The sequence below is a fragment of the Argiope bruennichi genome, chromosome 8 (assembly GCF_947563725.1).
Source record: "Argiope bruennichi chromosome 8, qqArgBrue1.1, whole genome shotgun sequence".
Lineage (NCBI taxonomy): Eukaryota > Metazoa > Arthropoda > Arachnida > Araneae > Araneidae > Argiope > Argiope bruennichi.
The window spans coordinates 47,287,985-47,340,183 of NC_079158.1; the positions used below are offsets into that span (position 1 = coordinate 47,287,985).

At 26.9% G+C, this 52,199-nt stretch overlaps 2 protein-coding genes across 3 annotated transcripts; one reads left to right on the forward strand and one right to left on the reverse strand.

The window, feature by feature from the left end:
* The first annotated feature begins 14,099 nt into the window (after positions 1-14,099).
* LOC129981417 (ras-related protein Rab-28-like) lies at positions 14,100-24,403 on the forward strand. Of its 2 annotated transcripts, none has more exons than XM_056092256.1 (7): positions 14,100-14,232; positions 15,137-15,274; positions 18,227-18,323; positions 19,656-19,744; positions 21,391-21,520; positions 23,063-23,166; positions 24,090-24,403. In XM_056092256.1, exons 2-7 carry the CDS (start codon positions 15,200-15,202, stop codon positions 24,270-24,272), a joined length of 678 nt encoding a protein of 225 aa, XP_055948231.1. In that variant the 5' UTR covers positions 14,100-14,232; positions 15,137-15,199; the 3' UTR covers positions 24,273-24,403. The 2 variants fall into 2 exon arrangements, with proteins under 2 accessions (XP_055948231.1, XP_055948230.1); XM_056092255.1 differs by having other exon boundaries at positions 14,119-14,227; positions 15,136-15,274.
* Positions 24,404-28,541: 4,138 nt separating this feature from the next.
* Positions 28,542-30,630, reverse strand: LOC129981700 (2-aminoethanethiol dioxygenase-like). Its single transcript, XM_056092638.1, has one exon. The coding sequence runs from the start codon at positions 30,585-30,587 to the stop codon at positions 29,871-29,873; it is 717 nt and encodes a 238-aa protein (XP_055948613.1). The 5' UTR covers positions 30,588-30,630; the 3' UTR covers positions 28,542-29,870.
* Between the last annotated feature and the right edge of the window lie 21,569 nt (positions 30,631-52,199).

The following is a 52,199-nucleotide window of genomic DNA, read 5'->3' on the forward strand; positions in this document are numbered from 1 at the left end:
AGGTTAAGAACTACGTATTTACGTACTCCTTAATTCATTCCTCAAATCGGCACCATCTATATCTTTTTTACCCATTGTTATCAACAATTGCTTCCATCTCTACAAATATGTAACACTTGTGCTTAATTGAAATGTAGTTGAATAGCATTTTGAAATAATAATATTTTTGTTTGTAAATTTTAAATATTACTTTATTAACTATGACGATATTCTAGAATTTGATAGTGATTAATATTTTTTTTATTGTTAAATTTATAATCTGCCTTTTTTTATACCTAGAATGGTTACAGCTTTAAATTTTTCGAAGTTCACAATAAATACTGTTTCGGTAATTCTGTTATATCTTGCTTCATTTCTTTTGTCTTCAAACACTTTATCACTTTTACATAGGTAAAGTAAGGGGTGGAACATAAACTTTTGATAATATTATCAATGTTCCTCAAAAAACGGGAAATCCCCTTTCTACGGAGGGAATTCCCCGTTTCTCCACTTAGATTTTGCTGCAACATTAAAATTTATTGCGTCGAATACTCCAGCAGTAAGATAAGACATAAGATAAGATAGACAAGCTTCCGTAAAAATATTTTTTATCTTTTTTAAAATTGTTTTTCGGTGGATTTCGAAACGGTAAATCAATGTCACATTTGAAGCTACAAACCTCCAATGAAATGAACCAAAGGAATAAATAATGGTGATGATGTCGTGTGCATGTTATAACGGAAAGAGGGGTGCAGTAGCTTCTGAGGGTAAAGTCGTCTGAGCACCCGAAGGAAGAAACCTGACTTCTAGCTCATATTAAGATGACACTCACACACTCGCTTGCACAGCCCCTTTTTACAGGGGAGCCCTTTCACACTCCTTACAGATAGAAGGGGGGGGGGTGAACAGGGTGAAGAACAACCATGCCCGAGCCAGGACTCGAACTGAGACGTCTAGTTCACCAGGAAGATGCTCCACTCGTAGGCCAGGAAGGCGGCGTAAATGATGGTGGTTGGATCTTTCAATGGATGACTTAAAAAAAATATAGTAAAAAAAATATTTAGGAGGGGGGGGAATGAGGTATTTTCTTAGGTCTAAATATTTTGAGATGATATTGAAATACAAGGTCTTTGTTTTGTCACTAAATTTAATGAGGAATTATAATGTATTATTAATGTATAACGCAATTATGGATCAGCTGCCACTTTAATACTCAATAAGTACTCTTCCGGTAAAGATGAATGTGAGCGAATTTTATTCTATCTTGATATTTCAGTATGTTTTTGATATTTCATGCAAGAAGAATGGCAACATGCTAACTGTATTGAATGTCATGAATTGTGAAGAAGCGGACAAAAGAGGATGTCCCAGAAAACTCACTAAGTGATATATTATGTGTTATTAACCGCATGATGTTGACGAAAAGCAGTTGCGAAAAAGCCAAAAGTGCGTTCTTGTCGATTCATCGTATTAATGTGGTTAATACACAAGCACCAGAACACCGAATGTGTTGTGTTTTTTACATGGTTTTCACCAGCCTATTGAAATCAAAACTTGACAGAGAACGACAATTGTAATAACAAAATTGTATACCAAATTTCATATTTTATTTAAGTTTGCGTTTACATGCTTGTCAAGTACGGACCGATAAGTGAATCGACTAATTGACGGACTTGGTTTCAAGTTTGACTGGTACCTTCACTTTAAATGTTAAATCTCTTAGAAGCAGCTATCTGTACTAAATTTTATATATTTGGCTCTCTTCTTTTTGTAATCGTACTCACTTCGGACAGAACAGATTTCCTTGGAATAGATTTCTTTCAAAATTTCACAGAAATCTACAGATTAAGTATAAATTTTATCAAATTTAATCTAACTCAAAGCATTTATGAGTTATCATGTTCATAGACAGACATAATTCCAAAAATGAATCTTTCGGATTCAAGGAGATCTGAAACGTGGAGATTGTACAAAGACTCGAGTTCGAATATGATTACAATACAAGACAAAGTATATCGATTATCGAAAGTTATAAAAGACTCTTTGTATACGAGAAAGTAAAAATATGCAATGGATATCAATTTAGAAAAAGTTATGTTTCAGCACTGTATTAAGAATTAAAAGTTATTTTTTCGCTTATTTTTGGAATGTAGTTTTTATAAACAAAAGCAATAGTTTTTTTTTCTTTTTTTGCTTGCTACAGCCATAAAAAATTATTAATACCATATACAATAGTTTTCTGCCAAACATATGGCAATTTTCTCTGAACCAATTAATTAAATTTTCAATGTATTTTTAATTTTAATAAAACACATTTGGTAGCGGTTTTTGTGGTTATTCCGATATTAAATCAACAATTAATATAATATGAGACATGCAACTTTTTTTTGTAAACTTACGTGTTTTTTCCTCAGCAGATAACAGTTAATAAACTGTTTTTGAAATGTTTATTTCAACAAGAAACAGGTGTACTTTATCGGAATATTGATTGGTCTTTAATTACCAATGCTTTCTATTTCATTAAAAAAAATCGATAGCCATGCATTATTTCCCTTCTTAATAATTACCTCGTAAATTTCTTTTTAGAATTATTGCTCGGTTTTGTGTGATAATCTGTTTACGGAATCACAAAAAATTTCCAAAAAAATATTCTTTTTAACAATAATTCCACAAGATTTTGAGCATTGTTTTAAACACCTATTTGAGCTTTCTTTAAATACTAATTTTACTGTAATTCAGTTCTTAATCCTTAGTAACTTGTTTTATTCACTTACTAGCTATTATATCGCCCACGTTCTGTGTACCTAGGAGAAAAAAACTAAAGCATATACAGTGGCTCAAAAAATTGAGAGTACACCTTATTTTTACTTCATAAATCCGACTTTCAATATAAATTACACATTACCGGGAAGTGCAAACATGATTTTATTTTTACACATAACAAATGGTTTAATTTAGAGTAAAAATAAAGAAAAATCAACGAAAAATTTCTAAATTGAAAATTTTCAGAAGCATTTTAAATAAACATACGCAGAATTTTGCCTCAAAAAATTGAGAATACACCAATGAAATTTTTGCAATATCACGCATAGAAACAAAGTGTCACTATTAAATTGCATGTCTTTTGGCTCTTATAATGGTCTCTAAACGTCATGGTACCGATTCGACCCATTTTTGGTGGTATCTGAAGACATTTAACCCCATTCTTCTTGCACCACTTGTTTTAAATGGGTTTTGTTTCTAATTTTGTTTCTTTGAACCCTTTTTTTTGGGTATGGCCCACGAATATTCAATGACATTGATGTCGGGGTACTGTGGTGGTGTGTGTAACTGGTATTTACAATGAAAAAGACACCATATTTTGAAGTTACGTGTATTCTGTTTGGGGTCGTTGTCTTACTGGAAAATGAAATTTCCATTTATACCCAAATTTTTAGCACTTTCCTTTAGATTGCTGCGAAGTATATTCAAGTAAACCGTATCATTTATAATGCCATCTATAAAAATTAAATTTCCTACCCCGAATGAAGCCATGTAACCTCAAATCATCACGGAGTCACCATCAGTCACTGTAGGACGTAAATGTTTTGGATACAAAGCAATATTAGGCTTTCTCCATACAGTAAGATGGTTGCCACTGCCAAAAATGTTGAGGTTTCTTTCATTACTAAATATAGATTTCTTCCAAAGGTTATTGGTCTTCAATTGATGAGTTTTTGCAAACTTCAAATGCTTTTTCTGAATTTGCAAGCTGGTGAACGGTTTCTCTCTAACAATGCTACTTTTATATCCAGCTTGTTTAATGGCATTTAGCACAGTTTCAGCACTTACACTTCTGCCTATGATTTGAAAAGTTTCTACAACAAGTTGGATGAACCATATGGTAGCAGCAATCTAAAGGAAAGTGTTAAAAATTTGGGTTTAGATGGAAATTCCATTTTCCAGCAGGACAACGACTTCAAACAGAATGCACGTAACGTCAAAATATGATGTCTTTTTCGTTGTAAACAACAGTTACACACACCACCACAGTACCCTGACATCAATGCCATTGAATATTCGAGAGGGATACTCGAAAAAGTGGTTCAAAAATACAAAATTAGAAACAAAACCCATTTAAAACAAGTGGTGCAAGAAGAATGGGGTTAAATGTCTTCAGATACCACCAAAAATGGGTCGAATCGGTACCATGACGTTTAGAGACCATTATAAGAGCCAAAAGACATGCAATTTAATAGTGACACTTTGTTTCTATGCGTGATATTGCAAAAATTTCATTGGTGTATTCTCAATTTTTTGAGGCAAAATTCTGCGTATGTTTATTTAAAATGCTTCTGAAAATTTTCAATTTAGAAATTTTTCGTTGATTTTTCTTTATTTTTACTCTAAATTAAACCATTTGTTATGTGTAAAAATAAAAACAAGTTTGCACTTCCCGTTAATGTGTTATTTATATTGAAAGTCGCATTTATCAAGTAAACGTAAGGTGTACTCTCAATTTTTTGAGCCACTGTATGCATTTATGTAATATGACTTCAGAGTTCTTATTTTCGATTTATTATGGTTTGAAATCCTTATCTTGTAATTAATAATTAATCTTGTAATTATAATTAATCTTGTAATTATAATGAATAATTAATCTTGTAATTAATCAGGAAATGAGGTGTGTATTTTTCTGTTCTATCTGTGTAATTTTCAGATAAACGAAATTTTCCATCTCATCGTTTGGATGCATTTATTTTAAGATTTTTTGACTTTTCATTCTGGTGAGACAACATACCACGGGAAAATATATATAATATTTTAAATGTAAAATTTAATTTCGTATAAATTAATATAATACACACAATTCTTTTTTTAGTCAAAGGTGCTGTGGTTCTAGTAAAATAATGATCACATGTAATCGTCTGAAATTTAAGAGTACATAAATTCTTTCTATTAATTCATTTATGAACCGTTAAATAACTACTTCAAATCAATAAACAAAATCCAAAAGATCTGAAACAGAAATTGCAAAAAATAGCGATAGAATAAATCAGAATCTTATTATTAGCTCTATTTCAAAATCGTCTGCGTTAGATTTTGTAAGAATTAAGAAAAATTAAAGAAAAAAATTCCACAGAAAAGAATCTAGGATCAAAAATTTTGAATTCTATTGAACTATGATGTATTAAAATATTTTTAGTAAAATAATTTGCTCCGAAGTTTCTGTTGAAAAATGACGAAAGATCATTAAATTTCTAATTTACTGAATATGTAATTATCTTTGCTCTTTAAAAAGTTAATTGTATTTTCTTTCTTATCCTAGAGAATAAGAGGGTAAAATTTGGTTTCGATCGGCGCACTTATTTGAAAGGAGATGTGGAATATACATGCAAACATAACCACAATGGCTCTTATTTACATAAAATTAGCCGCTTTTCTCAACCAGCTTGCTTGTCCAGACTATTGACTTTTCTGTAGTTAAACTACTGATATAGAATAGTTTATTTAAGATTGTTATTAAAATTGAAAAATATGAAATCAATGAAATCATTATACTACAAATAATTGCATGTAAAAATTAAAAAGTGCATATAATAAGAAATAAAACGAAAATGAAAATCATTTTTTGGAATTAGTATCTTAAATAAGTGATTTTTTTTATCTGAATTTATCATTTCCAAAAGCACGTGATAGAATGGTGTGATGGAACAATGAAATAAGTTTGAATTTCATCATATTTCGTCATATAATCATAGTCTTGGCATCATATCATTAAAAACATTGTTACAGGTTTTGTATCAAATTATATTTTTAAAACATTATTAAAATTAGATAAAAAAATTGTACTGTAATTGTATCAGAAATGAAATTTGTACTTTTAAAATGGTAGTTTTTTTGTATTTCAATATGGTGCAAAACCATTATATGTGAGGTAGTATTTTTGAAAGATATAGCTGAAAAATACTAGATACTTGCTTACCTTTTAATTAGCTGATATGTTAATTAGTTTTTGAACTTTGAAAAAGAGACAGTGAACTTTCTGTTTTCTTGAAAAATATGTATATTAAAAATTATCAAGATCAGACAAAACTAAATTTGTATAAAAATATAAAAACAAACCTTCATCTTTTAAATATGAATAATTTCCTATTTTAACATCTTTTCAAAAATTCGATAATGCGAAAAATTAGAACAATAATTCCGCCTGTCGCCGAAAAAAATGAAGTTTAGATAGGACTTAAAATTTTTATTCGAATTGGACAAAGGAGGAAATATAATCAAAATTTGAAATCAAATAGGTTGAACTATTATTTTTTGTATTCCAAATTAGCATCGATTTAAAAAATGAAATGAGATATAAACTAATATCCTTGGTGGAGAAGTTTATCATCTAAGACGGCTAGTTTTATGATATTTTATAAAATGGCAATTGATAAAATTTCATTAAACACATAGGTATGATCTTTTTTCCACCACATTTTATGATAAAAAAATATGACAACTCCAGCAAAAACACAACTTATTATTTTTTTTTTATTTAAAAATATTTTGAAATACAGATTTTTTTAATGATTTTGTTAGGTTTTCAGATTAGATTTTTTTTTAATTAAATCAAAATGAACGCCAAGAAAATATTCCTTTTTATGGGGGGGGGTTCTCTTATTTTTTATCACATTGTTATAAATATGTTAATTGTGATCGAAGACAAAGAATGATTATTTTAATCCCGAGATTATTTATTTTACATAGTAAGAAAAAAGGACACAACACATTTCAACATATAAACACTTAAACAACAGCAAATCATCTTATTTTCCCATCTTCCAGTTCCCCCTCTGTATTTCTCGCTTCCCCTTTTTCAAATTCCTCTTCCTTGATTGGCGACTGATTTTCTCGCCAAGCTCTCGAAACAGAAATTTTGTAAATAACTGTAAAGACATAATTAGATTTTTGTTCTATATATTGATGGTTTATTTTTTAACTATCTTTAATTAATATTAAATTATTTTACTTATACTATTAACTACTGATCATGTGTTCTAATTTTTTTACCACAATTCTAAACACAACCTTAGAGAAATATGAATGAGTTATACTCAATGTTTACTTTTTCTGAAATTGATTTCACTTCACGAGCTGTTAATAATGTGATATTAATCATTCTAACTATGAATCAATATTTTTAACTATCTGCAGTATTTCTCTGCCTTTTAGCTTTCAGTAACTATCAAATCAAATAAAGTCTGAATAATTAAGATAAAACAATTTTTAGATTTTCAGAACATTTGCATAAAATGCAAAAGCACTTTGATGTAGATCATTATTGCTAAAGCAAAAGTTTTGACCTGTAGATACATATCATCAGATATTATACTTGCAGAAATAATTATCATTTGTCCGCAAAGAAGGGGAAGCAATATTTTCTCATCAAAGGAATGAATTTCATTTTCTAAACAGCAGGAAACATATCGAAAATCATTGCTTCCCTTTCTTCATAAATTTTAGATGTATTAGATAATTGCTTTTTTCGTTTATGAAATATATAAAGTAAAATTACTATAACCATAAAAAAAATGACAGAAAATTTTGATTAATACCCACTTTTCAAAACCTCCTTGAATTTAAAGAACACTTTTTATTTATTTATTTTGGAACTGTGCTTGTCTATTTGCCTATAACACAACTCAAAAAAGTTTTGAGCTGAACGAACGAAATTTAGTATATAGTGTGTGTGTCAAATTTATAGAATTTTGAACGACAAATTTCAAATTTTGAATGACATCCATTCGCAGAAAATTTGTCAGTCTGTCCGTCCGATTGTAAGTGAATATGATAATTACCTAATGAAAGAGCTAAATAGATAAATTTCGATAGAGGACATTTGGTTTTTCAGTATAGATCCCCTTCGAAGATCAATTATATATAAAATCCGTCAAGGGACTGACCGTTCGTCGATTTGTTCCTTTGACGCAATAACTCAGAAATGCAACAACTTAAATAAATAAAATTAAAATATGTAATTTTGCGACTAAAATTGTAGCTCTATACCAAATCCTGGTTCCAATCGGGCAGCACAAAGCCATCTAGAATGCATAATCAGTTTTTTTTTTATTATTATTATGTTTCAAAGTACAAAACACTGATTCTAGTGGCTCTGAAGATAGAAATCTGAGCATTCGACTGTTTCACGGTCATGCCCTAGGTTTACAGTTTTTCTGCGAGAGTATTAAGGAATAAAACAGTGGCGGATTTCCGACTATGCAGATTAAAGCAAATGCCATAGACCTTTAGGCCGCAAGGTCGATTAAAACATTTTATTTTCCTATTTAGTAAATAAATAAGAAAAATATAAATTGTTAAATATTACATTTTATTTTAAATATAAATTGTAAAAAAAATTATATTAATTATAAAATATTAGGATAATATTAACATTTTATCAGGTATAATTTGTCTTATTCCTATATGTCTCTTTGCGCTCATTTAGTTATTTGATTATTTATGGACTCTGAATTTATGCTTCAATAGTTAAAACGAGGATATTGGGCAGTTTGGAATGATAATAGATAAACAAAAACTAATACAATTTTACAGACTTAATAAAAAAAGGAAATATAATGTAAAACAAATCCCTAATAAATTAAAAAATGCAATAATAAATAAATTTATTTATTGAATATGAGGTCTCTTAAATTTTTCATTTATATTAATTTTTTTCTAAAAGAAATTTGACAATTTTTTTTTTAGGGGGGGGGGGAATACAAGAACGATTACTGGAAATTAAACTCGGAGGTTTGCTTATGAAACATTTATTACTAATGTTCTGAAATACTAAGAATAATTTTAAAAAAAATGTTTTTAATCCAAGTATTTGATTGGGTGATATAGTAAATAATTATTAATACACGATATTAACTTCAAATAACGTTTACATTAAAAAAAGTCAAAATAAAAAAATAACCATGCAAACAAATTTAAAATTTATCTAATTAGAATTTATTCTATAAACCATTCCGGAAAAAATAAATTAATTACAAGTATCAAGAACAGTATTTTCATTGTAATTCTCTATAGTTCGTGCATTTCAGTTTTAGTCTTTTAATCAAACATATAAAATATTTTTATATGGTATATTTATGGTAAATTTAGTCCAACGAGTATATGTATGGTAAATTTAGTCCAACGAGTTAGATAATGGAAGACAACGGTTTATTCCACAAATATTTCAGAAAGCACGAAGCATCGGTGACAAAAACTAAATCAAGATTTATACAAAAATAGCAATTATAAAATGTATCAACACAACCACAAAGCAATTCACCATTAAATAATTGTACTCACCAGTTCGTTTTTCGAATAGAATTCTAGTGAGAAAATCAAATCACTCTCTTCAGCATCTCGGGTTTATATAGGTTTTAAGATAAATCATGACGTCACACGAAAATCTTGAGGAGAAACTTCAGATTTTGGTTCCTAATAGAAATAGGGCCATAATTCCTGAATCTTCCAGAACCTTTATTTCTTTTTATCAATCGCTGTTAATTTTTCTTTCCAACTGTAAGGCAAATAAGGATGGGAAATTGTATTAGAGATTCAGAATAATATATTATACGTTGAAATAGCTCAATGAGAATAACAAGCTAAATGTTATCATACACACAATTGATGTTTTGTGTCCTAAAGGTCTAAAACGTTTGAGCAACAAATAAAGATATACTAGTCTATGAAGTTAGAGGTGTATCTATACTTGCCAAACGGACACTTGGTGGAAAATTGAGGCTCTTTATTTATCATTGGTTTAATATATAATTTTATTATATTGTATATTAAGAAAAGTTGTAATAAATCAAATTACAAGAAAATAGTATATCAGAAATATGCAACATAGAAATTAGTGTTTTTAGCAGACTCCTTGATTAAATGTATTATATTCGAGCCTGTTGGTCAACATGTCCAACTGGAAGTACAGAATTAAAAAAAAAAGGTAATAAATAAAAACTTGTAAAGAAAAATTACAAATCGAAGCTTTACTCTCAATCAAGAGTAATAACATTCATCTTTGAACTTGAATTAAAGACCTATGAAAATTCTTGTTGTCTCATAATTAGATTTTGTTTCTATCAATTCAATTAGCTTAGTTGGATTTCAAACTGTGGCAAGAGTGAAAAAAAAACAACTGAATATTAATTTATGTTGCTTGCAAACATTTTATCATTAAGTTAAACATATCATAAGGATTAGCTACCGAAATTAATAAGATTGATTTGAATAATAATAATAAAAAAAAGTCATAAGTACGAACCTACCAAATATTCTTTTTTTGTCTGTATACATGAGAACGATGTAAAAATACTTTTGTGATTTTTCTTGTTCCAAAATTATTTTTTTATAAAATTATAGTGCTATCAATATCTGTAATGACTATCCATTTGATTAAGTTTCAAAATGCTGAAAAATCAGTTACACCATTTAAGAAATTTTTTTCACTCGAATGATACTAGACTTCCAATAGATAAAGATCGTCCAATTTTTGACTTACCATTCATTTTTACTTATATTATATCTCAGTAACAAATCCTTTGTTCGCTTAGGAAATCCAAAAACTGCATCGGCTGAGCTACCATGGCAACTTTTGTTACGAGAAAAGAAAGTTCTTTTCTGGTGAGTTTGTAGTCTGAACACGTATTCATTTCTTTGAGTAAAAATATTTTAAGGTAATTGGTAAAAGAATTTTAATTTCAGAAAATGTGTTTCGGTTCAGATATGATCCAGATTTCACATCAAATGACCTTTCTATTTTTGGCGTTTCATCTACTATGCCTTCTTAAACTTTCTTCGCTCATTGGAATGCTAAATATTTCGTTTATTTGAATTTAATTAATTCCTTCTCTATTCATTCTTGTTAAGGATATATCTATTCAAGCTAGGGCCAATATTTTTCCAAAAAAATAAATATGTGGAACTAAGCTATGATACACAAAATTGTGTAAATGAAATGCGAATTCTGAACTATATTCATATACAATAAAAAATAATTTTTTCAAAATCAGAATTTGAATGAGCTCTTTCATAAATTTTTCAGTTTTTTAAAAAAGGTATTTTTAACGAACGTGACCTTTATAAGGTCCGTATCCATTATTACTGGCCAAACACCGCGTCTTCATCTTTCAAGTCAAAATTGGTAACTCTAGATCTATTAAATCACTTGAGGACATTATAATAGCCGTAGCATCATTCCTATACACAATATAAATCTCATCAGCAGTATCTTTTGTATATATATATATATATATATATATATATATAAATTACGTGTCACGTTGTTTGTCCGCGATGGACTCCTAAACTACTTAACCGATTTTAATCAAATTTGCACACTGTGTGCAGTTTGATCTAACTTAAAAGATAGGATAGCCCTTTTTTGAATTTTTAATTAGAATTTTTTTAGAATAGAAAATTTAGAATAGAAAGATTTTTAATTAGAAAAATCTTTTCGTTTTCCCCATCGCCAAATGAGTACGGCTTCAGTTTTTTTTTGCCTAACAGTCATGAGGCTAAGCTTAAGATTTTTCGGCTGATTATTTGAAACGATTCTATTTATTTTCTTAATGTTTGATGCGTTTAAAATTAAACATTGTTAATTAATCGATCTTTCAGATTCATTCTTAAGTACTTTTGAATTAAAATAACACAGAATAAAGGAAATTAAAAATTTCTAATCTGCATAGCGTTACCCCAACTGGCGTAGAAAAACTCACGCATTTGCGTTACTGTAACTGGCGTTGAAAATTCACGCATGCGCATTATTTTCTGATTGTTGACATGACAACCATTATCAACGGATGATTTAAATTATTTTTAGGTTAGTTGCATGTTTTTGTAATTAAATTGTATTTATGTAAGTTATTAATTTTTTGTATACGTTTATAGTTTTAAGTACATCGTTTTTTTAGTTTTTTTTAACCTGTTTTCAACCGATTATTTTAAACGATTCGTTTTATTTTCTTAGTGTTTGATGCATTTAAAATTAAACATTGTTAATTAATCGTTCTGGTCATAATGAATCTGAGAATATTTTGTTGACAAATTCTTGAAATATTACATAAATTAGGAAAGATATTCTTTAGTGCCCATAAAGTGTAAACGCTCAGTGACTGTTTTCAGTAATCATATTACAAAAAAATACTTTGTTTCAGTAAAAAATATTATTATATTAATTGCAGATTAATCCTTTCCACTTTAATTTATAGTATAAATTCTACAGGAACTAACAGAAAATGAGAGAGATACATATTACGTTATGACTGAAGGCGTTTATAATATTATCAGAGAATTATATGACTATCAAAATTTGAAGTTTTAAAATATTTTGATGAAGAAGCTATTAAAGTAGGAATTGCATAAAAATATTTATTTATTAAAATTTTTACGAACATTAAGATTGGCGAACCGGCTGGTCGCCAAAGGCGACTAGTATATATATATATATATATATATATATATATATATATATATATATATATATATATATATATATATATATATAAGACTATAGTGTCACCAATGAAACGTACTAAAGGAGTTTATATTCCAACTGTAGAAAGCTGATGCCAATGACAGCTAATGTACAAGTCTGCATGTCTAATCAGTTAAATTTATTCTTAGTGCGATGCGAAAGAAATTTACGGAATACTCTAAAAGTTATAATTTAATTTTTAAACGAACTATTTAAATGCTGCTTTGTTTTGGCTATGAAAATCACAGCATTGATACTCCAGGAAATTCGTTGTATATCAAATATTCAAATTATAAAATTTGGCGGGATATAAGTAGTAGTGTTTTGAGACATTTTGCGGCCCTATTTAGTGCACATTATGATATCTCTCCTTTAATAAATTGATATATTTAGCTGCAATTTTCATTGCATTTTTTATTTAGTTAATACACTGACGATGCATTATAGGTTGATTTATTTATTTTAGAAACTTTATGAGTATATATATGTTTTAATTATTTTGTTTATTATTACATATGCGCAGTGCAGTATCCACGTTTACACACAATTATATTTCAGCAGGACTTTGACGCTTAAAAATATTCTGATAAATCAGTAAAGTTATGAAACAGATATAGTAGAGTACTTGGATAATTACATTTCACATAGTATTCATTTTATCCCAATTTTTTTTATTTGATGAAAATGTTAGTTTTTTTCTAATCATTTTATAATTCATAAAATTTGAATATCATTCATTTATTTGATAGCTAGGTTATTATTGTTCTTTAATTGATCGACTTGCTGCTGCTCCCTTTCAGTCAGCGGCCCTAAGCAATATTTCCTGGTCGGAAATTTGCCACTAGTTGCATGATTCAAAGATGATGAAAACTTGCTTTGAACAAAGAACACTGTAATCCCCACTAAACAGTGATACACGCAAAACTTACAAATTAAATTGAAGAAATTTTCAACAATTTATGAATACTGTAGAAAGAATGGAAAAGTAGGATTTTACTCAGGGTTCATGCGTTCTCTTCGAATCTTTGTGAAGATTCAGATTTCAGTTATTATTATTTTAGTAATGTAAGGCGTAGTAAAAGTTCTTTTTAGATGTAGTCGAAATATATATATGAAAGATTGTAAAGATAAAGATTTATGCTATAGTTCAGGTGTGCAATGAATTGTCCTTTTAATGGTTTCTTGTTATGAGCGATTCAAAGTACATTGTTACTTCGCTATCACATAATAAAAGTCAAAATGCAGCATGCAAATCTAATTTTTGAATCTTTTTCCATTTTCAAGGGGAAAAGGAAATTCCAAAGCATAGTTTTAAAATAAATTAATTTAAATGGTAAATAGCATGTATAGTAAAAATTACTCCTAATTAATGTAATGCAGGATACATTTTTGAAGCTTGTTTCACTTTAATATAATACTAGAATTAATGCTCATTGTGACTGAACAAAAACTACCTATAATTTTGACACAAGGTCACTACAGCATTAATATTCCTCATTAGAGTCCATGATATTTCATTTACAAATCTTCTTTCACTCAGCTGCTCAGGTGACATCATTTGCTCCGATTTTCAGATATTTCAGCGCATAAGTATTTCATTCTTGTATTTGGCAACGCTAAATAATTTGGTTTGTCTGTTAGGTTTACTTTTTTTCTTTTTCGGTAGAATTAGTTTCGGTGGTGGGAAAGTTTTGATTTATTTTGAGAGATAAACAAGGATTTTTATCGGATTTTCTTAACCATTTTGTTAAGTATGCAATCTCATGTCAATTAAGATTTTTTTTCAATATTTGAGAATTAAAAAGAGAGATTTCTACAGCCTTATCCGCATATAATTTTTAATAGTAATTCAGATATTTCTTTTTTTTTTTTTCTTAGTTTGGAATGCTTTAGATATTAGCAGCAATATTAAAATCACGTTTTATCATTGATATAGTTTTGGAAATTTATGTGATGTTCTGCATCAGTCTGATAAGAGAAATTGAAAGAATTATTCAACGACAAAACTATTAAGAAGTTCATGTTTAATCTTTATTTTAATAAAAAGTACTTTTTTTTTTAATATGTAGACAAACTAATTTCACAGTAATCAAATCTTTATTGTATCGTGTTCTTCAATTTTACCTACTTTATTTTTTTTAGTTAAGTAAATAAAAATACATCTTTAATTTGTTAATTATAAAGTCAGTTTATATATGTTAATGGTGCATTTTCTAGAAATTATAACGATACATTGTTTTAGCTTATAGCGTGCTTCTTTGGCTTGATTTTTATGTAATCCAAATGAAATAAATAACTACACATTAATTAAATATCATGAAAATTTATAATGATTATGTTTTATATTTCAATAGAAATTTTTTTTATGAGTATGTATTGTTGTTTATATTGCTTTTGAGAAAGGAACCTTTGTTACATTCTGAATAATGCAATTTCTAGGTTTGCATTTTTATATTATTATGAAAAAAGTTATTATGCTTATAATTTATCAGTATTCTTTGTAATTGAAATATTAAACATAGACAATGCATCACAAAATTGCATGCTACATTTAAATGTGATTTAACATGCATACAAGATGCAGAAAAGTAATTTGTGTTTGTAGTATCACCTATCCATTGTTGATGATAATGAAATCTTATATCTATAATTTAGGCCTGTTTGACAATGGAACCTCTAAATCCTGCTTTGTTTTACTATTGCTGATGATGAATTACTATGGCTAATGATCAATATTCCAGTAGCGAAAAGCAGTTTAAGTTTTTATTAGTGGGAGGAGAAGCAGTTGGAAAGGTTAGATGTTCTTTATCTTTCTATATTACTTATAATCATGAATTTTGAAGTTTTTTTATTAAATTTATAATTTTAATACTTTGTCTGATGATTGTATTCATTCTATAAATATATATTTTTGGTAATGCTTTATTATTTGTAGTGTTTCAAATCAGATGCACTATTTTGAATAATGTATCGTTTTTACTTTCTTTACAAGTTTTGATTCATAAAAATTGCACTATTGCTTCAAGGCTCTAAATATTTTTTAAACATTAAATCAACTAATAATTATATAGCTCAGTTTCTGTAGCATTGCAAAATAGCCTTAATTTCATACATGAATATTTAGCATTTAATTTCAAGAACTTAAAATTGTTAAATTAAAATTTTTATTACTAATTCTAAAAGGACAGGCAAATCATATGAAAATAGTATTGAGTGTTCTTTTATTATCCAGTTAGAGCTTTCATACTTGGTCTATACATTTTTCAGTTTTCTTAAAATTTTAGTCAATTTTTATATCTTGTATTCATCAATCATATATTAATTCTTTATATTTTTCCTTAATAATAGTTATTATAATTATAAATTTCTATTTATGAAATAATTTTGTTTTCTTTTCTTTTATGAATGGTATATATTTTTTTCTTTAATTTTAATGAAATATAAAAATATTATTCTCCTGCCAAAACCTTTAAAAAATTCTATAATTTTATGCTATATGCTATTTAATTTGTATGCTGTAATTTTAAAAACAACATAATAAAATCTTAGGAAAGCATGTATTAGTTCATAATTTTTTAATGATCCTGTTTAAATATTTAATTTCTGAATTATACTTTTAGCATATACTATGTATATTGCTTGAATCTTAATTTAAAATTTATGGATCATGATAGTGTAGTAACCTTACTTATACCATATATTTTAAAAAATTTTATAATAAAAATAAGATTTTTATAAAGTTATCATAAAACTATTTTTTAAAATGATATTTGTTATAAAATTATTATTTTTATAAAAAAAAGTTTAGTAATAAAAATATCAAACTTTGATTTGATTGTTGATTGTTCAAAAATTTAGTTTTTTAAAAAAAATCTGCATTTATTCAAATATAATTTTAAGTGTTATTACTATTATATGTATCTTTAATTAATATAAGAACATTTTGTATTGTTAGAAGTGATATGATTATAAAATAATAGTAATAATTTTCTGTATTTTTAAAAAAATCTTTGACTTATAAATAATATTTTTTATTTTATAAATTAGACTTTCAAAAATTTCTGATGCATGCAATATAATTCTTATAAAAATTCAGTAATCTGTTATATTACAAGATAATATTTAATTTACTTTAATACTTTTATTTACTTATTTACTTTCCTTTTTGTTTAAAAATGTATTAAACTATTCTCTCAAAAGAGAATACAATAACATTAGTAATTAAAAAAAATAATGTTAAGAATTGGAAAGAAGTGGTTTAATAAAATTTAGATGTAAAATGAAAAATAGACAAATAAAATTTAATTTTTCATTAAAAATGTTTGAAAGCCAATTGACATGCTTATGATTTACTTTACAAGTCTGGAAAGTTTCCGTTTTAAATATGTTCTGCAGTTGATCACTAGATTCATGATATTCCATCAACAGAAAAAAAAAAAAAAAAAAAAAAAAAAGGTCACACTATTGAAGATGTAATTCACCAATAATTTTAAATATCAGCGACATAGTGTTTTGAGCATTTTATAAGCAGCATAGAGCTTTGAGACATTAAGATTGTTTGAACCAGGTAAATTGAATCATGAAGAAATATAGCTTCAATTCATTTTGTTGGAAAGCAATTTTTAGTGAAGGAAAGACCTCTCCTCCTAAAATGTTAAATTGTGACATCATATAACTTGTCCAATGTATTATAGTTGTTTTAATTTCTAAAGAAATAGAAAATAAATAATAATAGAATAAAATAATAATAGAAATAATAATAGAATAAATAATAATAATAGAATAATAAAATAATAATAGAATAATAAAATAATAATAGAATAATAAAATAATAATATAATAATAATAAAATAATATAATAACAATAATAATAGAATAAATAATAATAGAAATAGGAAATCCATGGGTGGAAGGAAAACAAATTGTATAAAAACTGGGGACTTTTCTGTTTCTTTGTTGAAATCCATATAGCATGATGATTTCAATTTCCCTCTAACCCATAAGCTAAAAGTTAAAAACCATGTAATTTGAGAAAAAATTGACTAAATTTTAGTTTGTTTAGAAATTGGGAAAATCATTCAGATGAATGGTTCAACTATTGCTTTATTTAGTTTTCATGAATAAACTACTTAGGTATTCAATGTGTACAAGGAGTTTTTGAGTCTTAATTAACATAGGAAAAAAGGTGTTAGATTTGCTTTTCCATACATTTTTTGGCAAAGTTATTTCAAAGAAATTTCCATTTATTTATGTAAAGGGTATTTTTTAATCAATATTTGTATAATTATTTTTAACTTAATTATAATAATTGTATTATTTTTATTATTAACTTTTTTTTCTAATAATGTGTTTAAATATTCTATTTTAATTTTCTAAATATGCAAGCTTTGTGATTTTCAAGAAACTATCGTAATTGTATTCAAAGATATCTTCTGAAAATCTCTCTAGATACTTCAGATAAAATTGTTTGATTCAATATAAAATTTATTCCCACATTCATTTTACATTTAATTTTTATTTCTTTTTCTGTTCTAACATTTTATATTGTATTAATTTTACTATACTTTGTAAAGATTTATAGAATATAACATGATTTTCATTTTGTCTGAAGTGTTTCTGTTAGTTTATCTGAATTTCTGCTTAAAAAATGAAAAGTTTTTATAACTTTAAGGTGAATATTTTGCTTAAAAATTCTAAGATTATAATGCTGCTATTGTAATATTTTTATATTAATTTTTTTTTCAGACATGTATTGCATTAAGGTTCATTCAAGAAAAATTTGATAAACAATACAAACCTACCATTGGAGTTGATTTCTTTTTGAAGCGAATTGTATTACCAGGTATTAATTTGCTGCTTTATTATTGCATGTATAAAACATTTAATTAATAAGTTCATATAAACTTTCTTTGCTTATTGCTATTACTTTACATAATTATTTCACAATAAAAACCTCATTTTTTTTTAAAAAAATAGTTACTAAAGAAAACATGTCTGGTATCATTTTTTCTTGTACTTTTTCAAATATCAGAACTCAAATAATGTGTATGAAAGTATTTTAATATAATTCTGTTAAACGATTTTTTTTAAGTGCTTTAAATAGAATATGGTGTCTGAAAAATAATATCTAGCAGAGTTTTCTTTTTTTAAATTAGAATTTAAAATACTAATCTTCTAATATGTTAAATGTTCAGATTGTTTTTTCTTTCATTTCACTATGTTAAAATTTTTGTGTTGTTAGATGCGAGTTTCAGTAACTTTTAATTTGCTGTTGATTCTAATTGTTAACTTTTTTTTTTTTTGTATTTGTGAATATAATGTTAATCAGGGGAAATATTTATAATGCAAATTATCTTATTCTTTTTTTTCCATAAATATTTTGTATTTACTTTTTTTTAGCTTATTATAGAAGCAAATTATTAATAATAAAAGTTTCACAGCATTTGAATTTTTCAAAAATTTAGAATTAAAGATGTTATGTTTTTACCTAGCATTTTGTCCATTTGTTGTTTTATGTTATTTTTTCCTTAGTGTTATTGAAATTTGTAAATATTCTAGTATAAATAATGCTTGTGAGTGTGAAATGTTTTGTATCGATAACATTAATTTATCAAGATTCTGTAGTTAATACATTGTATGCAAGTAAAAATCAAATATATACAATTGTCTTTAGGTTTGTTACTATATTGTTTTTCTTTATTTTTCTTTTTAGATTTATAGATAAAAATGAAGTTGTCTTAAAAAAATATATTAGTTTTTACAATTAATTAAAAATTGAAAATATGTTCAATTTGTCCAGTTTCTTTTTTAGTTACATCATAAAAGGATTTTATTCCTTTTTAATAATTAAAAAACTGCATAAGTATTTGTAAATTTTTTCATTTTTTTCCTTCATTCATTGGTTGATACTTCAAATCTTAAAAATTATTGATCAATACTGAAATTTCATGATTTTTGATTTATATTCATAATATTGATTCAGAAATTAAATATATTAGATGATTATCAGAACATTTTGAATTATATGAAATTTATATGAATAAACGTTTTTAAAATTTTTCATTTTTTGATGAATTTGAAGGGGTTTTTTTTTTTCCCTTTTTAGCATAACAACATTTTAAAATCAGTTAAATGTAAAATATTTTCATATATCTTTTAAAATGTTCATTTTTAGGAAGTTTAAATGTAACTATCCAGTTATGGGACATAGGAAGTCAATCTTTAAAGGGAGAGATGCTGGACAAATATTTTTATGGTGCTGATGTAAGATATCTTTTAGCTTGTTTATCATTTTTGACAAACATAAGATTTGTTTGTAACATAAAAAGCTGTTTAAATAATATTAAATTTCTTTTTTAAAAATATTTTTTTTCTTTTTCATTATTGTTTGAATGTTGTATGCTCTACAGCTTCACTATCAGCTGGTAGAGAATTTCTTTAAATTGAGATTTTTAATTATGCTGGTGATTAATCTTTTAATATTTGAGTCTTTTAAAGTGAAATTATAAATCAATTTATATGCTTGGCCATTTGTTCCAGAGGAAATTTGTTAGCCTAAAATGCTGAATCCGGTATTTCTTATGTATTTTTAATTATGGGTTAATTACTGAACCAGAAATGCTGTTTCAGCAAATTCTTTTTTAAAACTATATAAGTTCAAAATGCTTTCTCATAGCATTGTGTTTGTTGCTGAAAAGCATAAAATAAAAATTTCTATTTGTTTTATATCATTATAGACTGAGATTAACAAAAATTGAACTGCATCAGAATCAGCAGTCTAATAATTTGTTAGTTGATTTATTTAATAATTTAAGATATAAGAAATTGAAATAAATTATCTAAGAAATTGCTTTTATATTAAAACAACTATCCTGAGTGTTTATTATAATTTTAAAAAAACATATCCGTTATCTATATAAATCAGCCTTTTAAATACTGAATAATGTTCAAGAATGCAAAAAGTTTTAAAAAGTGACATTTGTTTTCTAAAAAAAAAATGGCTGGGGAATTGTGCAAGAATGCTTGATGTGGATTTGACTTTTTAAAAATACTTTATTTTTTAATGTTTTTAATATGAAATAGCAATATAATTTCTTAATATATATATATATATATATATATATATATATATATATATATATATAATAATAATTTTTTAAAGGACAGGAATTTTTGTGATTTTCTATATGCAATACAATAAAATAAAACAAAATTATTTAATGATTATAAAATTTTAAATATGAAATAAATGGATATTTTTAATGAAATTTTTTATAGTACTTTATTTAATTACTTTTAATAATAAAAAACATAGAATAATTTCATATAAGAATGTTACACATATAAGTGAAGATTATGTTTTCATTATGACAATATTTATCTACAGACTTCATATGAGAAGCAACATATAGTTTAAATACTGTCATTTTTATTATATTATTATTACTGCTTTTTATTATATAATAGATTAAATGCATATAATATTTTAATGTTTTCATTAAGTTTGATATCAAAACAACGAATGAAAAAAAATGAAATACTTAAATTGTATTTCCATTGGTATAGATAAGAGATTAAATTGAGAAATAAATCTTTTGTTTAAATTTTATGAGGTTTTTTTTATTTATTTATTTATTTATTTGGCAATTTTATATAGGTCTATATTATTTTAGGGTCATTTTTTCTTTTAAATATTTGTCTTCTTGAATTATTTTTCCTTTGTAACTTTATAGAAATAATTTTTAAAAGAATACTTGTTTAATATGAAGTAATAGCAATATCACGATCCTGTATACAGTTCCTGTTATAATTGTGAATAATTTCAATTTTAATGAGTAAATTACTTTTTTATTTACGTACTAATAAGGAAAAATTTAGTAATTAGTTACTGAAATAATTTTTATTTTTAGGCTATTCTATTTGTGTATGATATTACTAATAATGACAGCCTTGTACATCTTGAAGAATGGTTGAAAGCTGTGCATGAAGTATTCAAGGAAGACTGCATGATGCCCCATCTTGCTTTGATAAGTAATAAAGGTATATATATATAAATATTTAATCACTTATATTATAAAGGTGTTTATATAAATTTACATGTACATTTAATTTCTGTAGTATTATTTAATATTTTGTTTCTATTATTATTACAATATAATTGTTACTGAGATGAGTTTAAACTGAATAATTGACATCACAAAACTTGTGTTTGTTAACTTGCTTTTAACCCTCTGGATGGTTTCATTCTACATGTAAAGCTGCTTGAAAAGTGAGCAATGTGAGACTGGTAATCCATAGTAAATTCACATAAGATTTTCCCCAATAGAGATATACAAAAAATGTATGTGGGATTTTTCTACCCATCTTCTATGTAATACATGATCAGCAGTTGATGTTATACTACTTCAATGCAAGTAGTAAAATGAAGTTATGTTTTAAAAGTAATAAAATCTTATTGAAGTGATGGAAGATCATTTATTTGTTAGAAGTAAATAATAGATTCTGATTTCCTGACATAACCATGAATGCTACACTTCTTAATATTCAGAAATAACATAATGTCTGTGTACTGCCAATGCAGTTATCTAGTTTATTGTTCATTAGATTTCCTTAAAAATATTCGATAAAATTCTCTTTACAATTCCAATAAGATTCACCTAAAGCTATTTCATTTATCCATAGAGATTTTATCGTTTATAGAAGAATATTCAAAAGCATATAAACAAAAATGTTGTTCAAAGACCTATTGAATGAATACTGAATTTTTGAAATTCCTATTTATTTTTAGAAATGTTTTCATTTATATCTAAGAAATATATTACAACTTTTCATTTATTGAAGAAAATCTATTAAAATAGTAAAGTCACACATGTTAACAGCTTCTTAATATTCCTAACTCAAATATTTAATTTATTCCATTTTACTCTTTGTATTCATCAACAATGAGGTATGTTAAGACTAAATACAATATTCAAAATTTCATTAAAGAAATTAAAAAAATCATCTAATTTAAAATAGTGCATATACACCATACCTTTACACATGTGCCCAAAAGTCAAGTTTTTTTTTTTTTAATTGATTCAATAATAAACAAAATTGTTTTTATAAATTGAATGTATGAATCTGAAAAAAAGAACAATAATATAATATTATTGTTCTTATAATATATTGTTATAATATAAACATTTTGATACACAAAATTCAATTATATCTGTTTATTTTATGTGAAGAAAAACTGTAGATAGAAATGAATGTGAGACATATAGATTAGTGTTATAAAAAAAGCATCTTTTTAAAGAAATATGTTTAATTACAAATAAGTGTAAAAATTTATTTTAAATAAATATTAGATTAGATCATTTTCATATGGTGTAGATTATCCCTTTAACTAATGTTAGGCATGTATACTTTTAGACAATATTATCTTCTTCACCTTACAATTGCTGTCCTTTTTCAAATATATGATGGAGGATGCCAGAGTAATAATTTCCTCTTCCTTCTATGTCTTTGAATGCAGTTTTATGATTTAGCAATAATTGTAACTAAGAAAATTTTGTAATAACTTATTAATTTCATTTTTAGGTGATTTAGAACACAGCAGAATTGTTAAAGTTGATAAACACTTAAAATTTGCATTGGATAATGCCATGTCTTCCCATTCTGTGTCTGCTAAAACAGGCGAATCTGTAAGTATATTTCATAAATGCCTGGAATTGATTTTGATTATTATTGTCAGTGCCAGTTTATATTCAAAAAAGTAATTAGATGCATAATTATTCATATAAAGGTTCTAAAACTGTAGAAGAAGGAAAACATTTTTCTTGATGATTTGATTCCTGAAAATTTACAAATTTTAATAATTCTGTGGTTTATGTAACATTAAAAATGTATCAAGAATATCAAACTGATATACCTTTAAGAATAATGCATCAGATTTACCATTCAGACGTACAGGAATAAATAACTGGCACTGAAGTTTTCTAGACTATTTAATGGCATATGAGTAATTTGTAGAGATGCATGAAAAAAATTTGTCAAATCAATAAAGTTGTTAAATTGTCAGACATGTCTTGTTGGATAGATATTGAATTAATCACAATATTAATAATACGATTAATATTCTAAAATTTGCAATTTGTAAAGGTGCATATTTTCGAGATATAACATTCCTTTCCTTGAAATTTAAAATGCAGCGTACTATAGTACTCAAATTCTGATGGATAGGAATGCATTTTTCTTTGTAAATATAGTTTCTAGGATTCGGAATATATCCATAGACTAATAAATAATCAGAGTATTAAATTTAATTGTACTACTTGCTTCAATGAAATTGTTGCTGTGCTCATATTTTTTCATTTGGCAAATAAAACTATTTCTCTATAATTACTGATTTCTAGAAGAAAATCAATTTTAATTTAAACAGTATGTTAGAAGGAAAGTCTTTAAGAAAATCATTCAGGAAAAAAGAGACAAATCCCCTGACTTTTTTACTTCTTTATAAAAAAAAAATATAATTATCCAGTGTAAAACATGCCTTTTCTAAGAAATTAATACTCTTGTATTTATATTCATTTGTGTAAAAATTGTGATTTTTTTTTTTTTTTCGTAGGTCGCCTTGTGTTTTCAAAAAATTGCTGGAGAACTTCTTGGAATCCGTTTAACCCGATCAGAGCAAGAAACCGTCCAACCTGTTGTTAAAGCTGAAATCGTCCATAATTTAGCTGCTGCTGAGCCAAGCAAACCTTCTCCGTCCAGCTCTACTAAAAATAGTACTGTTTGCACTGTCCAGTAATGGCATATCTTCACAAATTTGATACTTCAATTTTTTAAATATTTTTTGCATTTTACAGCACATATTTACTAGTCATTGTATTTTCAATATGTATATTCTAGTCATTGTATTTACAGAGCTATGTATTTTTATTTATTGATTATTTTTATGCATTTAATTTAATTTATATGTAATATTTAATAAAGTCTATTAAAAGATAATTTAGTTTTAAAATTTGTGACATCTTGCATCTTGCAGGTGAGATTAACATTAATTAGTCAGTTTATCTAGAGTGTGTCTAAATGAATTTTATATTTCATGCAAAATAATCAAGGGTTCGTAATGATACATTGTGAACGATTTTCATCTACTTGCATAAATAATGCATAGAAATTGTTTATAATCATGGGTTAACAAAAAGATAAAATTCTTGAAAATAATTTATTAAAAATATAGTCCTTCTTTTAAATTAAACGAGTCTTATCTACACTGATATATATAAAATAAGATATTAAAACAAAGAATTAAATCGTTATTTTTAATTTTTTATTATAAAGCATTGTGAAAAAAATATTTCATGCAGAATCTATTCTTTTTAAGTTTATTTGATATCTTTTTCTAAATTAATTTGGTTAATGAATTGCAAATAGAAATAATAATCATAAAATGACATTAAAAGCATTACATTTTTATTTTCTCATATATAGAGAAATTATTATAATCGTCAAAAAATTTAAACTCATTTTGTCTAACCTCCATGTTTTAGAACACGTTTCATGTCTGTCTGCAACAAAGGTAACTAAAAAAATGCTTTGAGTTAGTAAGATGAAATTTTGGTTTATACACCAAATTTACAGACTTTTTTTCTTAAATCAAATTTTGAATGAAATTAATTCATAAAAAGTGCATCTATTCAAGTATAAGTTTCCATGATGGCTACAAAACAAAGACAACTAGATGGATAAAATACTAGGTATTTATAATTTGGTACACAGATTTAACATCTAAATTGTAGCACCTATCAAATTTGGACCCAAATTCCTCAAGGGTTTGAATTTCTGTTAATCTGTAATTTCACAAACATGTATGATAATTGATAAATGCATTGACTTAATTATATGAAATTGGGTGTGTGATTACAATTGTAGTTATGTGTCCAATTATGATTTCAATTGTGTTCGAATTGCATGAAAATGCTAAATTCATGACAAAGATCAGTATTTTATAACTATTATTTGCCAAAGGTATTCATGGTCTTAATCAAGGTCCAAAATTTTATGTATGGAAGGAAGGTAAATACCTTTATTAGGGAGTATGCAAGAAAGTTTTGGGGATGGGCAATTCCAGTGGGAATTGTCTTCCGAAAGATACTTATTTTAAGACAGGTGAATTCTGGAATGGCTTTCAATAGGTATTGTAAACTAATTTACCAAAAAATTATCTTTTCCCCCAAACAAACAGTAATCTGCTCTGAAGAATTTTGATTTGCAATTAAATTCAGAAATTGTCATCGTATTAATAATGGTGATAAAAAGTTGACAGTATGATTCAAGAAAACTATTAATGTAAAATAAGTGGTTTTTATATATTTTTACAATGTCTGAATATTTACTAAAATTTTGATTGTTAGTTAATTACAAAGTCAATTCTTATCAAAATCTGCAGTTGTAGTGATATTTTTACTGGACTCTTAAATTTTCATATATTCTACCAAAACTGGATGTTACTAAAAAAAACTTGTTTAACTGAATTTTTATAAGCTTATTTCTGTGAGTAACAATAATCATGATCATAAATGACTTTCTTATAATATCTTTAGTATTTTAGCAGTCAGAACACTAAATATTTTGTCGTAGAACCCCCCCCCCCAAAAAAAAAGGGAAATATATAAGGTATTTAGAAAAAAAGGTTCGATAGATAACTAAAAGTTAATTTCTATTAAATAATAATTTAGAAACACAGGCTTAAGCTATAATTGTTTCTAAGAAATTAATTGAACATTTCCTGTGTAGGAAAGCAATATTTTGATGAATAATATATATATATATTCATTTTATTTTCACAAGCAAATAATTAATTCCTCATTGAATTAAGCATAATAGCATATAATTCTTATCTCAAATCTTTTCCTAAATCTTAGCATTGAATTTATAATGCTACCATAATCAAGCAATTACTATTTTTCATATAATATTACTGATATAGGTGAAATAAAAAATCATTACAGAACTTTTATCCGTTATTTCAACTCACTAGTTACTTGTTTTCATTCTAAGAATAACAAATTTACGAAAGGAAATAAGGATTAAATATATGTGAATAATTCATAACTTGCACTAATTGCTTAAAAGAAATCGGCAAAATAATTTTATCAATGTTATTGTCAACATCAAACTTTTAGTACAATATATATGAACAATGTATACAATTTAGTACAATGTATTATTTCATTTTCCCATTTTCTTACCCTGAAGTAATGCTATTTTAAAATGGAGAATTAAACACCAACAAATTCGTTTTATACATGAATTTAATAACTTGAAAATAAATTTTCACATTCCATGCCCAACAGGAAAATCACTGTTTTAAAATGAAAAGAAAATGCCTACAAATCATTGTTCTGAATTTTTTTTATCATCATAATGAATACATTTGAATCAAAACGAATTATTTATTAGGTTTTTATAAAGTTTTATACACATTATTGGAATGTTATCTATAAAAACATAAAAAGCACAGATTGTAGATTTCTGGTTTGAAGCTGTTATCTAAAATTACTTAAAAAGCTACATAAAATATAATTTAAATTACATTAGTTAAACATCTCAACAAAAGATAAAAATTTACTGAAATCTGCTCTAGAATCTATATGAAAATCCAAATAAGTGAGTAGTTTCATTTGTTGTCTGCAAACAAATTTTTCTGATAAAAGCAGTAATATACATTAGAATTGTCACGAAATTTTTGGTTCATATAAAATACAAGGATAATTTTGTCCTTTAAAATTAACAAAATTACCATCTTTCATTGTTATATGTCATAAAAATAATAGTGTCCAATTCAAGATGTGTTTTAATAAACTTTAAAAAATAAGTAACAAAAGCAATATAAAATTCATACGGTGATTCAAATTATAATAAATCTCACTGCAATCTTTTTCAAGCTACATATTTTAATATACACAAATCAATAATGAGATGTTCCATAAAAATTTCATTTTTACCAAGATTGAATGAATTAAATTGGTTAATCTTATAGAATAAGAATCAAGTTTAATTCTTGAAGCATTCAAGAACACTTCATAAATTTCAGAAAACAATGTAACTAATGTTCAAATAATATAGAAATTTCCTTGCATTTTAAAAAGCTTTTAAATTAAAATTTTCTTTTAAACAACTTTATTCGAATATTTAATTAAACCAGGTAATTCAAAACAGTTTTGAGAGATTATTATGAACATATTAATTTTCCGAACAGTATAAAGTTTCTGATTTTATAATATTTTCAATTACATATCCTACTTTTTTTGTAAGAAATATAACTTATTACATTTGCTGGAAATGCATGGAAAAAAAAAAAACCATCACATATTGTGTCAAAAAGATTAAACCTTAAAACTAAGCAGCTAAATTTATTCTTTCCCTTGTTTTACATCTCAAATGGCATCCACATACATTAAAATTAATGCTTACTCATAGTATCAATTAAGGAATACCTATTATTATTCATATATGAGCTAATATTGGTAAATCTTGCCCAAAATATTCTTAGAGATAGTAAACAAAAGAAAAAAAAACTTGTAAAAATTATGATAAATAATAAGGATACTAAAATACAAAACTTAAAAAAATTCATTTGAAAAAAGATGGTTAAAAAAGAAATTTCACAATTAATGCATCAAATTTATAACTTAAAATTAAGTTTCTGACAAATTAGATAATTCATTGATTACACTTTTATCTCTTTAATTGCAAGTAGTTATTTACTTTACATGATTGAAAGCCTGGCATGAATGTTTAAAACACAATACATTTGAAATTAATTAAAATTAAAACTTTCATTATCGCATTTTATGTAAATATTTCTCAAACAGCATATTTAAGACAGTATTAGCTCAGCTGGTTGATAATTAACCACTCAAAACAATCGTGTAAAGAATTTTAATTAATTTTCTTTAATTCATGTATGAAAGACAAATATTTGGTTTTAACCTTCCAAACGGTCAAACTTTCATTTTTTGAATTCATATCAGTTAATATATTTTCCTAAAATAAATATTTTTAAAACTCAAAAACCTGATTATAAATGAAACGAGCTTTCAAAATGGATAAATTCTACATTTTGCAGAGCATAAAGTTATTTTTTCAAAATAAATGATTACTTGAAGGGAAAGTTAGGGCCACTGCTTCAATTAAATTAAACACATAGGATATTTTTGTTTTTATTCTTTACAGTGCAATATATTATAATTACAAAAATTAATATTCATTTAAATTCAATTCCAATTACTATAATAATAAATAAATATGAGTTTTTTCAACTGAGAATAAACTCACAACAGTTTTTGTTAAAACTAAACATTTCTCACAATATTTAATTTTCAAATAAAAAATTTGTTTAACAAAGAAAATGATGCACAAAATGACTTTATACAAAAATAACCATTGATTCTGCAATACTTCACTGGGCTTATATTAAAAAACTAATTTTGTAAATGGATACAGTGTACAATAATCTAAAATATGAATTGCTTATTAAGACCGGGCATTAATATATTTTTCTTTCCAACAACGAGTGCTTAAGCTTCTTTAACAGATACAATAATGAAATACAATTTTTTTTTTTTTTTTAATATTAAAACAACGTATGAGATGCAAAATTCATACAGAACTGATATTAACAATGAATAAACTAATTATTATTTCATAAAAACAAAAAAAGGTAATACATAATTATTATCCTTGTAAAACAATATTCATTTCTATATCCCCACAAATAGATGCAATGAATTCATATGATTAAAAAGAATAACATAAAGAGTATCTTCTCAGAAGAGACAGTTTTACATTAATCAATATAAGCAAAATTTATCAATTAAAAAAGTCCCATCATCCTACCTTGACATAACAGTGATGAAATATATTATTTAGTTTATTTTAACTGGGTATGTTTTTCATACTGTCAAAATTAAGCTTATTTATGGGTAATCATAGTCCAAACATGACTTAATATGAATTACTTTTCATCAGCAGAAACAACAGAAAAAGAATGCTCACTACTAAGTAAACAATAATTTATGGATTCCCAGCCATGCATAAAAATATTGATTAAATGACCAATCACAAATAAATTCAATAATTTACAAGCTATTCACCACTTTATACATCTGTGCTTTACATTGTATAGAATTAAATATATCCTATCTAAAAATTTTGTACATTGCCACGGCAAATAGATGTCAAATAAAGAACAACACTGCTTTTGAATTATTTTCCATGTGCAAGAGTGCTCATCATGTCGTGTGACAAAGTGGGATATTAACAATTCACTTTATAAGGAAAGCAGGCATCAAATCTGCTAACTATTATCTCTATAACTGTCAGTGTCACAGAGGATTGATTATAAAGTGACTTTAGGACCAGTATAATCAGCAGATTCACACCAAAAGTCAGATGGTGGAGTTGTTCGCAACAACCAACATTTAACTTCAGAATCGGTCTTGTTTGTTTCCAAGGGAACATAGTAATGACAGTCTCTTTCATCCATATCATAAGGAGGTGCTAGAATATCTAAGAAAGCAGCTGTACCACCAACAGCACAAATTTCATGAAAATTACCTTCCTTGGGTTTCAAAACACAAGGTTCATCTTTTTCTGTGACACTTCCTGATGAGTGTTTCTCAACAGGAATCAATCGCTCTTTCTGCACTCCTTTAACTCTATTAAAAATATCTTGAGGTAGCTTAATATCAGAGGGAACCTTGGACACTGCGCTATATGAGGTAATTTTGACGGTACCTTGAATGACTTTTAATACACCATGCATACCAGGATGATCATGAAGAGGAATTCTTGCTCCGCTTCTTAACAGAAATATACCCATAGAAAATGTTTTATTTTCTGCGACTTCAATGTAAGTCACAGGGGCTAAACGTTTGTCGTCATTATCACTATTAATCGTCCGTAGCGTATCTTTATTTAGCTTTAAATCAGACGCACGTACTTTGTTTACATTTTTTATAAGTTTGGTTAAATTTTCCAAGAAACTTTCTTCCGTTATACTTCTAGAAAAAGTAGCTTGCGCTTGTTTCGCTATTAACTCAACTATAGAAGACATGATTAAACACAAAATGAAGGTTGTTGCCACGAACGTGAAAAGAATAAGCATGCAATATTAACTGTTTATAATTTTTGTAGAAGTAGTAGAAGTTCCCATTCATACTATTCGATCCGAAAGGTGTATGTACGTACGGAGTAGTAGCAGCACATTGACTTAAGTATACTATTAAAATTAGGCGAAGTATAAATATATTATGAACTAAATCTTTAAGATTAAATAGCATCATCTTTAAATAAGCCTAACTTAAAGATATGCATGATAAAGAAATAAGTTTTGGCAGAAGTTGAAAATCCATATCCTTTACATTAGAACGGTATTTTCATTCATTGTACTGATTGAAAACATGAAAAACAGTAAAAAAAAATTTAAAATGGTTGTAAAATTATCTAAGTTTATTAAAAAGTAACACACATGACATCAAAGATCCTCATGTTTACAGTTTATCTGTTCTTCAAAAGAATCTAACGACAGTATATATTTTAGAAGAGCCTAGAAGTTTTGGCTATCGGCCAAAACGCTCAATACTTATTCAATCATATTACTTTAATGTATATATTTCGGATGTTTATAAGAGAATGAATTTTTTTACTCTATTTTGAGGCAGGTAAAACAAATGAAAAGTTTTTCTCATTGAGTTAGATTTTACCAGAAAAATGATGCAAAATCAAATGCTACAAGTGTTAAACTTTCAAGGAAAAATGAACTATACAACTGTTAACTAACAAGGAAAAAAGACGTATTTAGAATTCGGATCAGTTTCCTGGTCGAAGTTTATTAAATTTCTTTGATTTGATTATCATTTAATCTAAAGTTAACAACAACATGAAAATTCCTTTTGGAAATATCACTTGAAGAAAAGGAAAAATTATTCTTTAAAAAAGAGAATCCTTTCTAAAGTTTTTCTATTTTTGAAATTATTTTTCGAAGTCATTTTTAAGCTCTTTTTTATATTTTCTTTCAGACTGAATATTTTGAAACTACAGAAGGGTTATTTTCCAATTAAATAATAACAATAATAACCTTTTGAAGTACTTTTATCCTTTCAGTCTTTTATCGAAATCTCGAATCACAGATGGCAGCACAAACAGCGAACTCTGAAATCTTTTCGCACAGAGCATAGTTCGCTGAGGTGCAGAATTTTACAATATGATTATAATCTTATAACTGGTATGCTTGTTCACATTTAACATTACAATAAGTGTCTTCAACATTTAGGTGGAATCAAGAAGTCGTGCAATACTGGAACAAACTTTTTTTTTTTTTTCCAGAGGGACATTCGAGGATTTTATGATTAAAATAAAATTTACTTTAAATATTCAACATTATAATCTTTAAGATGTTTAAACAAAGAAATTGTGAAAATCTATTACTAAGGAAATTATAGTCACATTTAGCACGCATGAAGTAATTAAACACCAAACTTAGTTCTTCTGGTTCCAACGCCCTACTCTCATTTGATGAATTTTAGCATAATGTTTATAGGGTGGCATATTATCTATAAAATGCCTCGTGCATGCATAATAAAAGCCAGACATAACACCTTTGTACTTAAAGTTACCAAACTTGACAGTTAGTTAACTTTTGATAATGAATGCACATTAAGGAAGTATTTTTGAACATTTTTATTATATTTTTAATTAAAGGGTAATCGAAATTTTCATGTTTCTTCATTACCTTCGCATCCTATTATTGCATAAAAACCATTTTTACATTATTTTAAAATTAAAAAAAAAAATTAGTTTTTATTGTGTCGGTTTTGTTTTTGCATAACTAAATCTCTAATTTTGAGAAAAGTTTCAAAATATTTTTAATTATATTTTGCAATAACACTTTTCTTTGTTTCAGAAACTGCATTTATTTGCATACACTTTGTAGCGAAATTTAATGTATTTTTTATGAGCTATTTTTAAAAGAAATTTTTTGAAAATAATGTAAAAAAAAGGCGATGAATAGAAGCATATAAGTGCATCTTCACACTACGTTGTTTCTGGCTAAAGGGTCGAATCTTTAATTCTTTTTATCACTAAGATTTATAATTTGTTTCTGATCATATTAATTTTATGTTTTATATGTAGCCTTTCTAGTTGTTTTTAATTATTATTGCATGTATGACTATTCTCTCGTTATACAGAAAGTTTCGCTTAATGACGTTTGAGTGTGCGACACTTCTAGGTGAGATCTGACCTTGTCAGGTAAGTGTTTGGCCATACTTCGATTTATCTTAACTTTAATTAAGCCTTTTTCCAAATTAACGTTACAAATACTTCTGGATAGATATTTCTATTTCATTCATTAGAAGGCATTTTACAATAATTTTGGTTTAATAAGAATGTATGTACAAAAATTATTTTTTGTGGGAAAAATGAATGTGAAATTTGGACGAAAATTTATTTAAATATTTTGAAAACATTATTTTAGAAAAAAAGATGCGATTTAATATATAATAATAGCATCGAATGACCAACTGGTTCACCGGGAGTATTGGCTATATTTGATTTTAGATAGATTGTTTAGATGTAATTTCATGTCCATGATTCTGCCCAACTGTTTAACATCAAAGCCATTTTATTTTAATTGTCGCAAAACATCTTTGCAAATGGAAATTTTAAGATATTATTTGTTTCCAATATAATTAAGGATATAAGAGATTTAAGATTGTTTTTTTTTTTTTATTTTCAGCAAAATATACAATGAAATTTTGGCTTATTTGAATCTTTTTGAGTTGAAGTTGACAATCATTTGAATGTTTATCTGGACCTTTCAATTTTCTATTTACATAATATTAACCTTTTCACTAATGAATTTAAATTCCTAATTAGATGAGACACCTTATTTTTAAATATTTGTTATTCCATTCCGTATTATAATATAATGAACACCTGAAATATTGAAGCATTTCCAAGAGATTTTTGTGTTTTAAATTACTTGATATTTTAACTTGACTGTAGATTTAAATACTAAAAATTCAATAGCTCTATGCGCTTATCAGACACATCATTATAAGCGAAGGAATTAAAGTATTTTCTATAATTCGTATTTATTTTTCTAATTAAAGTTAAAAATAAAAATTATAAAACATTGATTTTACTTTTGAATTATTTTTATTAGTCAAATACCTTGTGGTCTCAGCAATCGAAAGTGAATTATTTCTTAAGGTTCTTATTTCGTTGGAGGACTTTTCTGCTGTATAATATATTCAATAAAAAATCTGCTTTTTCAAATTTTTCAAAACATTAGAAGAGAAACGCTTATTTTATTTTTTTATGCTTGCTTGCTTTTAAATGATTATGTTATAGTTTTCTTCTTGAACTTTTGTGCTTGAAGTACTGTATAATTTATTCATTAAATTTATTTATTTATTGAATATTTAAAACTGTTAAATTTCTTAATTACTATAAATTTTTATTGAAATCATTTATTGTTTTTTATTACTTATGCGTTATTCATTATAAAACTTCTATGTAGTATATAAAATAAACTTTTATTGACATTTTTTAGGTCCAAAAATCCTCTTCCTTTTTTTTTTTTTTTTGTTGTTGTTGTATTGTTTTGATTTACCTCCTTTCTATTCAAAGTTTTGAATTAATTGAAATTTTTATTAAAGTCCTATCGGCTTTGAATTTTTCAAGTTTCACAGAAACAATTTTCACATAATTTTTACATTAAACAATTATATTATTTGCTACATTTCTGATGAGGAAGAGGTGGTTTTAATCGTAAGAAAATTCTTGCAATTGTATGATTTAACTCAATTGCTATCGATCAGTACATATTCCTTGAAGGAAGAGATGAAAAGACTCGCTCCCCCCCCCCCCCCTCCATGAAAAAAAAAATGCCTGGGAACACCATGGAGGGGGTGGGGTGGGGCGGACAGGAGGTCTCACCCCATTTCGGAGTGCTAATCTGGTAATACAGGAAGCCATGCGGAAAGTGTTAAAAGTGCTACGCTCGAGTGCAAGTGCCCAACAAAATACAGTATGGGGGGTTTCTGACCCCCTTTCGATTTCTTTTTCACTTCAAAGAAGACGGGATAGCTGAAAGGGTCGGAATCTAAACGGTTCGAAGTTGCCAGACAGCATTGCGCCAGTGTTCAATAAATGGCGGGAAATTTTTGAAAGGGTTTGAAACGATCCATCGGGAAAAACTGGTCTTTTCTTAATCTAAAAAGAAAATTTCGATCTTGTAATTTTCATGGATTTAAAACCCTTAAATTTCTTACAGTTCATTTTTTAAAAATTATATCCGAAAATGACTGTTAGTATATTTCTAGATACAATAACAAAAAAAAAAAAAGCATAGATAAATTAAATTTGATTTGCAATTTTTTCATCCTATTTGTAGATCTGTACTTAACCTAATCGTTAAGGAGCAAATCTCACAACGATTAGACTTTACTTCTAAGCCAATAGCTGTACATGCATAAGCACAACGGAACCGTACCACCTTTACCATCAATATTTTTCAATGCATAAATAAACCCTCTAATTATGTTTAATTTGCATATGATATCTAATTCATCCACAAAGAGCCATCGTTTCAGAGTTCTCGCAATTGAAAGAAAACGCAATGGAAAATGGTATGCTCCTCTTCGTAGGAAGACAAAAATTTCAAATAATTTTAATCCCTGCTTTTGCACCCTTGTGGTAACAAAATGCAGCCCCCTTTTGGTTCTTATCTTTCTATAACTTGTAAAAAGATGGCAATTTTCGGAATTACAGACTGTGATATACTAAAGAAAATAAAAGCGTGGATTTAAACTTTTTTTTTTTTTATTTCAAAACATTTTGTCCAGAATACGAATAAGCCTGATAAATTATTTATAAAGAACAAAATGATAATGATAAATAAAATTAATTTAAAAATATAGCATACCATAATTTTTTTTCCTTAATACATACGAAAATATTATATCTATATGGATATTTGAAACCCTCAAATTATTTTTTCTTAATTTTAATTAATCACTTTGAAATTTCGCTGGCATAAACTATAAAAAAAATGGCAAAAATTTCATTGAAATAGATTTATTTATGAATATAATTATATTATTTAATAAGTTTTTTCAATCTTTATGATATATGATCCAGGTTCCCTAAAATTATTCGGAAGTAGTCTAATTTTTTTCTTTTATTACTTTAACCATTTTTCAAAGAAAAGTTGGCATTAAAGTTAGTATTTGGGAAGAAACTTCAAAATAAATACATTTAATAACTGAAAGCTGATGATTTGGATAAAAATATGTTCAAATTTTTAACTGGAAATGAAATATATATACCTTTAGTTGAAAATAACTTTAAATATGTATGCCAAAATCTCTTCCCCAAGAGTCTTCATGAAATTTTATAAAATTCATGGTTATTGAAAAACAATTGAAGTTTCTTGGAGAATTTTGAAGCGTGAAAAATCTCCATTTTTCTTATTTTGAGATAATAACTTTTTACTTTCTTATACACTCAGTATAGAAAAAGCACTGTAATAGTCAAAAAATTTGAACTCAAAATTTTAATGATTCTCCTCATTTCAGATTTCCCTGATTTCAAAAAACACATTTTTCGAATTATGTCTATCTGTTTACGAATTATGTCTATCTGTTTCGAATTATGTTTATCTGTTACTATCTGTTTTGATTTATTGTTTGATAAACAATAAATCAAAAAGCTTTGAGTTAATTGAATGAATTTTGTGTGTAGTCTTAACAACAAATTTGTAGATTTGCTTGAAATTTAAAGAGGCTGTCTGCCTGGCTGTCCGAGTACAACGGATCACAATAACTACAAAATACAAATAATTATAAAAATACAATTAATAATATAAAATAGCATCTAAAGCATAGATTTGCGTGAAATTGCTAATTAATCTTACGTTCATCTATATCTTTCCATGGATGTAAATACCTCAATTAAAAAACATAAATGAGATTTGATATATGCTCCTGTTATTGCATATTTTGGTCTCAATCGAGTGGAAAATAAGGCATTCAAAATAAATATTCGATATTCCTCTCTAAACTACGTAACACAAAGCATTTATGGCCGGAGATTTGAAAATAAAAATCTGAACACACGTGGAGTTCATGCCCCTCCCCAATTTTATATACAGGGAGGGGAGTAATTCCTTTATTAGATAGTATGCGAGTACGTTTCGGAAAGATTACTTCCACTGGTTATTATTAATTTCTTTACTGTAATATGGATAAATATAAATTTTTAATAATAGACGAACATTAAATATTTTTTCATCGTAACTTACCTTTGAGGTGAAACTTATAATTAAAGTGGAAAAATATTTCACTAATTTTGTTAAAGGCACATTTTGAACAAAATTCCACAGAATATGGGAAACAAGCGAATCCTTATATTTTTATTATCAACAATTGAATAAATTCTTGGATGAAATATCTGAAATAACAACAGAAACAATTTTAATTTCGTACAACAGTTAAATATATGGTTGCTAAGTATTCTTAAAAATGTCTTTAAAAATATTGAAACTAAGCAAAAAATATATTTATTGCTTCTAATATCTATTAATTATAAAGATGAATGTGCGTGCGCGTGTGTTGGCGCTCTACTCACCACATTTTGACCTACAGCTACAAAAATATAGTATAATATATAAATCTAGTAGTAGGTGAAAATGTGCATTCTGAAGCAATTTTTTGAAATTTTAATAAGAATTATAATTAATTAAAAAGTAAATTGAATTTCAGTGTTTTTCAACAATATCTTCCTAAAATATAACTGCAAAAATAAGTTTTAAACTATTTCAAAAATTAAAAAATTGTCTTTTTATTGATACCAATTTAATAATAGTGTGAATTTTTTTCTGAATTTTGGCCATTTAATTTTTTTTGCCTAATTTTCAGCAATATATTACATGGTTGTCTTGAAATTCAAACTGCTTTCATTGTTTCATCAAATATTTAATCGCGTGATTTTCTTCTATAGTTGAAAGTTAAAGGAGGAGGATTTTTACTACTACTTGTGTAGTTTATAAGACAAAAAAGTGATGCTTAAAATATCTGGAAATTTAGAAGAATAGATGGACTGGATATTTAAGTTTCTAATAGCACTATGATGCTATGGGACTACCTCCATTAAAAAGGTTCATGTCCTCAATAAACAGAACTCAAGTAAAACAATTAAAATAGCCCAGTTTTAATTTCAGACAATTCAACTTAATCATTGACAAAGTTATATCTAAATGATTTATCGGAAATCAATATACTTCGGTCGTTTGAGGCGATTATTAACACACAGAAATGTATTCGTAATTTTTTTTTTTTTTTTTAATTTTACAAATTCCTGTTTTCAGGTAATTCAACTAAGTAACAACACAATCAAGAAGAATTACTTTAGAATAATGCTTTGGAAGACAATAACTAGCAACACTTTTAGACTTTCCTGTATACTTATACAATATGGTGTGTTGTACATTTAACTTCGTATTTAGTAAAAATCAAGAATGAATTTTGATTTCCTTCCCGTTAATCAATTCATTCAAAATTTAGTAACGACCTAAAGGGCCATGGTCACAAATAAAACTTTGTTTATCTATATAATGTGATTGTGAATTATACTGATATGCAAGAGAACAGACAATTTATTCTTTGATAAATTCGATCTCAAATTAGATGATGAGAGTTCAGTTTAGTTTAGTTATATTAGCGTCCCGTTTTTAGCAACACTAGGGCTATTTTGGGACGGACCTCGTAATTTTGAACCGCTGTCCGATGCCGAGGACGACACCTGAGCTGGCACCCCCTTCTCCACACCACGTCACACCAGCGGGAGGACGTTTGGCCAGGATGTTGAACGTGCACCAGACCCGCTTACATGGCAGTTCTTCAGTGGAATCGGGTCTAGAACCTGAAACCCTCCGGTTCCGAAGCCGAGATCTTACCACCAGGCCACCGCGGCCCCAATTAGATGGTGATATACAATTTTAGAGTAAAAGATCACATACTAAAATTTAACAATCTAGTAGGACGCATTTTTGAATTATCATCTTCACATATTTTCAAAAAGATAGTCAACGAACGTTTTAAAGTATTTCATTCCAAATTTGATAATATCTACAATTTCAATAATAAATCCATATGCTAATAAGCTATTTCAATTTAATTGGTCTATCTTTTTTATTTTTTTTATTTATCGTCTCTCTGTGCACACGGAAAACAGCCTTAATTTACACGGATTTAATCCAAAATGCGATGAAATCAATTAAACCATTTTTTTTTTTTTTTTTTGCATAAATACAGCATGGGACTTTCCTTCGTCTAATTAAGTATTGGGAAATAACGACTGCTTAGAGATTCAATCTGGCCTATCACAAATTTTAAAAAACAATGGAACAAAAATTTTATAACTTCTAGAAGTGCTATATTTTTAGCAAAAACTATGTTTACAGCAAAATATATCTTTCAGAAATGCAGTCACAGCTTCATTCATCGCATTAGAAAAAAAAAAAAATCTTAGAATAATATTTTTCGAGTTCTGTAATAAATTATATTGGTTTGCGCTAGCCTCATCAATTTTTTTGGCCCTTTCCTAAAAAGTTTACTCAACTATGCCTCGTTCGTTTTTTACCCCCTGACAAACAGACATAATCCTCCAAAATGGCTGTTTCGGACTCAGAGTGATCTAAAAAGGAGTGATTCATCAAAATCTCACGGTAGAAATTTTCGACAGCTACAAAACTTTCTTTCTATATAATATTTCATATATGAGAACTTAAAAAAGTGTCGGTTTCGGCGGATTTAAGAAATTAGATGAGGGATACAGAGAAACTGTTGTTCTTATGATACGTATTTGTGGTAATGGGGAATTTCTTTGTTACATAAATCTCTCAGAATACCGCGAAAGGTTGTTCGCTACAACGCTGCATTACATTGTATTTTAGAAGATGTTTTTCAAGCGAAAGACATGCCGGTCTTGAAACTGCTTCTTTCGATTTCAGAATGCAAAATGCTTATGAATTTGTGTTTTTAATATAATTTCTACAAATCATGTGATCGATCATCATCAAATATAATTTCTGAAGTGAATAATTGATGCTAACTTCAATCGTGCCTTGAACTAAAAAAAAAAAAAAATCTAGTTATAAATCGAACTTACAGAATTTTCACAGGAGCATTGCAACAATAATTAAAACCAAAAAGTGCACTTTTATTCATGTGTTTTCTAAATATGATATAAATATAAAAGTTAAAACATCTACTTTAGCTAATTCATCCGTAGGGTCTCATTCTGTGGGGTAACCGGTAGAAGAAGGCCTAGTAAATAAGTCTCCAGAGGGCAGAATTTATTACAAAATTAAATACAAGAATATAATTGAACAAGCCTTCTCTGTCTAATGGTATAAAGACACACAGGTAACCGTTGACACGAAAGGGCAATTATTTACATATATATCTAGAACAAAACAGACCATGTATACGCAAAATAGATTGACAAAGATTTATCCTCACTACTCCATCACTCCCAAAAAGGAAAAAAAGATTAAAAAAAGGTTATCATAAATGCTACAAAAAGGTAGCAGATTATTGAAGTGTGAAAAAAATGTTACTAACCAGCCGCTTGAAAAAGAGAATAAGTGTCAAAATATCAAAATTCGTCCCTCCCCCCATAGCATAATCGAATCTTGAAATATTTGTCAGTTAGTAAAAGGGAAAAATCTCCGGTTTTGTTTCTTTTTCAAACTGATACTGAAATCATTTACTATCATGACCGCAATCTCCAACAGTTTTTATCATGCCAGGTCTTTGGCTTTATAGTTTGTGTAGCGAACAAGATTGTAATTCAGATTGTAAAACAAAAACGAAAAATATATCTGCAATTTTAATAATGATTTGTATTAAGAACTTTGATCTTACAGAAATCTTAAATTTTTAGTATTATCGTTCTGAATACATTTAATAATTTTTCAGAACTCCTACGATTCTTTATAAAAAATAGGCTTAAAATCTTTTTTTTTGTTTTTAAATTGATTAAATATATAAAAATATTTATACAGTAAAAACTTGGTTTCATTGAAAAAAGAAATATTTTTGAATTTTAAAATACAAAAAAAATTATTTTTGCTCTGTAATATTTTTGGAAGTTATTTTTAATTAAGATTTAAAAAATAGCTCTGAAGTGCACATTTTCCCACTTCAAACTATATATGTACATGGTTTAAACTCTACTGCGCCAACACACACATACACACTTGAAAAAGGTGAGAAATCCACGCTTTTAAGTTTTTTTTTTTTTTTTTTTTCGTTAAGGACAGTTCAATTGATTTGACTAAGGTATTGGAATAATGTGCAGATATAAAGTATTTCGTATAAAAGTTTCAGAGAGAAAAAGTTTTTAATAAACGAGAAAAGGAGAATGTGTGAGTATTTTTTTTTTTTTTTTCGTTTCTTAAACTAACACATTTTTTGGATTTATAAACCTTTTCAAATTGATGTTTCAAAAATTATTGTTGTTTTAGGACAGTAATTTAAATCCTGCTTATTTGTCTGAAAAAAGATGTTTATGGACCTCGAATAAATTTCATTTATTATGAGGAACTTGGTATGAGTTTTTCTTCTCTAAAGTTTAGCAACCATATCTAGACTATCTTTAATTATCGAATGTTTGTCGAATTAATCTTTAGCTATTGATGGACGATGGGCATTTCTTGCATTTTGTTTTTAAAGGATTTTTACACATCACTTTACAGGTACTCTTTAACATTCCCAAAATGCGATGCTAAATCGAAATATTAATCAGTTAATAATTATATTAAAAACGCACATGCAAATTCTTTCTATATATTCGAAATTTATGGGGGGAAAAAATCGAAGTCTGAAAGAATTTTTTTTTTCAATTCCATTTTTAACAGCATCGCTACACCAGCTATTTAAAGGTGTTCATTCAGCACCCAAGAAAATGTATACTCAAGAAAAATTCTCCCAAAGTTGACTTCATACGATATAATCCATTGAAATCACACCTGTGCACTACCATTTTGCAGCTGCAATCACTTTGCCTATTTTTTTCTCTCTCTTTCTTCCTCTCCACCGCCTATACCCCTCCAGCTCCTTTCTCTCATATTCGACTTCAGCTTTTCTATAAAGACCCACCACTACATTCACAGTCAAATTCCTCAACTGTTGACATGCGCGGCCACAAAAGATTGAGGAACTCGCATCGGACAAGTTCAAGTATCCAACTGCAAGCGGGGTCTACTGTCGTTGTGCGATATCAATAGTCGGTCCCTTTCAACGAGAAAAGGATTATATTATATAGAAAAAGTGGGATCTAAATACCCGTAGGCCATTCAAGAAGGATGGAAGGGTCCGTATGTGTGAGTGGGCAAATCAAAACGGTCACATTTTACAAAAATATTTCATCTTTTGTAAGAAGTTTCGATTTGCAGTGAATAGTCCATGATTCTTGTGGAGAATGACGATAGAATTTGGTATAAAAATTCCAAAGTCAAGTGGTTTGTTTGAAAACTATGGTAAGGAGGAATGCGGCGAGAATTGGATACGCATCTTCTTAGGCTGAGGTTTGGACGGCTATAAATTTGGCACAAGGGATGAAACGTTCTTGAATCGGAAAGAATTTTGAAATTCTTTTTTTAAAAGATAAGCAATGAGTTGTTATTCAGTACAGAACCGATTTTCTAAAATATTATGTAAAGTGATAATTACGTTGCATACCTAAATCGTTTAATCATCATGAGCTTTTTCTCATCAACTTGGTAATAATTATAAGGTGACATACTATCTGTATATTGCATGATGAAATGTGTTTGATGGGTGAAAAAAGCAACCTTCAAGACGCCCTACAAAGCCTTCACTAAGAGAGTTTTACAAAAATTTAATTGAATTTTTAATAAAAATTAATCAACATTTACAAATTTTTCCTCAATAATTTTGGAATATTATTTATAAAAATCCTTTTTTAATTATTTATAAATTCCATATTTTCGTACAATTTTCTTATAATTTAAATAAATTTGTAAATTTATTTTATAATATTTTTTTATTTTTTTTAATTATTAAACAAATACACTTGTTGTGAAATTAAATATACTTTTCGTGTGCTCGTTACTGTTTCTGTATAATGAAGAAAAAAATTAAAAATAAAATAAAGATAGACGAATAAAATCTGGAATATTGTCATAATACAATGTTTCAAATTAGAGATTCGAATTTCCTTTAAATTTTTTGATAAATACTGTTACAAACGTACTTGTACAATAATCAAGCCTATTTTAAGATTATTCTTTCATTTTGCGGATATATATTTTAAAAAATGTTTTCTGATTTCCTTAAAAATTTTCTGGAAATAGTTACCTAAAGCCACAATCAATATAGATTCCAAGATATTATATTGCAACTTTCTAATATTCTCAAATAAAAGTAATGTGTAATTCCAATTAAGAAGTTTCATATACTCTTTTTTTTATGTAATAGTATGTCAGTAATTTTTATTATTTATAGGAGTTCTTTCTAAAAAACTCACAAATTTTGCGAGTGAAGCGACTTTTTTAAAATAAAATAAATGTATGTTTATACATCCATAGAAATGTAAAGTAATATCTAGGATAAAGCCTTCAATTAATGTAATAATTTCATTCAAAAATATATCACTTTATCACATTCATGTAAAAAATACATCATTTTTGTTGATTTACAGTTATGAAATAAGAAATCACAACTATAAGAATTTTAATTTGGAATTAAAATAAATATAATCGGGCTTCTTAAACTTTTTCAAATTGCGACTCTTTTTGAATGAAAAATCTTTCGCTATATAACCTCAGTCTAATAATTTTCAAAATAATTGATCAAACAAGGAAATGAAGTATAAAGTAATGATAAAGGAAAATAAATCCAACTTCAGATAGATATGTAAAATAAAAATTGTACAGAAATTGTATAGCCAAACTTATAATATTTTTTCTTGCAAATAAAGAGCATTTTTTGTAATTTTGATCCAAAATTTAAGAACTTTTCATCTAGAGCACAGTACAAACAGATCTAAATATTATCGACTATAAGGAGAGGATAATAAAGTTTCAAAAATTCATATATTTTAATACTAAATTCTAAGTTTCAAAATTCAGTATAGTTTTAATACTAAATTTTCAGACTCGCATCTTGTTGCAGATACACATCATTATTCAGAGAACAAGTGTCATAAAAATCCACTTTTTATGGGCAACAGTACTTTTATATTTTAAAATTAGAAATAAGAACCCTATTCTGTGTTGCTCATGACATTATAAATGTCAGCGAAATCAAAATTACAATAACACAAAACAAAATTATGAAACCGATTAAAAAATAATATTGATTTTGCTAGGTAATTTTTTTGCGTCAATGATATCGTCTGGTGAACTGCAGACGATAAAAATTGGAACAAATATTTAAAAATGAAGATATATTAGCTACCTGTCAAGTTATGTTCTGCAAAGGGCATTTTTCAGAAAATAATTACAATTCTTACTTGCTTTGAAAACAACCTTTCCCGGGATAAATTAGTAAAATATCTTATTTTGATTCTTAACAGCGAACTTATTTTCAAAAATCACATCAATTGTAATTCCAATAGATTCCGAGAAAAACTGCATCTAATAACACCATTAAAAGGATAAAATTCTTCATTTTCACGAAGCAACAATATTCTATTCTTCAAACAATTCCTTTGTTTCATCCTCACCTAAGCTTTAATCTGAGGCCGTGCTGCTAAAACGCAATTTAAGGCAATTCAAATACAAAAACAAATTATTTAGAATTATCACATGGTTCATACGCAACAATGTTTTGCATAAGGATTTAAAAGCATCAAAAATCGAAGATCGTACTGAAGAACTTACTAGAAAAATTTTTCTATCAACTAGGCAAAAGTAAAAATCTTACCATTAAATATCAAATCCAATATAAAGAAAATTCTGGAAAATATTTCTAGCTATAAGTCACTTTTAAATAAAGTTTCCACATAAAGTGAATTAAAAAATTTCTCTGAATTTCTGCTTTACTTTATCTGCATCTCTTAAAAAATTTTCGCAACTAGCTATGCAACTCTTTCTGTTCGCAGTGCTTCACCACTGGATTGGTACAAATTATTCTTGTCATTAATGATTTTTTTACCTCTATCTGAGAAGAAGTGAATAGAAAGCACTAAAATTCGACCAAACATCCAACAAAGAAGATGTACTAAAAAGACAGCGACAATGAAAGATTGCTGCAAACGATGCAATTAGAATTTAAATTAAATATAAATGATGCTTGAATCCTTTCCAAGTTAATGAAGAAGTAAAATTTTCCCTGCGGATCTCCGCAGTTTCCGTTATGGATCAGCGAAGATAATATTTTAGAAAAATTCAGAAAGATAATTAATAAAAATCAATGGAAAAAAAGATATTTCAAACATTCTTTTTCTAAATTAGAGGGAAATATTCGAATAATGATTTCAAAAATTTGAAAAGATAACGAAATTAGAATGCCGGCTAAGGTAGTTTTAGTTTTAATTCTTGAAATGTTTAGGGGAAAATTAATATTAAAATTTTTTTTTATCTTAGAATTCCGTTACAAACTCAAAAGAAATCTTTTTCAAACGATAATGATTTACTTTCTTTTTTTGTTCGGTCAGATTCATGATTGATTCAGAAAAAAAATCTGTTTAGAATTTTTTTTCTGCAATCCTTATATGTGACAAATCATTCAAAACAACTCAAAATATTTAAAAAAAATTCTGAGTTAAATTTCACAATTCGTCCTTCGATGTAGGGTTAAATAACTATGCCAAATTTTTATTGTTGGAAGTACGATAAATCCGGACTCCAACTTCCTTTAATTAATACATTAATTTTGATTTTATATTTTTAAATTTATTTTGATCATTTGTTAAATTCTGAATTAATTTCAGATACATAACATTCCTGGATGAAAAAAGTTACAGTGTATTAAGAATTACAGTAAAGATCTGAAAATTTGGTTCATGTTATGTTATTATATAATACTTACTGAAGAAAAAAAAAATTGAAAATATTGAGGTAATCGTATGGCTTTACTTAAGTAAACAATTTATAATGTGGATAAAAAATAATTGCATCCTTCTTTAGCGATATCAGATATTTTTAATTGTTATCAATTGAAATCTTCTATAAGCATTCTAAGTTATGTTTTCTGCTGATCATCAGTCAGTACTGTTTTTTTAATATATTCCAGTATTAATTTAGGAAACTATCAACCAAAGAATATGATTTTTATATCATCTTAAAATTCCAGGATCATTTATTATGTAATTCCATTTTCGCTGCTGTATTAGTTTCCTCTGATTCTTACAATTTTTTAAAAAGAATTTATATTTACATGGACATCACAGCTAATAAAAATACATTTAATATTTCCATGTAAATAAATCAAAAAAATTAAAATGTGCAACATTTTTCTTCGATGTTAATAGTATTTCTCAGATAAATAAATATGTTAATTAAAGAAGGAATATATTTTATTTTATATCAGTGATAACGAGAAACTCATTTGTATATAAGCAATTTATTGCGTTGTTTCCTATTTACTAGAAAAATATTCGAGAGTATATTACCGTTTATTATTAATTTTATATTATATAAATATATATATATATATATAATAGTAATAATAAATAATATATATATATAATAGTAATAATAAATAATATATATAGTAGTAGTAAATATTCAAATAGATGGATTTGGTTCAAAATTTGATACAGATCATCCTTGGAATAAAAATCAAAATTCATTTATGCTGCTAGTTATTTTTTTGAGTTAATGTGTTTCTGTTTGTGCAGACAGAAGGAATTCAATAGATAGATTTTCCATTTTCAAGGATGTCCAAAACCTCAACCACTGTTAGACATTGGTGATTGTGAAAAAATGGTCAAAATTTTCTTATCTACAGTAGGAAAAATGATTATTTGTACACCACTTTTTTTTTAAGTTTTAGAAACATATAAGCAGCTATTTTATTCATTGCAACGTGTGAGCGTGAGTTTGTTGTTTATTTCTAAGTAAACGGAAAAAATATTTTGAAATAATTGAAAATAAAATCTAAATGTAACAAACTTGGAAATTTTTTTGCAAAAAGTATATTTGTACACCTATATCTCCGGTAAGTATTACTATCATTTCATGTAATTTTTGACATTATAGTTAATTTTTTGGAGAGTTGGTATTTTTTAAACATTGAAGGTTATCTTTTTTAACAGTGAAGGTCACTCGCAGAGAAAAGTTGAGAAATGGCCACGAAATCAGAAGAAGTCTCTTTAGACATGAGAACTCACATTGTTAACCCTAATAAAAGTGGAAAATCTTATCGCGAAATTCAAAAGATGGTTAAGTTACCCTTTACAACTATTGGTTACATCGTAAGAAAATATAAAAATACTGGACGCGTTGAAAATCAACCCATCCAGGCGGTCCGAGTAAATTAACTTCAAGAAATAAACGAAGTATTGTTAAAGCAGCTATTAGAAAACCACAAATTTCTGCTCAGAAAATTGCAGATAACCTTCTCGCAATTTCTAACATTAGAGTGACCGCTCAAACAATAAGAAATGTGCTACATAGTACTGGTTTAAAAGGCAGAACTCCGAGAAAAAAAACCAATGATCTCTGAAGTAAATAGAAAGAAGTGTCTAGAATTTGCTATGAAATACAAAGACAAACCGATGGACTTCTGGAAAAAGGTTATTTTTTCAGATGAGAGTAAGTTTGAAATTTTTTCATCCCCTAGTATCCGAAAAATATGTCGAAAAAATAAAACAGCCCTTGATAGTAAAAATGTACTTCAGACCCTGAAACATGGTGGTGGAAATGTGATGGTTTGGGGCTGTGTAGCTCATGGCGGTGTTGGAAAATTACACTTTATTGACACAAAAATGACAGCTTTAGATTGCATTGATGTGTTGCGGCATAACTTATTAGACAGTGCTAGAAAATTGGGCATCGGTGACACTTTCTTATTCCAACAAGCTAACGATCCAAAACACACTGCGATAGTTACTAAAACATGGTTGCTTTATAATGCGCCAAGACGCCTTGAAACTCCACCACAATCCCCGGATATAAATCCAATTGAAAATTTGTGGATGCTATTGGATGCTCAAGTCCGAAATAAAAATATTACAAGTAAAAATAGTTTGAAAGAAGCACTCATGGAAGCTTAGGAAGAAATAGATCAAGAAACCACCAAAAAGTTAATAGAATCAATGCCAAGACGTCTTGAAGCAATTGTAAAAGTCAATGGAATGCATACAAAGTATTAAATTTCTATAAAATAATTATAATTATGTTTAAAATGTGTCACTAAGTAAGTGTACAAATACTCTTTTTGTATAGTTTTTATAAAGTTTTATTCATTAATCAACTAAAGTTTATGCGATTGTTTTTTTGTTGATATTTTATTATTATTTTACCTCACTAGAATATATCTCTACAATTTTAACTTAGTTACCTTATATTATTTTGCTATAATATTCCAAAATTGAAGTGTACAAATAAACATTTTGTCAACTGTATATCTTTTAAACTATTGTGATATTTTCTTCCCGTGTTCTTCGAATATGGAAAAGACGCAGAAAAGGGGTCCCTCTGAAAATTTTTTGCATATTCTCCAGTAAATTTTTATTCCCCCCCCCTTCGCAGAAAATTGTGAACTTTGGATAAATTCGCGAATATTTTGCATGGCATTGATGAACAATAGTTACGAAATATAGAACCTTGACATGAATATGATATTTTTGTTTATATTGAAAATATGCATTTTGGATGCCTTTTTTGCGACCTATTGGCATTAACATTTGGCACAGAGCTTCAGTTATAATCACAGGGTAACATACCGAATTCCCTTGATTTGCGTCGTTGCATTTATGAATTATTGCGTTTACATGCATGCGAAAATGTAAACTGATAACTAATCCACAGATTTGGTTCAAAGTTTGATAAGAATCCACATTCCAAATACTAAATCTATGTACCAAATTACATCTACCTAGCTCTTTGTATTTTGCAATTATAGAATTCACTTGTACTCGAACAGTCAGACATCATTTAAATAAATTTCCTTCAAAATTTGAAAAAAAAAAAAAACCCTACATATTTGGTCGTAAGTTTATAAATCAAATTTCATCCATCTAGCTTAAAGCATTTTTGAACTATCTTACTCACAGGCATAATGCTAAAAAATGTGTTTTTCTGACTGAGGAAGATCTAAAAAGTGAAGATTGGTGAAAACCTAGAATTCGAATTTATGAACGATAATTCCTCTTCTTTGTATAGGTGAAAGTAAAAATAGAAAAACACCGTAATGATTTTCTTAGAAGAGGTTGAAAGTATTCACATATTTAGCAGAATTTAGCCACTGTTTTAAGTGAAAAATGAATTTTCGTACATTAATAAACATTTCATTTCCCCCTTTTTATGTTGATTAGTGTTAACAAACATATGATAATTATATAATATATTACCCAGTCAATATTTTAGCAATTGTTTTTAATACAATTTATTAAAGCATGAAACTTATCTATTTTTTTAAAATTAATGCTGGGCTGCAAGTTATTTGGATTATATCGTTATATTAAAAATAATAAGAACCTTTCCAATAAAAACATTCTTATATCTCTTCTGCATCCTCTTTAACCCTTTCTAATCATATTATGTTAAAATATTTTTAGGCTTGAAATTAGAATAAAAAAAAGAGATTCATATAGCTTATTATATAAATTTAATTCGATTAATTAATTAATAATAATGAAGTAACAAATCAAGACACATCATTTTGTCTGAGATAAAGAACTGAAGCATCTAAGTTTCTGACTTAATAAAAAAATCTCAGAACTTATGCCAATCTACATAATTTCATACAAAGATAGATAAATTTGGTGAGAAGCATACTTCTTATGGCCCTAGAAAGGGTTAAAAAAGTGTATTCTCATTCTTTCAACAATATTTTTTAAAGTTTCTAAAACGCGAAACCTCCTTTGACCGGATTATGAATCTTGCATCTTCATGCATCCGAACAGCATTTTATTTATGAAGTTGTCCCAAAATTAACGCAAGATTTGAATTTTCCACCATTCGAGCAGTAAAGTGTTGGTAATCCTATTAAAAAAAACCCCCATTTAACAGTGAATAGTTTAGGGTTAGTGAAAAATGGAGCGTCACCCGACAGAACAACGTATTAACGCAAGATTTGAATTAAATAAAAAACGTATTTTTTCCCCTTTAAATTGTAATATTTATATTGAATCGTAAATTACACAGCATGGATGTACTATGGGTTATGTATGGAATAATACATAGACCAAATGGCTTCCACGGCTTTGCTGGCATATACGCATTCTTTTGCCGAAATTTTCCATAAATATGGCTGAAATTCGTTATGTACTGTTGAATTTCTTCCTTCAATGCCCGCGTGCTTGGGGTCTTTTTGGTTTAGACCTTCGACTTCAAATAACCTCATAAAAAATGAGTGGTGTTCAATCATACAATATAGGGGACAAATTCTCAAATTTTCGAACTGTGGCTTCCAGACTTTCATTATTTGTGAAATATTGTTTAACAATGAAAACATGTTATTCTATCGTTTAACGCTCTATTTTTACTAACCTCAAACTATCAGCTGTCAAATGGTTTTTTTTAATGAGGTTGCCAGCACTTTACTGCCCGAATGATGACAAATTCAAATCTTGCGCAAATTTTGAGACACCCTTTATTTTTCTTATCTTGTATATAATTTGCCCACCATTTTAATTTATCTATCAATGTAAAATATTTTACATTTACATTTCCTATTAAACACGAGATTAACTTCAAGACTATGCTTAATCCAATAAAATTTTTAGCGAAGTGTGTTTTTACTATTTTAATAAGGAGTCTAACACATTGCAGAAGAGAATTATTTTCTCTTTGGAATCACAGTGTTTTATTGCGAAAGTCAATAAAGATAAGTTTTAATTATATCTGTTTCATAAAATGATGCTGTTAAGAAATAGCTCGATTTAAAGGCAAATTACGCGGCAATTAATTTATAAACTCCCATATCTTATGTTATGATTTATGCTTTCCCTTTTTCTTAAAAAAGTTTTTTTTTTTTTTTTTTTTTTTTTTTTTTTTTTTGCTATTTTGCAATGCTTTTCAGAAAATTTTATCCCATATCAAATAATTTTAAATCTGAGTGTCCAAAGATTCTCTTTCTTCTTCTTTATTTATTTTTATAATTATACATATAAAGTGCATTCCAAGAATAAAACTTTCGTTTTGTATCTTTACAGAATTCTGATAGCAATTCATTTGTATTCTTGTTCGTGTTACTTTTAGCATACGTATATTATATTGAAATAAAAGGTTATATTTTGCGTAAAAATATGAGTAGCTATTTGTAAAACATCAGGAATGACAACTTCCTCAGAAGTGACAGAAACTGATCTTACATAATTTTGTAGGAACCAGTAGGATTCGATTAGAACACAAATTAAAACTTAAAATGGGCACGGAACCTCAGTCATATACAATATGATATTTATTCTATAATTTTTTCTTTATAACCATTTCCCCTATATCCATGGAATTCTTTGATAGTGCACTAAATAGAGCAGCGATTTTTTCAATATTTTTGTACCTTTTACACAATTATTCTTATGTAATTTTTTTTATAGTTACTAGTAGGATATTTTATTCTTGGAAGTTTATTACTTTTAAAGATTTCGTATGAGTAAAGAATATACAGTAAAGAAGAATGAACCTTTTGCCCTCGAGAGGAGACTCATGGTCACCATTCAAAATGGTGCATCATTTTGACGTTTTATTTATTTTTCCAATTTTGATTGTTAAAAATGCCTATGGAATGGTAAAAAGACGTAAATTAACGTTTCGGGGAAATTCAATTTGAAACAATTATATATATTTATTATTCGGAACAAAAAACAAGCCCTTGTATTATGTAAATAATTTTTCATAGAATTACTTTTCCGAGTTCAAAGGGTTAAATTTATTAAAAATCATACATAAAAAGAGATACTAACTAATTAACTATTCGCCTATTTCTTTAAAATTGCTGTCTTATAAGACAGTAAAAGTGTCAAAATTATTATATATATATTTTTTAAACATTAGTCGTAAGTTAATAAATAATCAATTTCAACCTTTTTTTTTTTAGAAAAGCAATTTTTATTTTATAGCAAATTTGTATTGAATTAACCGTTAACTTCAGGAAAGACTAACACTTCTTATAAAATGATATTTTCCTGATAAAATTATTCTTGCATTTTTATCTTCCTAAAAATTTATTCAAAAGTAATGTTTTGAAAAAAGTTTTAATAATGATATAGCTTTATTTTCTATATAAATAGCAAAAACTATGCCAAGATGTCTATCCATAATTTTGTTTGAAATCTGTTGATTTAATAAATGTTTACACTCACATACTATATAATCATAAGTTACTTTAAGAAATTAAAAACAACTTACTTTGTCAAAGGTCGTTTTCGAAGAAGCGCTTGGATAAAATAACTGTTGCCATTTTGGGGTAAATAATCAAAAAGAAAATCCAGTTTTTGAACTCAGCATTTCAAAATATAGTTC

Bases quoted from the DNA above. Each gene is read 5' to 3' on its own strand.
- LOC129981417 (XM_056092256.1), top strand. From the start codon at position 15,200: ATGGCTAATGATCAATATTCCAGTAGCGAAAAGCAGTTTAAGTTTTTA. The intron at 19,745-21,390 runs GTAAGATATCTT...TTTTATTTTTAG, and splicing joins AATATTTTTATGGTGCTGAT to GCTATTCTATTTGTGTATGA. The intron at 21,521-23,062 runs GTATATATATAT...TTTCATTTTTAG, and splicing joins TGCTTTGATAAGTAATAAAG to GTGATTTAGAACACAGCAGA.
- LOC129981700 (XM_056092638.1), bottom strand. From the start codon at position 30,587: ATGTCTTCTATAGTTGAGTTAATAGCGAAACAAGCGCAAGCTACTTTT.